General features: G+C 37.9%; 1 protein-coding gene across 1 annotated transcript; it reads left to right on the plus strand.

Moving 5' to 3' along the window:
• The first annotated feature begins 23,495 nt into the window (after nucleotides 1-23,495).
• LOC123629037 (ubiquitin carboxyl-terminal hydrolase 11-like) lies at nucleotides 23,496-37,356 on the plus strand. Its single transcript, XM_045538969.1, has 21 exons — nucleotides 23,496-23,641; nucleotides 26,408-26,517; nucleotides 26,677-26,807; nucleotides 27,040-27,157; nucleotides 30,363-30,508; nucleotides 30,649-30,710; nucleotides 30,838-30,937; nucleotides 31,311-31,484; nucleotides 31,586-31,744; nucleotides 32,140-32,364; nucleotides 32,494-32,577; nucleotides 32,685-32,779; nucleotides 33,449-33,655; nucleotides 34,307-34,359; nucleotides 34,552-34,797; nucleotides 34,879-34,949; nucleotides 35,641-35,753; nucleotides 36,536-36,685; nucleotides 36,769-36,884; nucleotides 37,051-37,139; nucleotides 37,222-37,356. Exons 1-21 carry the CDS (start codon nucleotides 23,496-23,498, stop codon nucleotides 37,354-37,356), a joined length of 2,730 nt encoding a protein of 909 aa, XP_045394925.1.
• Nucleotides 37,357-72,089: the final 34,733 nt, after the last annotated feature.

Below are 72,089 nucleotides of genomic sequence, written 5' to 3' on the forward strand. Positions count from 1 at the left end.
TGTGTCCCACAGATTTTGATAAATTGTGTCTCCTTTGTCATTTAATTCAAAGAATCTTTGGATTTACGTCTTGATTTCTTCCTTTATGAAATAATCATTCAGGAGAAGGTTGTTTAGCTTCCATGATGTTGAGTAGGAATGAGAATTTCTGTTAGAGTTCGTTATTACTTTTATTCTGCCGTGATTTGAGAAGATGCATGGTATAATTTCTATTTTTTTAAACTTTTTCAGACATCCTTTATGTCCTGGGATATGGTCAATCTTGGAGAATGTCCCATGAGCTGATGAAAAGAAAGTATATTCGGTGGATTTCAGGTAGAATGCCCTGTAGATGTCAGTCAGGCCCATTTGTGCTAGCATTCTATTTAAGTCCATTATTTCTTTGTTTATTTTTTGTTTGGAGGATCTGTCCTGTACTGCAGTGGCATGTTAAAGTCTCTGACTATTAAACTGTTGTTATGTATCATTTTATTCAAATCAAATAGGGTTTGCTTTATGAATCTGGGTGCACCTAAGTTGGGTGCATATATGTTAAGTATAGTTATTTCTTCTTGTTGAAGTATACCCTTCACCAGTATATAGTAACCACTATGTCTTTCATTACTTTTGTTGATTTAAAACTAAGCTTTTGGAGATTAAAACCCCCACACCAGCTTTCTTTTGGCTTCCATTTGCTTGAAATATCAATTTCCACCCTTTTATTTTCAGTCTAAATGCATCCTTGCAGGTTAGATGAGTTTCCTGAAGACAGCAGATACTTGACTTGTATTTTTTAACCATTGGGCCAGTCTGTGTCTCTTGAGTGGGGAATTCAATCCATTCACATTTAATGAGAGAACTGATAAGTGAGACTGATTTCTGTTCCTCATGTTGGATTGAATTTCATTATTCTGTTTTCTTACTTGAGCCATTGTGATAACTGAGTTTTTATCTTCTCTTGAGTAGTTTTATATGCCTGGGTCTTTTTTGTGCTGCTCTGTGTGTAGCTCTGTTTTGAGTACTTCTTGGAGAGCAGGTCTTGTCTTGGTGAATTCTCTGAGTTTTTGTTTATCTGAGAATGTCTTAATTTCACCTTCACATATAAAGCTGAGCTTAGCTGGGTATAAGATTCTAGGCTGGCCATTATTCTGTTTCAGAAGAGTGAGAATGGGGCCCCAGTCTGTTCTTGCTTGTAAGGTTTCAGTTGAGATATCTGGCGTGATTCGGATGGATTTTCCTTTGTATGTTACTTGTTTGTTTCTCCTTACAGCTCAAAGAATGGCCTCTTTAGTGGATATTTTTGTCAGTCTGATAACTGCATGACATGGTATCATCCTATTTGGTATGAATCTCCCAGGGGATCTTTGAGCTTCTTGAACCTGTATATCTAGAGTTTTGGCAAGGCCTGGGAAAGTTTCCTCAATTATGTCTTCAAATAGCTTATCCAACCCTTGCTTATTGTCTTCTTCACCCTCGGGAATGCTGATAACTCTCACATTAGGCTTCATCACATAATCCCACATTTCTTGTAGACTCTGGTCTTTTCTCTTATTTCTTTGCTCCATCTCTGTGACTGACTTATGTAATCAGAATGTGTTATCTTTGATCTCTGAGATTCTTTCTTCTGTTTGATCTACCCTGCTCTTGAGACTTTCCACTGTGTTTTGTGGCTCCCTGAATAAATTCTTCATTTCTCGGAGTTCAGTTTGATTTTCCTTCAATATTTTGATTTCTTTAGTGAATTTTTCTTCCAAGTCCTGGATCTTTTTTGTGGTTTCTTTGTGTTGATTATCCACTTTTTCTTGCATAATATTCAGCTTATTTATGATCCATGTTTGAAATTCTTCCTGTGACATGTTGCGGTTTTGAATCTGGTTTCTGTCAGTTTGTAGAGAACTAGTAATCCTCTTTGAGGGCAAGGTTTCAGCTTGATTATTTATTCTCCCAGAGTTCTATTGCTGAGCCTTTCCCATCTGTCTCAATCACTTGTTCCCTTTTTTCAGCTTTAGCCTGGATAGAGGCATGCCATGCACGCTGATCTTGGGCTGTGCAGCAGCCCAGGTAAGCTGCCTCCTTTGTCACTAGGTGGAGCCCTTCATGTGTTGTTCAGGATTTTACTACCTTAGCAGGGGGGCTGCTCCTGTTTGGTCCAGCCCCAGAGAATTAATTTGACCCAAAACCGGTTTGAGAACCCAGTCACTGGTGGGTGCTAATTGCAGATTGAAAGCAACTTTTTCCTTGCCTCTTCCTCTCCCGAGGTGGTTTCTGCCTCTCTCTGCGTGAAAGACAGTGGCTAGGGAGAGGAGGCGGTGCCCTCACTTGCCCAGTGCCTGGGCTGCTACAGCTCCCAGGGGGCAGTATTCTGCCCCACCCCAATGTCGGCAAGGTCCACAGTCCACTTCTTCGCAACTGGGGAAGGACTCAGCACTCCACAAAGGTGGAGCTTGTAGTGGGGTCCACCGACTTGGGGAGGAAGTCGCCCAAGGAGCTGCCCGGTTCCCAGTCTCTCCCCAGAGGCTAGGCTGTGGACCCTGACAATGGCAGCTGCCTTCCCACTGGTCGCTGGCTCTGGGGGCGAATGTTCAGTGTCCAGCAGGGGTTGGAGAAGCTTGGAATTGAGGGACTCCAGCCACCTACATAAAGGAGGCAGTTTGGCATCCCTGAGGTGTCTTTCACTGCAACCTAGCTCAAACCCTCTCCCACCAGTTGCAGTCCACCCACAGAGCTCCAGGTTCCAAAATGCCTCCCACTATTGTCTCCTCTCCACAGAGCCCTGCATCTGCCGTGGTGATTGTGCACCAGCTTCAGACAGATCCCTAATTGAGTGGGTGTGGAGGTCAGTGTGGAACAAGCTGCTTTCCTTTGGGGATGAACCCAACTCACTCACTGGTGAGGCTCGTACAGCCATCCCACACTCCCCTCTCTATTGTCCATCCCTCACTCTCCAGATTTTCATGATCTGATTTCCTATTCACCTCAGTCTTTTCTTGCTCTCTGTGTCCCATGCTGATTCTCTGTGGATTCACATCACTGTTCTTGTGGGGGAGCGATCCTCTAGCATTGTGGCAGACTGGGATCCATGCCTTCCTCTCCAGGATCAGGAATCCAGGAGGTCACCACCACTCCACCATCTTTCTTTCCTTATTGGTCTCTTAATAGCAGCTATTTTGGGAATCATTGCTGTCACTGCTGCGGCCACTGCAGGTGTGGCTCTGCATCACACCATTGAGACCACTGAATTTGTTCAAAATTGGCACCACAATTCAAATCAATTATGGTCTACCCAAAATCAAATTGACAGCAAATTGGCTACTCAAGTGGCTGACTTACAACAAGCAGTCACCTTATTGGGAGACCAGGTTATAAGTCTACAAAAGCAACTTAGACTCTGTTGTGATTGGAATATTACTTAATTTTGTGTTACATCTCATATATATAATCAAACTCAATTTCCTTGGGAAAACATCAAAAAACAACATCTACTTAATCAAGGAAATCTGACTGAAGAGACTGGAAACTGACAACAAGAAATGTTAAGTTCCTTCAGTCATAAACTTAAATTGCTCTCTGAAGCTGACATTATTAATGCCATCTCTTCTGGTTTAGAGTCAGCCGATCCACTTTATCATCTTAAGATCTATGGGAGTTCCACTATGGTAACTTTCAGCATAATATTAATCCTTTGCTTGTGCTTATGCATAGTCTGGAGAAAACTCCAAAGAAGACAAGAATTGGGAGACCAACACCTCACTGTGATGGCTGTCCAACTCCATCAATTTTCTTCAAAAAATAAAAAAGGGAGAGATGTTGAGCCTAAGAATGTTGATTTATAGAAATGCCCCCTGTATTTTTAGAGACAAGATTTGATTTCAGAAGTCAAATAAGGCTTTGCCTTAAAGAAAAAAATAAACGTGTTAGTTCAAAAGCTGCCTCATCTCAGGAGGCTGTCTCATTGGTCAGTAACAGCTGCATTTCAAAGTCACATTTGTAAGCTGGGCCTTATGGTTCTCATCTGTTTTGAAAGACAAAGCAGGTATTGCTTAGAGCCATAGGTTACCAGAGCTGAGCAACAAAGGCCACCAGAGATGAGAGCCGATCAAATAGATATGCTGAGAGCTGATCAAACAGATATGCTAATGCCCAAGCCAGGCACAGACAGAACCATGCGGTTAAAGTAATTAGCACAAGGCACAGCTCATGTTGACTTCTGAAATTTGTGTTCTAAAACACAATGACCAGAGCCAAGATGTCTCTGTTTTTGCTAAAGTAATAGCCTTATCATAAAACTTAGAAGTTTGCCCTAAGAAGATTTTGTAACTCATTGTTCACCTAGACAGAGTTAGTTAAAGGATCTGTAGTAGCCTTTCAGAAGACTTTGACCCTAAAGCAAACTACCTATTATTATGTAAATTGTGTTGCCCTTGGCAATGGGAGCCTATATCTGCCCTTTTAAGTACCTGTGTAAAACTGCAGTCCTTGTTACATTTCCGCAGGAAGGGATGTAATCTTCTGGATACCCTCCTTGTCTATTTTGATAAATCTTTACTCTATAAACTATATCTTTGGATCTGTGTATTATTTTTTATTTGCATTTCCTACTATTTTTTCACCCTTGCGAGAACCCCTGCCTGAGAGACCTGAATGCAAACCCCTTTGTGGGGAGCGTAGCTAACTCCCTGCCCCTAATTACACTGGCTAGGAATTCCAGCACTATGTCAAATAGCAGTGGTGACAGTGGACATATTTGTCTTGTTTCAGCTCTTAGGGAGAATGCTTTAGCTCTTCCCCATTCAGTGTGATATTTTCTATACGTTTGTGTGTTTATATATGGCTTTTATAGTTCTGAGATATGTTCTTTTTATGCCTAGTTTCTTGAGGGTTTATGTCATGAAATGTGTTGGATTTTGTTGAATGCTTTTTCTGCAACTAGTGAGATGATCATATGGTCTTTGTTTTGTTTTTATTTATGTGCTAAATCAAATTTATTGATTTATATATGTTGAATTATCTTTGCTTCCCTGGGATAAAGTCCACTCAAAGCTGGTGGATTATTATTATTTTTTGATATTACTGAATTTAGTTTGCTAGAATTTTATTGAGGGTTTTTGCATCTTCATTCATATCATTGTTCTGTAATTTTCTTTTGTTGTTTTTGTTGTTGTGTCCTTGCCTGGTTTTGGTATCAAGGTGAGGCTGACTTCATAGAATGAGTTGGGGAGGATTCCATCCTTCTTAATATTATAGAATAATTTCTGTATTATGGATACCATGACTTCTTTGTAGGTCTGATAGAATTTATTTATGAATCCATCTTGTCCAGGGATTTTTTTTTTTTTTTTTTTGTAATTTCAGGGAAGTTTTTTTTTTGTTTGTTTTTTCCTGTTGTTATGGATTCAATCTCACTGGCAATTATTGGTCTGTTCTGCCATTCTAGTTTTTTCTCGTTGTGGCAGATCCACAACTGGTGTAATAGGCAGTTCAGCCAACCCATCCTCCATGAAGAAGCCCCAGACCCAGCCTAGCCATTACATACATGCTTATGTGGCACCAACCTGAGAAGCAGCCTAGCAGACATACCCCTGGTGAGTCCTCCCAGCTGCCAGGTATGTACATCCCTGGCTTGAGAAGCAGCCTGACACACTGGCCCCAGCAAGCCTGCCCCTAAATTAGCTTGGCTGCAGTGTATGCATACCCCTGAGAATGGTGGCTCTACCTAATGACAGCCCTGCTCCTAAACTGACTCATTTTTTAATGTGCACCACCCCACTACTACCTAGAAACCAGCCTGGCAGCCCTGCTCCCAGAAGCCTGCCCCTGAGCAAGCCGACCCACCATGTATGCACACATTTTGACCTAAGAACCAACCCAACACCATGTCCCCAACAAAGCTGTGCAATCACTGCCAGAAACTCCTTGCAGCCTGGGCAACAGAGGTGCTTGCAGACATCAACAGCCTGGGTTACAGCTAAAGAAAATGAATGTAAGCTACACTGTTGCACCCACCCGTAACCAAAGCTAACACACTCTACACAACTGACACCCTAGGGCCCACTTAAGGAGAACTTCTTTTTTCATGAAAATAAAAAAAAAAAAAAAAAACTTTTTCCACAAAAAACTACTCCATAAAGTTAGAACCAGTGACTGTTCCACCAGCTGTGTGCATGTAAAAGTAAGGACACAGGAAGATGAACCAAAAAAAAAAAAACAAACAAAGAAACAGTTTCTCAAAAGGACCACAATAACTCTCCAGCAACAGATCTCAAACAAAAGGAAATTCACAAAATGCCTGATAAGAAATTCAAATCATAATCTTAAGAAAACTCAGTGAGGGCCGGGTGCGGTGGCTCTCGCCTGTAATTCTAGCACTCTGGGAGGCCGAGGCAGGTGGATCATTTGAGCTCAGGAGTTTGAGACCAGCCTGAGCAAGAGCAAGACCCCATATCTACTAAAAAAATAGAAAGAAATTAGCTGGACATCTAAAAATATATATAGAAAAACTCAGCCAGGCATGGTGGCACATGCCTGTAGTCCCAGCTACTCGGGAGGCTGAGGCAGGAGGATCGCTTGAGCCCAGCAGTTGGAGGTTGCTGTGAGCTAGGCTGATAACAAAGCACTCTAGCCTGGGCAACAGAGTTCAGACTCTGCCTCAAAGGAAAAAAAAAGAAAGAAAGAAAAGAAAAGGAAAGAAAGAAAAGAAAAGAAGAGAAAAGTAAAGAAAACTCCGTGAGATGTCACAGAATACAGATAAATAATCCAACAAAATCAGGAAAAGAATTGATGACCAAGAAGAGAAATTCAACAGAGATAGATACTATTTAAAAAGAATAAAAAAAAAATCTTCCAACTAAAAATTCAACAAGTAAAATAAAAAATACAACCAAGGACTTCAATATCACACTACATGAAGCAGGAGAAAAAATTTCTGAACTTAAAGACAGGTTGTTAAAAATAACCCAACCGGGGAAAAGTATAAGAATAAAAAAAAAAAAAATGAAGAAAGCCTACAAGACACATGGGACACTATTAAGCAAACAAGAGTTCACAATTTTAAAGTTCCAGAGGAAGAAGAGATGAAGAAAGTTACAGAAGACATATGTAATATTTACCAAAATAATTGCTGAAAACTACTGAAGGCTTAAGAAAAATATGGACAGACACTAGGAAGCTCAACCCCCTAAATAGTTTCAACCGAAAAAGTTTCTCTAAAAGGCACATTATAACCAAGCTATGAAAACTCAAGACAAAGACAAAATTTAAAAAGCACCAACTCACACATACGCATTAGACTACCTGGCCTCTCCTCACAGACCAGGAGAGAAGGGGATGATATATTCAATATGCCAGAAGAAAATAACCCCACCAGCCGGGAACACTACCCTCAGCAAGGCTAGCCTTCAGAAATGAAGGATAAACTAAGTTTCTCTCAGACACTAAAAACCTGAGGGAATTTTTCACCAGCAGACTGGTTTTACAAAAAGTGCTAAAGTAAATGCTACAACTGAAAGCAGAAGGATAATTAGCAATATCATGAAAACGTGAAACGATAAAACTCACTAGCAGCCATAATATCATAATCAAACTCAGAATACTCCTGTACAGTGATGGTGCTATGTTAGTCTTTCAAATATCTAATGTGAAGGTTAAAAGTCTTTGACTTTAGTCAAAATAACCACAGCTGCAGTCAGTTGCTAAGAAACACACAATAAATAAAGACAGAAATTAAGAAAACAAAAAGAGAACTTGTTAGTGTATTTTAATGCAACCAAAAGTAAATTGTTGTTAGCATAAAATGGTCTACTATAACTGCAAGATTATTTATGTTAGTTCCAGGGTAACCACATAGAAAGAAATTTCAGCAGACATACAAACAACAAAGAGAAAGAAATCAAAACTTAACACCATAGAAAGCCATCAAAATCACAAAGTAAACAACAAGAGAAAAAGAGAGGAACCAATCATGTAAAAAGGGGGGAAAATTAACAAAACGGTCAGGGAAATTCTTATCTAACAATCATAACCTTCATTGTAAATGATTGAATTGCCCAATTAAAAGACATAGGGTGGCTGCATGAATAAAGATGAAGACTCAATGATATGCTGGCTACAAGAGACTCACTTCACCTGTAAGGACATATATAAACTAAAAGTAAAGAGAAGGAAGAAAGCTATTCCAAGCAAACACAAATCAGAAAGAAGTAGGAGTTGCTACACTTACATTAGATAAAATAAACTTTAAGTCAGGAACTATAAAACAAAACAAAGGAGGTCTTTACAAAATAATTTAAAGATAAATTCAGCAAGAGCTTATAGCAATTCTAAACATATGTGCACCCAACACAGCAGAACACCCAAATCTGTTAATGTAAAGCAAATATAACTAGACTTAGAGGAACAGATAAACTGCTATAGCATATTAGTAGGGGACTGCAACACCACACTGTCAACAAAGGACAGATAATATAGGCAGATTATCAACAAGGAAACATTAAATTTAAACTACATTCTGGACATAATGGACTTGACAGCCATTTATGGGCATTCCATTCAACTGGAGAATAGATATTTTTCTCAACTACACACAGAACATTCTCCTAGATATATCATATGTTAGACCACAAAACCCTCTTAGCACATTTTAAAAGGTAAAGATCACATCAGGTATTTCTTTGGATCACAATAATATGAAACTAGAAATCAGGAACAGGAAAAAGTGCAGAAACTTTACAAGTACATGGGAATTAAATAATATGCTCCTAAATAATCAATGGACCAATTAAGAATTAAAAAAAGAAATTTAAAACTTTTATTAGATCAAGGATAATTTAAAAAATGGCATTATCCTATGTGGTACAGCAAAAACAGTCCTTAGAGGAAAGTTTATAGCAATAAACACCTACATCACAAAAACAGATTTCAAATAAGCAATCTAACCTCGCACCTCCATAAACTAGGAACACAAGAACAAAGTAAGCTAAAAATTGGTAGAAGAAAAGGAGTAATACAGAATATAGCAGAAATATACAGAACACAGTACAAAAATTCAACAAAACAAAAAGTGATTTTTTTATTTTGGAAGATAAAATCGTCAGCACATTAATTAGAATAACTACTAAATGAGAGATGACTCAAGTAAAATCACAAGTAAGAGAGGAGACATTTCAAATGTTACCACAGGAATACAAAAGTTCATGTATGGCTCTTATCAACAATTAACTCCAAGAAATTTGATAAGCTAGAAAACATGAATAAATTCCTGGACAAATAAAACCTATCAAGATTGACATATGGAGAAATAAAATAATCTGATCGGATCAGTAGTAACAAGTGAGGATATTGAACAGGAATAAAACATCTTTCATCAAAGAAAAACAGCACCTATCGTCTTCACTGCTGAATTCTACTAAACTTAAAAGAACTAATTCCAGATAATTAAACAATAAAGAATATTTCCAAACTCATTCTACAATGCTAGCGTTACTGTAATACAAAAGCCAAACACAAACATCATCAAATAACAAAACTGCAGGTCAGTATCTCTGATTAACACAGATTCAAAAATTCTCAACAAAATAATAGCAGGGCTGGGAACGATGACTCAAGCCTGTGATTGCGGCACTTTGGAAGCCTGAGGTGTGAGGATTGCTTGGGGGCAGGAGTTCAAGACCAGCCTGGGCAACACAGTAAGACCCCCATTTCAACCTGGATGACAGAGTGAGTCTCTGTCTCAAAAACAAACAAACAAAAAACAAACAAACCAAAGAAAAGACAAAAGAAAAAGAAAAGCAAGCAATTCAAAATCATGTTAAAGAGATAATTCACTATGACCAAGTGGGATTCATCCCAGGGATGCAAGAATGACTTCACACATGCAAATAAAGAAATGTGTTACTTAAAATTAACAGTAAAAAAGAAAATGCAATATTTGACTAGATGAAGATAAAGCATTTGACAAAATACAGCATCCCTTTATGATAAAACTTTCAACAAATTAAGTATAGAAGCTACACCAGCAACACAGTAAAGGTCATATATGACAAGCAGAGAGGTAGCATCATAACATACAAGGAAATGCTGAAAGCATTTTCTTTAAAATGTGAAATAAAACAAGAATTTCTACTTTCACCATTTTTATTCTACATAGCTCTGATACTGCTATCCAAACCGATTAGGTAAAAGAAGGAAATAACAGGCATCCAAATAGTGTACAGGAAAGTCAACTTATTCCTATTTGCAGATATGATATTACATATAGAAAACTCTTAAGATTACCATAAAAACCTGTTATAATTAATAACAGTTAATTAAATTCAGTAATGTTGTAGGATACCAAATCAACATACAAATATCAGTAGAGTTTCTATACACTGATAGTGAACTATTCAAAAAAGAATTAAAAAGAAAATAATCCCATTTACAATAGCTACAAAACATAAGATCTCTAGAAATAAATTTAACAAAGAGTTGAAAGTAGATATTTCATGTTGGTTAATGGGAATAACTAATACTGCTAAAATGTCCACCCTCCCCAAAGTGAATTATAGATTCAATGCAATACTTTGCAAAATACCAATGACATTATTAACATAAATAAATAAAAACAATTTTAACGCAAATATGAACCACAAAAGACACTGAAAAGCTAAAGCAATCTTGGGGGAACAAAACTGGGGGCATCAAACTATCTGACTTCAAAATCTACTTCAAAGCTACAGTAAGGAAAATAGATAGCATGGTCTAGAAATAACAGACTATGAACAGAATAGACAGCCAGGATATAAACCCACACAGCTACAATCAGCAGATTTTTGTCAAAACTTCAAGAAACACACACTGGGAGAACGACAGTCACTTTAGTAAATGGTGCTAGAAAAATTGGATATTCACATGCGGAAGAATGAAACTGGACCCTTATATTTCACTGTGTACAAAAATCAACTCAAAATGAATTAAACATTTAAATGTAAGATGCAAAAACATAAAATCACTATAAGAAAACATAGGTGAAAAAGTCATAACATTGTCCTGAGCAAATTGTTTTTTGGATAAAACATCAAAAGCACAAGCAACAAAAGCAAAGGTAGACAAATGAGGTTATATCAAATCAAAAAGCAAGGAAAATAACAGAATAAAGTAATAAACTTCAGAATGGGAGAAAATATTTGCACACCATACATCTGACAAGTAGTTAATGTCCAGAATTAACACAAGCACGAATAACTCAATAGCAAACAAAAATAAAGAATCTTATTTTAAAATGAGCATAATTCCTTAGCAGAAATGTCTCAGAAGACAGGCAAATGTCCAACAGGTATATAAAAACACTCTTCAGGGAAAAGTCTTGCTTCTGAAAACTCAGCAAATTTGATTTAATTTTTTTTTTTTTTTTTTTTTTTCGGAATAGACCTTATCCAAGTAGCACACTATGCCATTTTCAGGATATCAAAGGATATTGTGTTTTTAGTATAATAGTGACAATCTTCCTTTCAAAATGTTTTACTAATCAACCCATACTGCTGCAGACTGTGTCATCAATTGAATATTGTCTACCTTTTTTCACATGTATTTACTTCTCTTATTTTAATATATTTAATATGGCTGTTAGCCCAACCCTTTGTTCTTTATTATACGAATTGAAAATCTTATGTGTGGTTTCAAAACATAAGTATTGTCAATTTTTGATGCCTCATGTTGTTCAATAAATGTTATTTAACTAAAAAAAAAAAAACCCCAAAAAAGAAAAAAAAATAACACCATTAATTATCAGGAAAATACAAATGAAAGGCACAGTGAGATATCACCTCTATCACTCCAGCTAGAATGGCTAATACTAAAAATTTTAAAAAGGTAAGTGTTGGCAAGGTTGTAGAGAAAAGGCAACACTAACACACTGTTGTTGGGAATACAAATTAGTATGGCCATTATGAAAATCATCGAGGAGTTTCCCCAAAACATTAAAAATAGAACTATCATTTGACTTAGCAATCCCACTACTTAGCATATAGCCAATGGAATTGACATTAGTATGTTCCTCTAATTTCATCCTTAAAGCAATATTTGCTGCTATGTATATTGCAGTAGCATTTACAATAGCCAAGATATAGAATAACATTAAGTGTCCATCAATAGACGAATGGATAAACAAAATATGGTAGACACACACACACAATGAAATAGTATTCAGCCACAAAACAGAATAAAATCCTCTCATTTGTGACAGGCTGGATGAAACTGGAGTGCATCATGTTAAGTGAAATAAGCCAGACACAGAAAGACATATGCCACATGTTCTCACTCCTATGTGGAAGCTAAAAGAGTTGGTCTCATAGGAGTAGGAAATACAACAGTGGTTACAAAGGACTAGAGAGGAAAGGGAAAGGTATGGATGGGGAGAGGATGGTCAGTGGGTGCAAGATTACCATTACAAAGGAAGAATAATTTCTGGTGTCTTATTGCATAGTAGAGTGACTACAGTCAATAATAAGATCCTGCGTGCCTCAAAATAGCTAAATGAGAGGGTTTTGTGTGTTTCCATACACACACACACACACAAGGTTTGAGGTGATTTATATATTAATTCCCCTGAATTGATCATTATACTCTGCATATATGTGTCAAGAATCAGCATTATACCCCGTAAATATGTACAATTATTATGCATCAGTCAAATTTATTTTTAAAGTTGTTCTCAATTGGTACAGAAAAAAAGCATTTAACAAATTTCAGAGTCTTTTTTCTTTTTCTTTTAATAAAAACTCTTAGCAGTTTAGGTATAGAAAGAAGTTCCGTAAGATAATAAAGGCCATCGGTGAAAAACGCATGGAAACATTTTAATCAACAGGGAACAACTGAAATATTTTCCACTAGGATATAACATAAGGCGGAGATGCCCACTTTCTCAACTTCTATTCAAAATTGTACTGGAAACACTAGAAAAAGCAAACAGACAAGAAAAAAGAACTAGTAGTTATCCAAACCAGAAAGCAGGAAGTAAAATTGTCTCTGTTTGCCAGTGACATGATCCTAAATGTAAAAAGCCCCAGACCCAACAAAAAAGAAAACTGTTAGAACTAATAAATGCAGTAATGTTGCAAGATACAAAATCAGCATACACAATTTTGTACCATTTCCATGCACAAATAATGATCTAGTTAAAAAACAAATAAAACCATTCCATTTATCATAGCATCAAAAAGTAATAACTAAATTTAACCAAGGAGATAAAAGATATTCACATTGAAAATTATACAACATGGTTGAGAGAAATTGAATAAGACACACTAAATGGAAAGATATCTGATGCCCATGGATCAGAAGAATTAACATTGTTAAAATGCCCATACTACCAAAAGCAATATACAGACTCAATGCAATTACTATCAAAATTTCAATGGCATTTTTCATAGAAATAGTAAAACATCCTAAAATTTGTATGGAACCACAAATAACCTTAAATATATAGAACAATAATGGAAATAAAAAATTGAAGACATCAATCACACATCCTGATCTACAACTGCATTACCAAGTTATTATATTCAAACCAGTATGCCGCTTGCATGAAAATAGAAACAAATCAATGGAACAGACTAGAAAGCCAAAAGTGAAATCCAAGCATTTGTGGTCAACTAATTTTTGATAAGCACTGGGAAAACTGGATTTCTCCATGAAAAAAAAATTGACATTTACCTTGTAGCATACTCAAAAATAAACGCAAAGTGAATAAAAGACCTAAACCCTAAAACTCCCAGAAAAGAACACAGGAGAAGAGCTCCTGGACATTGGCTATGGCAATAATTACTTTGCTATCCTGCCAAAAGCTCAGGCTACAAAAGCAAAAATGAATAAATGGACTACATCCCACTAAAAGCCTTCTGTAGAAAAAGGAAAAAATGGAAAGGCAGAGTAACAACTGGCAAGAAATATTTTCCAGCCACGTATCTGTTATGGGCTTAATATTCAAAATGTATGAAAATCTCTTACAACTCAAGAGTAGAAAACAAATAACTGATTTTAAAAAAGGACCAGAACAGTCATTTCTCCAAGATATACATTAAAGAAATTGCCTCACCCATATATGAAAAGGTGCTCAACATTACTAATCATCAGGAAAACTCAAAACCACGATGAGAAACCCAGAATAGATAAAAAATGTTGGTGAGGGTGTGTCAAAAAAGGAATTCTCTTATACTGTTGGTGGCAATGTAGATTGGTTTAACTATTTTGAAAAACAGTATGGATATTCCTAAAGAAATTAAAAGTAGAAGTACCATATAACCCAGCAACCCCGTGGTTGCGTGTATACACAAAAGAGACAAAAATCACCACTTCATAAAGACATCTACACTTCCATGTTTACTCCAGCATTATTCACAATAGCCAAAATATGGAAGCAACCTATGTGGTCATCAACAAATGAAGGGATAAAGAAAATGTTGCATATATATATAAATGCATACATGCCTTAAAAGAGAAGAAGATTCTATCATTTGTATAACAAGGATGGACTAAAGGACATTATGATAAGTGAAATAGAACAGAACAGAAAGAAAATATCATTATGATCTCACATGTGAAATCTGAAAAAAAGAAAAAGAAAGCAAAAAATAAAATGTCAAATGTGCACAGAGAGAATAAAGTAGTGTTTACCAATGGTGAGTAAGTGAGAAAAGAAGAGGGGGAGATGTAGAGCAAAGGAGAGAAATTAGTAGATATGTAGAATAAACAAGACTAGAGATCTTATGTACAACATACAGACTATAGTTAATAAAATCATATCCTGTTAGGGATTTTTTGTTAAATAAGTAGATTTAGCTGCTTTTGTCACAAAAATAACTATGTGAGATATGTTAACTTGTTTCATGGACTAACCATTTTTACTATCTATATGTATCCCATAATGTCATGTTGTAAGTCTCAAATATACACAACAGAATAAAGAATAAAACAAAGAAACAAAAATAAACTAAAACAAAATAATAACCATCATAATGGCCGTAAAAGTGGGAATCTCATTGTGGTTTTGATTTGCAAAGTTCTAGTGAATAGTAATGTGGAATATCTTTTTTTTTATTTTCAGCTTATCACGAGGGTACAAAAGTTCAGGTTATATATATTGCCCATGCCCCTCCCATCCCCCCGAGTCAGAACTTCAAATGTGTCCATTCCCCAGACAGTGCACATCACACTCATCATGTAGGTATACACCTATCCCCTCGCCCCACCCGCCACCTCTGTCTGATACCCAATTGGTGTTATTCCCAAATGTGCACTTAGGTGATGATCAGGGAACCTAATTTGCTGGTGAGTACATGTGGTGCTTATTTTTCCATTCTCGGGATGCTTCACTTAATAGAATGGGTTCCAACTCTCTCCAGGAGAACAAAAGAGATGCCATATCACCATTATTTCTTATAGCTGAGTTAGCAAGAATCCATTTAGAACTCAGGAAAATCAGTAAGAAAAAATCAAACAACCCTATCAAAACGTGGGCAAAGGATAGGAATAGAAATTTTTCAAAAGAAGATATAAGAATGGCTAACAAACATATGAAAAAATGTTTGACATCTCTAATCATCAGGGAAATGCAAATCAAAACCACAATGAGATGTCACTTAACTCCAGTGAGAATGCCCTTTATCAAAAAGTCCCAAAACAATATATGTTGGCGTGGATGCGGAGACACAGGAACACTCACACACTGCTGGTGAGACTGGAAACTAGTGCAACCGCTGTAGAAAGCAATATGGAGATACCTTAAACAGATTCAAGTAGACCTACCACTCAATCCAGCAATCGCATTATTGGGTATCTACCCAAAAGAACAAAAGTCATTCTATAAAAAAGACACCTGCACCCGAATGTTTATAGCAACACAATTCACAATTGCAAAGATGTGGAATGTCTTTATATGCACTGTTGGCCATTTGTATTTCTTCTCTGGAGAAATGGCTATTCAAGTTTTTTGCCTATGTCCAATTTAGGCTGTGTCCTTTCTTAGCGAAAGGAGTTCTCCAGATATACTGGATATTACTCCTTTATCAGATTTATGATTTTCAAATATTTTCTCCCATTCTGTGGATTGCCTTTTTCTATGTTGAGAGGGCCCTTTGATGAGCAAAACTTCAAAATTTTTACAAAGCCAAGTTTGTACTTTTTATTTTGTAGTTTGTTCCTTTGATGTCATATCTAGGCAACCATTGACAAATTTAATGTCATGCAGCACTTGCCTTAAGTTTTATTCCAAAAATATTATACTTGCAGGTCTTACATTTAAGACATGGATTTCATTTTCATTTAATTTTTGACTGTCAAGTAATAATTACATATATTTATGGAAACAATATGATGTTTTGATATAGGTATACCTTATGCAAGGATTATATTGAGCTAATTAACATATTGATCACCTCACATACTTATCGTCTTTTGACAGCGAGACTATTTAAATCTATCCTTTTAGTAATTTTGAAATATGCAGACATTATTATTAACTGTGGTCATCATGCTGTGCAATACAGCTCAATGATTTATGCCTCCTGTCTAAAACTTTGTCCCCTTTGGTCGACATCTGCCCCTTCACTACTATCAGCCTTAGATTCTGGTAACCACCATCTTACTCTCCACTTCTAGAAGTTTGACATTTTTAGATTTTACATATAAGTGAAATTTCTGGGCCGGTCTTTTAGAATAATCTCCTCTCAGTTCATCCATGTTGTGGCAAATGACAGGATTTTCCTGCCTTTTAGTGATGAATAGTGTTCCACATATGTATCAAGTATATAGTCCACATTTGTTTTGAAAGACGCTCAGATCAATTCCATCTTTTGGCTATTATGAATAATGCTGTAATAAACATGGGGAGAATATATGTCTTTCAGATACTGATTTCAATTTTGAGGGCCATATACCACACCCACAGGGGGGTTTGTGATCACACAGTAATGCTATTTTTTAGTTTTCTTGAGGAACCTCTATACTGGTTTCCATACGAATGTACTAGTTTACATTTCCACCACCAACGCATGAAAATTCTGTCTCCTTGCCCACACTTGCTGTCTTTTGTCTTTTTCATAATAGCCATTCTAATATGTGTGAAATAATCGCTCAGGATATTTCCTGGATGATTACTGAGACGAAACATTTCATTTTTAAATAAACCTGTTGTTGGCTGCTGGCATTCTTCTTTTCAGTGTCTTTGCCCATTCTTTAATTACATTACTGGTTTTCTTGCTATTGAATTATTTTAGTTTCATGTATATTCTGGATATCAATCCTTGTCAGATGTAGGGTGGGCAAATATTTTCTTCCTCTCTATAGATTGTATTTTCACACTGGGTTTTTTTTTGTCTGTTCCCCCCTGCCCTCTCTGCGGTGCAGAAGCTTTTCAGTTTGATGCAATCTTATTTATCTCTTTTAGCCATTGGTGACAATACCACAGACCGATGTCAAGGTTTTTTCCTACCTTTTTTTTTGTAATTTTATACTTTACGCCTATCAACTGTGAGCTGATTTTTTTTTATCATAGTGTGATTCAATCCTGTTGTTCTGCATGTGGATATACATTTTTCCCAAAATTACTCATTACATACTTTTCTTTCTTCACTGTATGTCTAGAAATCACTGTTGACAATCAGCTGAACAAAAGTAAGAGGGTTTATTAACTTTCTTCCAATTCGTTGGTCAATGTGTATGCTTTTGCCACTTTTGATTGCTGTTTTGATTACCATAGCTTTGTAGTTTACTTTGGAATCAGACAGTGTGATGCCTCAGCCTTGTTCTATTTGTTCACATTTGCTTTGGCTATTCAAGGTCATTTGCGTTCCATAGGCATTTTAAGGTTGTTTTTTTCTATTCCTGTGAAAAATGCCAATATAATTTTGGTAAGAATTGCATTGTGTTTGTTTGTGTCTGTAGTATGGAAATTTTAACAATTTTAATTCTTCATAATATGGGCCACATTTTGAATTATTTACGTACATTCGATTTTTCTCATCAATAATTTATAGTTTCTAGTGTGGGTATCTTTCACCTCCTCAGTTAAATTTACTTCTCTTTTATTTTTATTAATTTTTTATGCTATTTGTCATGGAACTGTTGTCTTAATTCCTTATTTTTTTTTGATTTTTAAAAATTTCATGTTTTTATTTTTATTTGTTTTTTCCCTTTTTATTTTATTTCAGCTTATTATGGGGGTACAAAAGTTCAGGTTATAGATATTGCCCATGCCCCTCCCATTCCCCCAAGTCTGAGCTTCAAGTGTGCCCATTCCCCAGACAGTGCACATCGCACTCATCATGTAGGTGTACACCCATCCCCTCCCCCCACCCCCATCGCCCTGAGTCAGAACTTCAAGTGTGTCTATTCCCCAGACAGTGCGCATCTTTTTTTTTTTGATAGTACAATTTTATTGCATAGAACTGCTACCGATCTTTAATTGATTTGGTATCCTGCAACTATAGTGAACTTACCAGTTCTAACAGAGTTTTTGGTAGAGTCACAAGGGAATTTTAGAAATAAAACCAGTTCATTAGGAACCAGAGACAATTTAAGGTTTTATTGGTTTTGTTTTGTTTTTAATTTAGATGCCTTGTTTCCTTTCTCTTGTCCAGTTTCTCCAGCTAGGACTTCTAGAACAGATATGGTGAGAGTGAATACCCTTGTCTTGTCCCTGATCTTACTGGAAAAGCTTTCAACTTTTCACAGTGGAGTATGATGTTAGATGTGGGCTCTTCATATATGTCCTTTCTTGTATTGAGGCACATTTCTTCTGTACATATATTTTTAGAGGTATGGGTTTCTTTTAAGTGTTAAGAGGATGTTAGATTTTTCAAATTTTTTTCTGCGTGCATCTATTGACATGTAGGTTTTGTTTTTCATTTTGTTAATAATGATGTATCACATTTATTGACTTATGAATGGTGAGTCATTCTTGCATACATGGAATAAATTCCCCTTTATCATGATAAATAATACTTTTAATGTGTCGGAGTTACCACAACGCAATAAAAGTCATGTATGACAAAGTCAGAGATAAGATCATAATAAACAAGGAAATGTTGAAAACATTTCCTCCAAGATTTGGAATAGGACAAGGATGCTCATTTTCACCACTTCTTAATCTAGATCGCACTGGAAGTGCTAGCTCAAGCAACCAGGCAAGAGAAAAAGGCAACAAATGGGAAAGGAGGAATCAAATTGTCCCTGCTTCCAGACGATGTTATATGTAGAAAACCCGAGACGTCAGCAAGAAGCTATTAGAACGGATAAAAAAAAAAAAAAAATCAGTAAAACTGCAGGGTACAAAATCAACTTACAAAAAATCCTATTTGTTTCTATGTGTTAATACTGAACTATCTGAAAAAAGAATTCAAATCAACAATCACATTTACAATGGATTCAAAAAAATAAGATACTACTATCCAGAGATAAATTTAACGAATGATGTATCTCTACACTGAATACTATAAAACTTTGACAAATGAAATTGAAGAAGACACAGATAAATTTTAAAATATTTCATGTTCATGAATCAGAATCAATATTGTTGTTCTTCTTCATTCTGCTAATGTGGTGTGTCACAATTGTAGACTTGCATATGTTGCATATGTTAACCATCCCTGCAGTCCTTAGTTCAATTCCATGTGATGACAGTGTATTATTCTTTAATGTGTTGTTGACTTGCTAGAACTTTGTTAACAATTTCTATGTTTTCTATGTATCTATGTTTTCTCAGGGACATTGGCCTGTAATTTTATTTTCTCGCAGTGACCATGTTTCGCTTTGATATTAGGAAAATTCTGGCCTTGTAAAACGAGTCTGTAAGTATCTCCTCCCTTCAATTTTGGGATGATTTTGAGAAGGATTGGTATTCATTCATTTTTAAACGTTGAGTAGAATTCCACTGTGACGCCATCAGGTACTTGGCATCTCTTCAATGGAAGATATTACTACTGATTCCAGCTTCTTATTTTTATTGGCCTGCTCAAATGTTTCATTTATTCAAGATTCAGTTTGGTAGCTTCCATTTCTTTTAGAATATCTAATTTATAGGCATATATTTCTTCATAGTATTTCCTATGATCTTTTGTATTCCTGTGTTGTCAGTGTATTTCTTTTGTTTTTGTTTTTGAATTTATTTTAGTCTTCTAGCTCTTTATCTTGAGCTAAAGATTTGTCAGTTTTTTTATCTTTAAAAACAACCAGCTGATTGCTTCTTGGCCTTTTGGCTAAGATGAAGCGTAACAATAACCAGCTGTTAGTTTCATTGATCTTTTCTGTGGTTTTTCTATTTTATATTTGCCCTTTCTCTGTCTGATCTTTGTTACGTCCTTCCTTGTAATCACTTTGTGCTTTGTTCTTCTTTTGCTAGTTCCCTGACATGTAACATTAGATTATTTGAAATCTTTCTTTTCTCTTTATGTATGCATTTATGGCTGTGAACGTCCCTCATTCACTGATTTTGCTGCATTCCATGAATGCATTCCACTTTGAAGAAGTATCTATTCAAGTGACCTTGTCCATTTGAAACTCAGACTCATTTTGTTGTTGATTTGTAAGACTTCTTTACGAATTCTGGAAGCTAAGTCTTTATCAGATATGGACCTGAAAATATTTTCTTCCCCTTGTATTTTTTTTTTTTTAATAGCCTGTACTTTTAGAGCAATTGTAGGTTGACAGCAAGAATGGTGGGAAAGTACAGCAGAAATAATCCATTGTTCTGAGAGCTCCCTGCTGAACTGAAGTTCCAGTACAGGCTTGGCTAGCAACCCTGCCCTAAAGGAAACGAAGAAGAGCCAATCAGGGTGTTTTCAGTGTGCCTTTTATGGGATACTTATTTTACCTGGCAGATGGCCTATGCCTAATTGTCCAACCCACAGCCACGAGGTCTCTCACATGAGACATTTGTTTAAACTGGCAGGCAGCCTTGTGGCTCTTGTTTGAACCTTGTCCAATTTATGCCTGCCTGACCTGGCCATCAATCCGGCACCGGGAGCCCAATCCCGTGTTCTCCCTGGTATTCTGGGGAAAACCCATGCTCAGGAACTCTAGGTGTTCACATGGAAGGCACCATCTCTCTAGCAAAAAAGTTCAAAGAGTTTTACTCATACATCTTCAGAATGGAGGGTGTAAGGAGGCAGAAGGGCTGTCTTTTGTCCCCAAGTCATAACTTGCTGTGATGTTTATTGGGATTGGATTGAATCTACAGGTTGAATTAAGAAGAAATTAAATCTTGACAATATTGAGTCTTCCTAGCAATGAATGTAAAATAGCTCTCAATTTAGTTCTTTTTTAGTTTTTTCATCAGTAGATTCTGTACACTTTTTAAAAAGATTTATACCTATTTCATTGTGGGGGTGGGGGCAGGGGATACCCATATAGATAGTATTGTGTTTGAAATTTTTAAAATTCCACTTATTCATTGCTGGTATAGAGGAAAATCATTCACCTTTCTTTAATCCTGTAACCTCGCTATAATTACCTATTAGTTACAGGATTTTTTTCTTTTTTACTCTTTTTGTGTTTTCTGCATGGAGAATCAGATCATCTACAAACAAAGACAACTTTATTTCTTCCATCCCATAAATAACCCTTTTATTTTCTTTCCTTATCTTATTGCACTGGCAAGAATTTCCAGCACTATGTTGAAAAGGAGTGGTGAGAGGAGACACCTTTGCCTTGTTTCTGATCCTATCAGAAAAACTCCTAGGCTCTCACTGTTAAGTATAATGTTAGCTGTAGGGTTTTTGTAGGTGTTCTTTAACAAGTTGAGGATGTCTACCTCTAACCCTAGTTGGCTGAGTGTTTTTAACATGAATAGGTGTTGGATTTTCTCAAATACTTCTCCTCCATCTGTGACAATGTGACTTTTCTCCTGTAACCTGTTTAGGTGAGGGGGTGTATAACTGAATTCCAAATGTTGAACCATCCTTATATTCCTGGAATAAATCCCACTTGCTATGGTATACAATTTTTTTTTTTTTTTGGTATGTTCTTGGATTCATTCAGCTAATATCTTTTTGAGGATTTTTTTCATGTACGTCTATGATAGATATTGGTCCATTTTCTTTGTTTTTTTTTTCCCGCAATATGTTTGGTTTTGATACCAGGATGCTGCTGCCTTCCGAGAGGAATTTTGAAATATTGACTTTGATTCTACATTCTGGAAAAGATTCTAAAAAAAATGGTACAAATTCTTGATTGTATGTTGGTAGAATTCTCCAATGACCCATTTAGGTTTGATGCTTCTGCTTGGGAAAATTATTAATTGTGTTTAAATTTCTTTATTAAAAGTAAGTTATTGAAATTATTGTCTATTTCTTCTTGTGTGAGTATGGGGACAGTGTATGTTCAAGGAATCTCCCTTCTACAGAGATTATCCAATTAATGTGAATACATTTATTTAAAATATTCCTTTATTTTATTTTTAATATGCATTGGACCTGCCCTGATACTCTCTCTTTTAAATCTGAGATTAATAATTGTGACCTCTCCTTATTTTTTCAAACATAAATATTTTCAAATTTTTAAGTGCTTTCATTTTTATTTATTATAGGTACATAAGTAGTACTTATTTTTTATTTTTATTAATTATTTTATGTTTGTTTATTGTAGATATGTAAGAGTTGGACATATTTATGAAGTGCATGTTATATTTTGATTCGAGCAAGGAAGGTGTACTAATGAAATCAAAGAAACTGGTTTATCCATCATTTCGGTTTTTCATTAAATCTTATGTTGAGAGCATTTTCATTTCACTCCTATTGTCTTGAACTATACAATAAATTGTTAAGTATAGTTATTCTACTGTAATACTGAAGACTAGAACCCTTTTTCCACCCCCTGATCTACGTGGACTTCACTATAGGCCTTACAGCTTTGGCATTGTTTCAACTGACGATGGTAAGGAATGTTGGGCCTGTGCCCTCTAGTCCCCTAGGATTCTCTCCCCCCTTTTTTTGACTTTTATTTCAGCATATTAACGGAGTACAAATGCTTAGGTTACGTATATTGCCGTTGCCCCACCCGAGGCAGAGCTTCAAGCATGTCCATCCCCCAGACGGGCCCATTAGGTGTCTCTCTCTCCCTTTTTAAAACTTTTTTACTTTTTGAAGTCTGTCATTTGATTATTGAAGCCAGTATGAGAAATTTCTATGCGTGTTTGGTTACCTAATCTGGGACAAAACTTTACAAAACCAAGACTTTCTGCCACTGCCTTTTTTATTAAACTACATGTTCCCCTCCATTTTGTTTGCTTCCCAGCACCTTCAGGGACTTGTTTATCATCAGAAAGAATGTCACTACAGCACTTGATTTTTCACTAAAAGGAATCCCAAGAGCTCTAAAACGTTAGGCAATGCTTGCATGTTTCTGACCCCTAAGATGACTGCAGGGGGTTGAAGCCTCCGCTTACGTCGTCCAACAGTTAGTTCTCTTTCCGATCCCCGTGCCGGAAGTATGGTAAAACGTCACTTCCTGTCTTTGGCTTCTAGAAGTGTAGGAGGTGTACGGCGACTGTGATGGCGGCGGCTGAGGACAGTACCGCCGAGGCGGACTCAGTAGACCGGGAGCCTCAGGAATCAGCGCCAACTTTGGCAAGCCAGTGGCGACGAGTAGAAAACTGTGAGGAAGGTCGAGAGCGGCCTCTGCGTCCTGGAGAGAGCTGGTGAGGCAGGAAGTCTGGCCTGTACAGGGACCAAGTCAATATTGAGGAAAAGGGGCAACTGGGGTTTTGATCCGGAGCATAAGAAAACATGACGGTGTTTGTCGCGGGATTGGAGTTGGGGGGTAGGTGGTGTGTGTGCCGGCAACCGAGGGACGGGGGAATATGTGACATTAAGTTGGGGACCGGGTGGGGAGGCAGTGGCCTTGGTAAGCGAGAGGGTGCCTATTAAGAAATCACGTTTCCAAGGAGCCTAGAGACCTTTGGAATCACCTAGGAATTAGGCTAGGTTTGGGAAGTAAGTGAGAGGAAATGGGTTTGTTTGGTAGAATTTGGTGCCTAAGAATAGAGCGGGATTTATTATGTAATGGGAAGTGGTCTGGGGTGGGAAAAGATGAGGGTTTTTGCTGACTGGGGTCTTCAGACTATGTATTTGGAGTGTTGCTGTGAGATGGCATGGGCTCTCTTGTTACTCCCGAGAAATAAAGATCGAGAGTTCGGGTCTAGAATGTGGAAATGAACTCAGGAGCTGGGGCTTCAGTGAGGTGGCAAACCTTATGAATGGGGCAGCCTGTTGGAGGAGTCCGAAGTAGCTTCAGTCTGGGACCATGATTTGTCAGAAGGTTTGAGCGTGGGTAGCAGCTTTGAACAAACGTAGGCAGCATCTTTTAGGATTAGTTGTTTACATTCTTATTTCTACTGTGTGGTCATTTGCCTATCGTTAGTGTGAATTACAATGATTTGCTAATAGCAGACCTCTCAAATTATGGGGTTTAAACTACTTTGGTCTTTTTAAATATGTTGTCAAATTTATTTCGTAAAAATTAGGTTAGGACTTTTGCATGGATAGCTGTGATGTCTCCCTGTAATTGTTACAGGACTATCATGTAACTGTCTTCTGGTTTTTGGTATCAAAGATATGATGGCCACATAGAATGACTAATAGAATGGTCTTTATATTTTCCTAATGCAAGATTTTAATCATATTTTTTCTCAGAAGTTTGACAGAAAGTTCTTTTAAGGAACATTTGAACAGTACTTACAATAAATTGACAGCATTACTGTCATTACTTCAGATTGTTTTGTACATTCTTTTGAATTACCTATTGTAGATTCACAAAATTTGTGAAGAACAATTTTGTGTCTTTAAGATCCATTTTTTCCTTACATCGTTGTACTATCTAGGGCATTCATTCAATGTAAGATAATAAGTGTAATAGTGGTTATTTGGATCTGTTCCTGACTTTAACAGAACTGTCTTAAAATTTCATCTCCAACTGTATCATTTCCTATGTGTTAGAGCCCTTAGGTAAGGAAAAGGCAAGCAAAAGTCACTTCTGTTCCCAGTTTATTAACAGGCTTTTATAAGGTTATGGTTTATGCTTTAATTGTTTTTATATAAATTTAATTGTATTTAATTTTATAGATGAATTTTTCTGCAGTTATTGAGCTAATCCCATGATTTTTTTAATCCATTGATTCACAAAGTTTAATTATAGTGAGAATATTTTGCTTAATTTCATAATTATTTTGAAACTTTAGAAAAAAGTTGGAGAAAATTTTAAGCATAACGTAACATCCAATATATTTAAGAAGTAAGTGAGCTCTTTTCATGTTTGCCTCACTTTGGTAAAATGTAAAACCTTGTAAATATGGTCTTACAGTATGAAGATGTCAAAATTTATTTGTGCAGTGCATTATCTATTTGTGTAGTCTAATAGAATCTTGTACTTCCTAATAGAAAATATAGTTGGCAAGCAGGATATCCAAAATATAGTAGTCAAAATATTTATGGAGTAATTTAAAAAATGCTACCCTCAATGTTTTTCTGATTGTGTTTTGGTTATACACACACACGAGCATTTCTGTTTGGTAACTACCTAGGAGTGGAATTTCAAGGTTACAGGGTGTTTATATGTTCAATTATTAATGTCAGAGACATCCAAAAAGTTTTCCACTTGCTAGGAACACTGTTATTGATTATTTAACACTCTTACTAAGTTTTATCTAGTAACCTTTCTGAATTTTCTTGTTGATTGTAGTAGTTTATAAAACCTCTTATGGTATTTATGTAGATAGATAGTCATGTTTTTTGCTTTTTGATAATACTTGTCAGTATTCTTGTCTTACAGCCTGGTTGATATTCTAGTTATTTTAATGTATTAACTGTGAGATAATGGCACATTCCACTCCGTACCTTTTTTAACTTAGAACGAATGGTGTTTTTACCTATCTCCTACAGTTTTTATAACTATTATAAGTTAGTGATCTAGAAAGTTTTTAGAATAGTGATAACCACATGGTAAAATAATTAGTGTCAATTGAATTGTTATCATTTTGTTACTCATTATTTGTGAGTAGTTATTTCATCATACTGATTAGTTCTCTAATGTAGATTATAGGGAGAGTAGAAATCTTTGACTAATTTCTCACTTTAGTGAGATTACTACTGAAGTTATTTTCCATTAAATATGATTTTTTCTGAACATTATTTGTTATTGGTAAGTTCATTTTGTAGGAGATTTACTTTGCATTATGTTGATAAGTTTGATAAAGAAATGATCCCTCAGAAACATTGTAAGTACATAATGAAAGGAGTCAAGTTAATGGTAGATCAGTGTTTGGTGGAAATTGATTTCATGAATTCTTGGTCATTGTGGTATTTTTCTTGTTTGGGTGACATTTGCCCATCTGCAATTAATAATGACAAGGAGTCACACAACTGACCGCCAGATAACCAGAGACCTTTGTTACCTGTCTGGACTACAGGTTCCTTGTAGAGCAGCACTGGTATAAACAGTGGGAAGTGTATGTGCAAGGAGGGAACCAGGACTCTAGCACCTTCCCAGGCTGCATCAACAATGCTGAACTCTTTGAAGGTACCTGTGCTTCCTTATGATAACCTGCACAAATTCTGGACTTTTGTTTATCTCTATGAATGGTCACAAGCCAATCTTTTAGGCCATTGGTGGGTACGTGGAGTTCCCAAAATTATTCTGCAGACTTCCTACCCTTCTTCTTCTCTGTGGTCCCCAAAGATCAGGTGAACTGGCGCCTTAAAGAGTGGCTGGTGGAAGGTGAGGACTATGTGCTTCTCCCAGAGGCTGCTTGGCACCAGCTAGTGAGTTGGTATGGTCTGAAGCATGATCAACCACCTATTGAACGCAAGGTACAGTGGGTAGAGAGGGTATTTTGGGAGGATTGTTTGGAAGGTGTGGGAGGTGGTAGGCCCAGGGTGGGACCACACTTGTGTATATGTCACTGTAAATGCTGTGTGTAGAGATACATTTATACTTATTACTCTCTACTCTCACATATTTTTGTGGTTTTGTAGATGTGGTTACGTCTGTGTATATATGCTGTAAGACAGATACACGTGTGTACCTCTCTCCCCTTAACAGGTCGTGGAGCTTGCCAGCATGCGAAAGGTTGAGGTTTACCCATTAGAGCTTCTTCTTGTCCAGCACAGTGACATGAACACACTTCATGAAGCTCAGTTTAGCCACACAGACACTGTTGGTGAGTCTAGGAAATGGGCCTTGATGACTTGGCTCAGGAGACACAGATTCAGACATAATTCCCAAAAGTGGGCTCAAGAATATGTTGGTTGGGTTGTAGAAGCCTGAAAGGGTATTAGCCAGATTTCAGAGAAGTGAAGAAACACTGGTGACAGTTGATGGTGGTGGCAATGGGGCCACTGATGAAATATAGGCTACTATATTTTGTTCCCTATGGGTACAAAACAAAGTACTAAAAATTGGGTGGCTTAACACAACAGAAATTTATTCCTTTAACAGTTCTGGAGGCTGGAATTCTGCCCCCTTTTACCACTACCTCCCCTAATTCATGTCTGGCCCCCCAAAATAATAGGTTCATCCTGTCTCAGCACATAAAGAAGTCTCTTCCACTGTGAACTCTTAAGTTCAAACTGTTATACAAATATCAATTCAGAAAGTCCCAGATGTAATCGTTGGAATTGTCTATATCCGGTATGAGTGAGACTCCGGCTTTGATTCATTCTGGGACAAAATTCCCCTTCATTTGTGAACCTGTGAAATGAGAAAACAAGCTATCTACTTTTAAAATACAGTAGTGATACTACCATTCTGAAAGGTGGAAATTGGAAGGAATAAGGGGATTACTTGTCTCAAACTCAGCAGCGCAAATTCTGTTAGTTCTCAGTGCTTGAGAATAATCCTCTCTGGCTCATTGCTCTGCCTCTGGGCTTGCAGAGACCACATTAGGCCTGGCCTCTGGGCCATTGCTTTGTCGTCTTTGGTTTCTGCATTTGTGGTTCTGCTCTTGGAGGCATTCTTTCTTCATTTTATCCTGTCTTTGTCTTTTTAAAGACAATGTTTCTACTTGTATAAAATTCTCAAATCTTTGTCAGTATTTCATGGATGTCAAGTGTATTTACACCGTCAGACAAAAGGGTCCTCCACAGATCTTCTTGGGATAAATACATCTCTATTCTGGTTTCTGTAGAGATGGCTGATTGTGTCAATGAGTCACATGTCTAGCATCTTTGACCAACTTTTATCCTGTCAGACTCTTGGTCCTATCTTCAGAACAAACTGCCTGGGTAGGCTGAGAAATTTTCAAATCATCAAGTGCTTGTTCCTTTTTGCTTTTGTGTTTAACAATCCTTTCCTCGATTTATGTCTTTAATTTTTTTTTTTTTTTTTTACTATAAGCTCCAAGGGTAAACCAGGGCACACCTTCGACACTTTGCTTAGAAATCCTCTCAGCTGAATGTGTAAATTTATCACTTACAAGTGCAATTAGTACTTCCTCCCAGCAGCAGAACAAAATCCAGCCAAGTTTTGTGCCACTTTATAACAAAGGTCACCTTTTATGGAGTATCCACTAACATATTCCTCACTTCCTTTGAAACTCTCATCAGAAGTACCTTTAATGTTTGTATTTCTGCCAGCATTCGGTTTGTGTTAACTTGTGTACTGTATTCTCTAAAATGATAGCATTTTCTCTACTGTGACTCATAATGTGTTTCTTACTCTCTTAGATCTGAGACCTCATGAGAATTGCCTTTAATATTCATATTTCTAGCAACAGTCTATTTGAGGCAATCTGGATTTTTACTACTGTGCACCTCACAACTCTTCTACTCATTACTCATACATCCAGTTGCACATTTTCATTTTATTTATTTATGTATTCATTTATTTTACAGCAGCAACCCACTTACTACTGCCAGGATTTGTATTAGTCTTTCTATGGTGTGAATGTGTCTTAATTGCCAATATGGTAGGATTAAGAAATGGAGGCTTTAGGAAGTGATGAATTCATGAGAGCACCCTCATGAATGGGATTAGCACCTTTATGAAATACATACAGGTGAGCTTGTTTACCTCTTCCAGTGTTTGAAGATGCAACAAGAGACACTATTTCTGAAGCAGAGAGCGGCCTTCACCAGATACTGAATTTTCTGGTACCGTGCTCTTAGACGTCTCAGCTGTCAGAAATGCAAGGAATAAACGTTGTTTATAAATTACCCAGTCTCAGTTATTTTGTTATATACCAGATGGACTAAGACAGTCTTCTAAGGCTGCTGTAACAATGTACCACAAACTAGGTGTTTTAAAACAATAGAAACTTGTTCTCTTCGTTGTTCTGAAGGCCAGAAGCCTGAACTAAAGTTGTTGGCAGGCTCATGCTCTGTCTGAAACCTGGAGGAGAAATTGCCTTGCCTCTTTCTAATTTCTGTTGGTTGCCAACAACCTCTGGCATTTCTTGGCGTATGAATTCATCACGCCAATCTTTGCCTTCATCGTATGGTGTTCTGTCTGTATGTGGGTATATGTCTGTAATTAGGACTAGTATCCTTATAAGATCATGGAGAGACATAGACATACACACATAGACATACTATGACACTAATCCAGTGTTACCTCATTTTAACCTGACTATATCTGCAAAGACCCTATTTCCAAATGAGGTCACATTCATAGGTGCCAAGGATGTAGCGCTCAGAATTAACCCCAACCCAGTCTCCTGCTTAAAATAAACTCCAGCCTGGACAATAAACACAGTTTCCAAATATCCAGGTAACTTTATCTCTTGATAAGAGTGGTCCTAACCTTAACCTTCTATGCATCTACCCCAAATCTTGTTTTCCCCTTGCCTCAGGAACCAACCCTTACTCTTATTTCCTTCCTACTATGGCATTGTCAATAAGAGGTCGCTCTTCCCAGTGTGATGTGTCTTTACAGACAGTGAGGTGACATAGTCTTAGACTGAATATCTTTAGATGTTTTATTCCTTGTTAAGAGATAAAGGCTACCGATTTATATATATTTTGTTCCACACCTACCAAGTGCCTTGTGCACCAGATGCTGACGTGAACTTATTTATCTATATTTCTCAAGAACAGAAAGTGTGTTTTTTGAAATAGCACTAATCACTATGGATTTCAAAAACTTCAACATACCATTTTTGAGGACACAATTCAACCCACAGCTACTGTAACCCTTAGTCCCTAGAACATGTGAGCTGTATTTCTGTGGCTAAGGTGGTGTGGCACATCTATGGCATTCCAAGGGGGTCTCATATTTTAAGTGTGAATTAGTTGTTTGAAGACTTACGGTACCCAAATTTAGATATTAAGTATGTAGGCAGTGGGGAAGAGTCAGCAGTTTGATGCTGAGATTGGTCAGTCATTCTGGGTCCCAGGAAAACCTTGAATTTGCTCCATTGCCCTCTCTAGACCTTGTATTGCGCACAGCTCGGGAGCAGTTTCTTGTGGACCCTGAGGAAGAGACGCGACTGTGGATCAAGAACTCGGATGGCTCTTTTGAACATTTGCACAATACACATGACACTGTGCTTGACATCTGCCTCAGGCCTAGGCAGGTAAGTGTTAAGAAGGGCTTTTCTGCTCAGAGGAACTGGTACCTAGACTTAACTGGAAGTGGTTGGGTTGGGGACGTGAGGCCCCTGTGCCAAAAGGCCCCATTAGTACCTTTTTTCCTCTTTCCTTCCCTGGAACCCAGGTAGTGATCATGGAGACCCGAGACAAAGATGGCACTTGGCCTAGTGAAAAGCTGCACTGCATGTGAGTCCCTGGGCCTGGGTGTTTGACCCAGGGTGGGGTCTCAGTAGGAGGGAGGACTGAGCCCGTGAGCACATTTCATCCACATGTAGTAGGCCCTCAGCTAATACAATTTCTCATCCAACTCCAGGAGGAGCATTTTGGAGGATGATGAGGACTTTGAGGGCCAGCCAGGTGTCTGTGGCCTCACCAATCTGGGCAACACATGCTTCATGAATTCGGCCCTGCAGGTTAGGCTGTTGGGACTGTGTCTGGCAACTGCAATGGAATTCAAGAGCTGGGGGTTGGGAATAGAGGTAGGGGACTAGATGGCATGGCAGGGCAACAGATGAGATGGGGAGCTAGGACCTCACAGGTCTGGAATGGCATTGCCTACCCCATTTCTTCCTGAAATATTAATACCTTTAACTCTATCATTCACTCTTTCTTTTTCCTTCCTTTGTTACTACTACATTCTTCTAAAATATTGCTATCTTCTCTCCTCAACCTCCTGCCACTTCTCTTTCTCTTCCCCTTTTGTTCTTCTCAGTTTCTTTTCTGTGTTCTCACCTGGGCCATCTTCTCCCTCCTTTGCCTTATTCACGTGTCATCTGCTTCCTGCAGTGCCTCAGCAATGTACCACAGCTCACTGAGTACTTCCTCAACAACCGGTACCTGGAGGAGCTCAACTTCTGCAACCCTCTGGGCATGAAAGGTGAGATCGCACAGGCCTATGCAGACCTGGTGAAGCAGGCATGGTCAGGCCACCACCGCTCCATCGTACCCCACATATTCAAGGTATGACTCAGCCTTCCATGTCTCCTTCCCCTGTAACATACATGGATACATTTCTTTTGACTCTCCTGACTTCCTGTTTGATGGCCCAATTCTCCTTCTAGTCCAAGGTTGGACATTTTGCATCCCAGTTTCTGGGATACCAGCAACATGATTTACAGGAGTTCCTATCTTTTCTCCTGGATGGGCTGCATGAGGACCTCAATCGGGTCAAGAAGAAGGAATATGTGGAACTATGTGATGCCTCTGGGCGGTCAGATCAGGTAAACTACTCCTGAAAATCTTCCATACGGAAAGCCCACTGAAGTCACCAGAGCCTCTGCCTCAGAGATTCTCTGGCCTCCCTAGGAAATCCAGCACATTATTGTTCTGATAATTTATTCATGCTGATCTCAGCTCTAACCTTAGTCTCAAGTTTAGCTCCAACAGTACATCTACCCCACACTAAACTCAGAATTAACCCCAACACAGTCTCCTGCTCAAAATAAACTCCAGCCTGGACAGTAAACACAGTTTCCAAATATCCAGGTAACTTTATCTCTTGATAAGAGTGTCCTAACCTTAAACGTCTATGCATCTACCCCAAATCTTGTTTTCCCCTTGCCTCAGGAACCAACCCCTACCTCTTATTTCCTTCCTACTATGGCATTGTCAACAGGAGGCCGCTCAGGAGGCCTGGCAAAACCACAAACGGTGGAATGATTCAGTGATTGTGGACACTTTCCATGGCCTCTTCAAGTCCACACTGGTGTGCCCTGATTGTGGCAATGTGTCCGTGACCTTTGATCCCTTCTGCTACCTCAGTGTCCCACTGCCTGTCAGCCATGACAGGATCCTGGAGGTCTTCTTTGTATCCATGGATCCGAAGCTCAGACCAGAGCAGGTATGGGGAAATGGGCACATTATGAAGGACATATGGGCAGCCTTTTATTAATCTCTCACACTTCAGGGTTTCCTATATTAACCCACCGCATGCCTTTCTTATCCTTTGTGGATGCTTTTTCTTTCTCAGCACCAGCTTGCGGTTCCCAAGAAAGGCAAAATCTTTGATCTGTGTGTGGCTCTCTCCGAACACATAGGTGTCTCTCCAGGCAGGGTGAGAATCTGCAGAGGAAGAAAAGGATTGGATTCAGGGGAAGGGGGTGGAAGGGCATAGGGAGACCTTGTAGACTGATCATCCACTTTTCTGCATTCCATTTCCAGATGATGGTAGCCAATGTTTTCCGTCACCGTTTTTACAAAATTTACCAGGTAGAGGAATCTCTGAGTGGCATCCTAGACCGAGATGATATCTTCATGTGAGCAAGGCAACAAGAAACCTCCTGTTTCCTGCTATATGACACCAGCTAGGCCACCTTCTCTCTTTCTTTCCTCACCTTATTCACCTGGCACTCCCCAGTGTGATGTGTCTTTACAGACAGTGGGGTGACATAGTCTTAGACTGAATATCTTTAGATGTTTTCTTCTTTGTTAAGACACAAAGGCTACCAATTTATATGTATTTTGTTCCACACCTACTAAGTGCCTTGTGTACCAGATGCTGACCCAAACTTATTTATTTATATTTCTTAAGAACAAAAAGTGTGTTTTTTGAAATAGTACTAATCATAATGAGCTTCAAAAACTTCAGAACATATAAGACCTTTTAGAAAAACGGGGGTAAATTTTGGGGGTAATCAAACATTAAAATAGATCTTCGCAAATTGTGTAATTTTTTTTCAGTTATGTAATCTTTCCCAGTACCCTTATCATGCCAAAGCACTTTTTAGAACGATTATATAAACACCAAAGTACTGTGTAAAATTACCTAACACTTTGTGAAGCACAATGCATTTGGTGACCTTTCAGGTCCTTTAAAACTATTTTTAAGCTGTGAGTGTGTGAAATAGCTGGAAGAGAGCCAGGCAATCTTCATTTGAATGTCCTGATTGGACCTGGCCTGATTTCCAAACTCCCCTGCTTCACAGATACGAGGTGTCAGATAGGCCTGGGAAAAGTGAGGGCACGGAAGAGGACATTGTACTTCCTGTCTACCTGCGGGAACGCACTCCAGCCCAGGACTATGATGACTCTTACCATGGCCTAATGCTCTTTGGGTATCCACTCCTGGTGTCAGTGCCCCGGGACCAACTCACCTGGGATAGCTTGTATCACATTCTACTGCATCGGCTCTCGTGAGTGTGTCCTTTCTGTGTAGGGGGGGAAAGATGACGCCTGAACTCTGACCTGAATAACCGGTTGTTTGATACTTATCTTTCAACATCCAAAAGACATACCAAACTTAATGTGTATTGTATTTTCCTGTCTAAACCTCCAGCTGTACCACTTCCCCACTTTGTTGTTGAGGGTACAGAAATGAGCAAAAATCAAATACAGGCAACTTAAGCTTGTATGTAGTTGTCCTTAGAGAAGCGTGGTTAGTTGTGTTTTTACCAGTAGACTTTTGTCAGACTTAAATTTCAGAATCTTTTCCATGAGTAACAAAGCAGTACATTATACGGTTACTGGTTGTACATTAATCTCTCCTCCATCATTCTGTATTTTAGTGCCACTACTCAGAGTTGTTTCCTAATTGAAATGTGTAGCAATTTGTGTTTATTTACCACTGGCTTATTATAATACCTAAAGTGCATACTCCTGTAGCATACATTGTCATGTCATTGCTGATGTGCTTGCCTTCCGTGTGTTTGTATGTTAGTTCCTTGGAACTTCTAGGTGCATAATTAACACCTGGTTGTGCGTAGGCTGACCTCCTATAATAAGTCCTGGATTCTTTCTCTGCCCGTGTGCCCCTGTCTCAAGAGTGTCCTTCTCTCTGCTGGCAGACGCTATGTGACGAGGCCCAACTCAGATGATGAGGACAGTGGAGATGAGAAAGGTGAAGAAGAGGAAGGAGAGAGCATTGACAAGGACAAGGGCCTTTACAAGCGGTCCCGTGGCCTGAGTGAGGGTCAGGAGTTGGGGGTCTGGGGTAGGTCTGATTGACCCAGGGTTCTTTGGATGTACCTTGTAGTTCAGACTTCTGGGACTTACATAATTTCATATTTGAAATTCTCTCTTGTCTTAGGAGATACAGAAGAGAAAGACAATATCTCTAAGGCAGGGAAGACAGCAGGGGACAGTCCCCAGGACCCTGATCCGGAACATACCAGGGCCAGGTCTAGAGTCTGGGGTGGGAGGCAGGCCCCCTCAGGCAGCTCCCCTGGCCCATCTCGACCACCACGCAAGCTGCTGTTCACCCTGCAGACAGTGAATTCCAATGGCACCAGTGACTGTTCAGCCATCAGTGAGGATGGCCAGAGAGTCTCCTTCAGCTGTAAGCTGTCCAGGATAAGGGAGATAGGTGGGGGAATTTGTTGGCTGCTGGGTCTGTTGACTACCTACTTCTCACCTTTAGCCCAGCCATACATTGCCATTGACTGGGAGCCAGAGATGAAGAAGCGTTACTATGATGAGGTGGAGGCTGAGGTAAATAGGATCCTAGGCATTGGGGACACCCTCAGATGTGTCCCCTCAACTCTCTTTATGCTCTGCCTCCCCTAACTCCTGCAGCTGCGAAGGGAACTGGGATCAGGTTCAGGTCCAGTCCAGACTTGGAACCTAAATACCCATTGAATAATTCCCAGGGCTGCAAATTTCTGTTTCTCTTTTGGGGAAAAGATAGATCCTTTCCTGTGAATCTGTAGGGAGGAAGTGCAGTGAGAAGAGACTGTTAGGAAGTTTTCCTCTAAATCCTTTTGATTAGATTTTTTCTAGATATAAAGCCTTGTGTCTTTCTTTTTTAAAAAAAATCTATTGCAATGTCCAGTATCTTTGTAATAGTACTAGTAGTAATAAATAATAATGTCATATGGATATATCATTTTCAATATATGCTAAGTGGGCACTGTTCTAAGGACTTAACAAACGTTAACTTTTAATCCTCAGAGGAGCCCAGTGAGCGGGCTATAGGCATCGTCATCCCAGTTTGCAGGTCAGGAACCTGAGGTACAAAGAGTGAAATAAATTATTGTAGCCAGTAAGCAACAGGGCTGCTGTTGAAACCTGGACATTCTAGCATCAGAGTTCATGTTCTTAAGACTTTTCATGTGTTGTCTACTCCACTCTCACTGTTCATCCACTGTGTCTCTCACTCAGCTGTCTATTTCTCTAACCCTAGGACTTTGTGAAGCATGACTGCATAGGATATGTTCTGAAGAAATCTCCGGTGTGGTTGCAGGAGTGTATTGAACTCTTCACTACTGTGGAGACTCTGGAGGAAGAAAACCTATGGTGAGGGGCCAGATAGAATCCCTGGGACTAAGCAAAAATCAAATACAGGCAACTTCACTTCCACAAAATATGCCCTTTCACATTCTCCTTCATGTGCTCATTTGTCCCAATGGCCTGTAACACTCCAGGTTATTGTAAACCAAAAGGTCTTTTTCTGGATTCATTTTGTCAGAAAAAGTATTTTCCACATTATCAGTAGGAACTTTTCCTCTTTACTTACGTCTGTGTTCAAAATCACCTTCTAAGGGTCTTCTTTACTACTATCAAAAATGTTCCCAGACTTGCCCATCATTGTTCTCCTTTCAGTCTCTCATCACTTTTTTCATTCTAGCTGTTGGTGCTTGATGTCATGCCATATAACCTGTTTAAAGACACTGTTTTCTCCATTAGAACATAAACCTCTTGAGATAGGAATCTTTTAAGTATGCTATGTGTTTCTCTTTGTAGCTGTTGGGCTGCAGTTCGCATTTAGTAGATATTTGGAGAATAAACAAATAAAGAACCAGGAAGACAAAGCCAGTCTTGAACAAAATTTTCGTGGACTGGATAGAGAATATAGTACCAAAGGGTGAAACAATAAGTCCTTGTGAATGAAGGAGTGAAAAAATAGGAAGGAATTAAACAGGCTCTAAAATTAGGCCAGCATCTCTGTAGAACAGAAAGAGCAAAATGACAGGCAGGATATGGGATCTGTATGGAGTAGACATGGAACAGGAAAGCCAAATATTACAAAGAGAATGTACAGAAAATGTCTTGTTTACTAACTCAGGTCCTGTCTGTAGGTACTGCCCCACTTGCAAGCAACACCAGCTGGCCACAAAGAAGCTGGACCTGTGGATGCTGCCTGAAACTCTCATTATTCACCTGAAGCGCTTTTCCTACACCATGTTCTCCTGCAAGAAACTGGAGACCCTTGTGGAGTTCCCTGTTCGGTCTGGGGTTGGGGGAAGATGGTTGAGGGGAACGTAGGGAGTGGCCACAGTGACACTAGCACTAACCATCTTCTGATCCACAGAGACCTGGATTTTTCTGAGTTTGTCATCAAACCACAGAGTGAGTCGGATCCGGTGCTGTACAAATACGATCTGATTGCAGTATCAAACCATTATGGTGGCTTGCGTGATGGACACTGTATGTGCCAAGCTCTGAGCCAGAGGATCATTTTGAGGGTCTTGACTGGGGTAGTTAGGATATCCCGGGTGGGTAGCTGGGGATGTGAGCCAGTGGGTCTTGGTTGAGTCTAGACATCTCCCAGTGGCAGGAGGATGAGTTTGGATGGTCTCCTGCTCCCTTACAGACACAACATTTGCCCGCAACAAAGACAGTGGACAGTGGCATTACTTTGATGACAACAGTGTTTCACCTGCGGCTGAGAGCCAGATGAAGGTATCACCCCTGTCACTGCCTGACTGCCCACCCTTCCTTCTCCCAACCTTAACAGACTAAGTTTTCTTTCTTGTTGTTGCAGTCAAAAGCAGCTTATGTTCTCTTCTATCAACGCCAAGACACAGCACAGTGCTTCTCATCGCCTCCTGCACCTGGCCCCAAAGCATCACCCGCCCAGGGGTTCCTGTCATGTTCTGAGTCAGTGGATGTGGACTAAGGGAGGGACCTTAGCCCTTTTCATGTGGGAGAAAGCTACCTTCACCGTTTTTCTCCCTAAGTCCACTCTCTTCTCCCCTTCATTATCCCCAACCCTTGTAATCTGTCAGGTCCCTCTACACAACATTCCAGGCGCATTTATGGCCAATGTTTTTGTACCTTATGTGGAAAGGCAATGGGGATCCTGCTTGTTTTTAAAATTATAACGTCTTCTCCTTTTTCATGACTTGGGGCATAATGGGGGTGCTTAACACAGTGTATTTCCTTCAAATATGTTTCTTTTACCTGTGCATAAAAAGACCCTCACTCAGCAGTGTCTGTGGTTTTTATTGTACTGATTAAGCTAGCTGTGTTTAAACTAATTATCAAGTGGTAGTTGCAAAAAGTACCATGCATCAGCTGTGTACTAAATGCTTTGCTAAGGATTTTTGAACAATCAACGACAGTAGCTCCCATTTACTATGATGTAAGTACCTGCAAACGCGACATCAGCTGGCCACAAAGAAGCTGGACCTGTGGTTCCTGACATCCTCCTCATTCACCTGAAATGCTTTTCCCACACCAAGTTCTCCTTCGAGAAACTGGACACACATTTCACGACCCCCAGTGGATGCCTGAAACCACAAATAGTAACTAACTCTTATTTTTTCCTATACCTACATACAGATGCTTAATTTATAAATTAATCAAAGTAGAGATTAACCCCACTAATGATAAAGGACAATAATGCAAATATACTGTAATAAAAGTTACAAGAATGTGTTCCCCACATCATCTGAAAGTATTGTATTATTTTTGGACCATAGTTGACAGAGGTAACTGAAACCACAGGAAACAAAACTGGTAGGGTGCGGACTGCTGTATGCTTTTCAGAGAACTAACTGGTAGCCAACTGAAGATTTTCTTTAACAGAGGTAAAATTCATACAATGATCATGCCATGTTTGTGATATTTACAGAATGAACACAGGATGCCTTTCCATTTAAATTTTTGTTTTCTTTGAGCAGTATATTTAGTTTTTAGTGTAAACATCTGGTACTTTCTTGGTTTAATTTATTTGTAAGAATTCTTTTATCCCCTTTTGTTTTTACTTGACACATAATTGTACACATTTGTAAGATACAGAGTGATATTGTGATACATGCATACAATGTGTAATGATCAAATCAGGGTAATTAGCATATCCATCACCTCAAACTCTTGTCATTTCTCTATGTTGTGCAAATTCAAAGTCCTCTTTTTGAAAATGCACAGTAAATTATTTTTAACAGCATTCGCCCTACATTGCTGCAGAAAACTAGAACTATTCTTTCCATCTATCTGTAACTGTATATCTGTTAACCAACCTCCCTGTCTTCCCCTCTTGCCTACCATTTCCAGGCTGTAATAACCACGATACTACTCCCTACTTGTATGAGTTCGATTTTTATTTATTTATTTGCTTCCCACATACAAGTGAGAACATGTGGTATTTGTTTATCTTTCTGTACTTTTTGTTTCACTTACTGTAATGTCCACCAAGTTCATCCATGTTGCTAAGAATGACAGAATTTCATTCTTTTTTATGTACTCCATTTTCTTTATGCATTAATCAATTGTTGTACCCTTAGGTTGATCCAGATCGTGATTTTTCTCTTACTGCTTTTGGAATCCTTTAAGTTTGACTTTTGACAGTTTGAACTATAATATGCCTTGCCGGAAGACCTTTCTAAATTGAATCTATTTGGGATTTTTTTGAGCTTCCTGTGGATGTTTTATCTCTTCTAAGACTTGGAAAGTTACGAGCTATTATTTTACTAAATAGGTTTTCTGTGCTTTTCCCACCCTTTCTCCTTTTTGAGCTCCCCAAATTTGAATATTTGCTCCATATTTCATGTAGACTTTTTTCAGCCTTTTTCCCCTGAGTTATTTCAAAAGTCCTGTCTTCAAGTTCAGAAATTCCATTTCATCTAGTCAGTTGTTGGAGCTCACAGTTGTACTTTTAAATTTTACTCATGTAGTTCTTCAATATCAGGTTATATATTTGGTTCTATTGTTATGATATCTATTTTTTGAACTCATTGATAATCATAAATTGTTTTTTGAGTTTTTTGTATTCTGTATAGGTATCCGCTTGTATCTTGCCATGTTTCTTTAAGACCATTACTCTGAATTTCTTTCTAAGTATGTTACAGACTTCTTTTTCTTTGTGGTGTGTTGCTGGAGAATTATTGTGTTCCTCTGGAGGTGTCATGCTTTTTTGTGCCCACGCGTGTGTGTGTGTTTTCTGACATTAGTATCCTTATTTGGTGGACAATTGCTTATTCTAGTTTCATGTAGTAGCTTTCATAGGGGAAGATTTTCCTGTAGATTTATCTATAGAGTGGCTTGAGTAGAGTACTTTGGGTTTAGGTGAGTGCTGTAGTGTAGTATCCATATGATTTTTTTGAACTCATTGATATCACAAACTGTTTTTTTAGTTTTTTGTATTGTCTATAGGTGTTCTCTTGATTTTTTTCAGCTGTAATCAGCATCTGAAGTGTCTTCAAATTCCTCAGTAGCTGTGGAGTCCATGAGGCTTGCTGGCAGCTAGAGCATTAGACAGCGCAAGTGGTGTGGTTGGGCACTGTCTTTGGTGGAGACAGGACCAGGATAGATTGGTCCTCGGACCCCCAGGTGGCTCATAGAGGTGTCACCAGTGGTTCTGATGGGTCTCAAGTGAGCAGGTCTTCAGGCCCCTGGGTAAGGCATACGGCCATCAGTTCTGGCAAAGGCTGGCTTGTACTTGGGCCCCCAAGATGTGTGGGTATTGGCAATGGTGGGAGTGGGCCCCCAGATGGGTTCTCAGTGGGCTGGTCCTCATACCTCTAGCCAGTATGCACAGGCCTTGGTGGTGTTGGCAGGCCAGTCCTTGGTCTCGTATCTCCATACGGTACACGCAGGTGCCTATGGTGGCAGGAGCAGCCTGGGAAGACTAGGATTTGTTTCCACACTGTGGTGTGTGGTGGTCGTGATACTAATGGAAGTGAGTTGATTTCAGTGACAGCATGCTCAGGCAGTTCTTTTCAGGCTCTGGGGAGCATATGCTGTATTCCCCGTGTCTTATAGGCAGCTTCCCTGTTGTGCTGGAATTCCTAGGGAATTAGGGCACTGCATTGCATTAGTGCCAGGAACCTGTCCACGTTGCTGTCTCTAATCAACATTATGATGCTGGAGCACTCTGGGTGGATCTGGGGGATGTCAATGGAGCTCCAAGGATGTGGAGATGGAGGGGTTATTGGGACCCAGAGCAAGATGTAGTCCGGTGTTGGCTTTGCTTTCAAAATGGTGCCATGGCCATGGCACAGTAGCCTGGTTCTTGGAGTGAGTGGCACCACTGTGAGTTCCTTCTCTTACACAATGTAGTTGCATGGACTTTGTGCAGCTCTGGGTACTAGGCTAAGAGCCTGTAAGGGCTGCGGGAGTTATCTGGTAGCTAGGATTCCAGGCATCTGGTAGAAATATGACTGTTGGAGGCGTCTCACCTAGATTTTTTCCACAATGGGCAGTTCCTTCTGTCTTTGAGCCAACCTCAGATGGCTGCTTTGCTTCCCTCTCAATGTTTCTATTTTGAGATTTTATGCCTTATAGTGTCCTTGTCGTTTCTGTTCAGCTTGTGGTTATCTACTGGCTATTCTGGTTATTATTTGTGGAAGAGATGAATGTTAGGATCTTCTGGTCAGCCATCTTGATTGCATCCTGGCTATTATTTTTTATGCTATTATCAATTGACACTTTTTAAAATTTGCTTTTCAAATTCCTTATTGCTAATGTGCATGTATACAACTGACCTTTATTTTTATTTTATTTTTATGTATTTACTTTTCTTTTATTTTTTTTCATTTCAGCTTATTATGGGGGTACATATTTCAGCTTATTATGGGGGTGCAAAAGCTCAGGTTATATAGATTGCCCATGTCCCGCCCATCCCCCTAAGTCAGAGCCTCAAGTGTGTCCATTCCCCAGACAGTGCTCCTGGCACTCACCATGTAGTCATATCTCCATCCCCTCCCCCCAGCACCTGTCTGAGTCAGCACTTTCAAACATGGCCATTCCCCAGACGGTGCACAAGGCACTCATCATGTAGGTATACACCCATCCCCTCCCCCCGTCTCAGTCTGATATCCAGTTGGTATCATTCCCCAATGTGCATTTACGTGATAATCAGGGAAACCAATTTTCTGGTGAGTACATGTGATGCTTGTTTTTCCATTCCTGGGATACTTCACTTAATATAACGGGTTCCAACTCTCTCCAGGAGAACCAAAGAGATGTCGTATCACCGTTATTTCTTATAGCTGAGTAATACTCCATGGTATACATATACCACATTTTACTAATCCAATCGTGAATTGATGGGCATTTGGGTTGTTTCCACATCTTTGCAATTGTGAATTGTGCTGCTATAAACATTCGGGTGCAGGTGTCTTTTCTATAGAATGACTTTTGTTCTTCTGGGTAAATGCCCAATAATGGGATTGCTGGATTGAATGGTAGGTCTACTTGAATCTGTTTAAGGCATCTCCATATTGTTTTCCACAGGGGTTGCACTAGTTTACAGTCCCACCAGCAGTGTATGAGTGTTCCTGTCTCTCCGCATCCACGCCAACATGTATTGTTTTGGGACTTTTTGATATAGGCCAGTCTCACTGGGGTTAAGTGGTAACTCATTGTGGTTTTCATTTGCATTTCCCTGATGATTAGAGATGTTGAACATTTTTTCATATGTTTGTTAGCCATTTTTATGTCTTCTTTTGAAAAAATTCTATTCCTATCCTTTACCCACTTTTTGATAGGGCTGTTCGATTTTTTCTTACTGATTTTCCTGAGTTCTAAATAGATGCTTGTTATCAGTCCTTTATCTGATGTGTAGTATACGAAAATTTTTTCCCATTCTGTAGGTTGTCTGTTTACTCCCATGACTGTTTCTGTAACTGTCCAGAAGCTTTTTAATTTGATCAGGTCCCATTTATTTATTTTTGTTGTTGCTGTCATTGCCTTAGGGGGTCTTCTTCATAAATTCTTTGCCTAGGCCAATGTCTGTTAAGAATCTTTCCTACATTTTCTTCTAGGATTCTAATAGTTTCCCTCCTAAGGTTTAAGTCTGTTATCCACTGTGATTTGATTTTTGTTTTAGCATATTATGGTAGCACAAATGTTTAGGTTACCTATATTGCCTTTGCCCCACCTGAGTCAGAGCTTCCAGCATGTCCATGCCCCTATTAAGTGTGAATATGCTCATCTCCTCCCTCCCCCCTCCCATCTGCCTGACACCTGATGAATGTCACTACTGTATGTGCACTTAAGTGTTGGTCAGTGAATACCAATTTGATGGTGAGTACATGTGGCGCTTGTTTTCCCATTCTTGTGATACTTTACTTCGTAGAATGTGTTTCAGCTCTATCCAGAATAATACAAGAGGTGCTAGATTGCCATTGTTTTTTTTGTTTTTTGTGGCAGAGTAGAACTCCATGTTATACGTATACCACATTTTATTTATTTATTTATTTATTTATTTATTTATTTATTTATTTATTTATTTATTTATTTAATTTATTTTGAGACAGGGTCTTGCTCTGTTGCCCTGGCTAGAGTGCCATGGTGTCAAGCTCACAGCAACCTCAAACTCCTGGGCTTAAGCAATCCTTCTGCCTCAGCCTCCTGTGTAGCTGGGACTACAGGCATGTGCCACCATGCCCAGCTAATTTTTTTCTATATATATAATTTTAGCTGTCCAGATCATTTCTTTCTATTTTTTTTTTTTTTTTAGTAGAGATGGGGTCTCGCTCTTGCTCAGGCTGGCATATACCACATTTTATTAATCCACTTATATATTGATGGGCACTTGGCTTGTTTCCACCTCTTTGCAATTGTGAATTGTATTACTATAAACATGCAAGTGCAGATGTCGTTTTTATAGAATGTCCTTTTTTTCCTTTAGGTAGATGCCAAGTCATGGGGTTCCTGAATCAAATGGTAGTTCTACTTGTAGCTCTTTGAGGTATCTCCATATTACTTTCCACAGAGGTTGCACTAGTTTGCAGTCCCACCAGCAGTGTATGAGTGTTCCTATCTCTCTGCATCCAAGCCAACCTTTATTGTTTTGATACTTTTTGATAAAAGCCATTCTCACTGGAGTTAAGTGTTGTCTCGTTGTGGTTTTGATTTGCATTTCCATGATGATTAGATATGTTGAGCATTTTTTCAGATGTTTCTTGGCCTTTAGTCTGTCTTCTTTTGAAAACTTTCATGTCCTTTGCCCCCTTTTTAATGGGGTTGACTTTTTCTTGCTGATTCTCCTGAATTCTATATAGATTCTAGTTACTAGCCCTTTATTGGATGTGTAGCATGCAAATATTTTCTCCCATTCTGTAGATTGTGTGTTTGCTCTCATGATAGTTTCCTTGGCTGTGCAGAAGCTTTTTAACTTGATCAGATCCCATTTATGTATTTTTGATGTTGTGTGTGATTGCCTTTGAGGTCATCTTCACAAATTCTTTGCCTAGGCCAATGTCTATACAAGTTTTTTCAACACTTCCTTCTAGAATTCTTACAGTTTCATGCCTTAGGTTTAAGTTTATTTTCCACCGTGAGGTGATTTTTGTGAGAGTTGAGAGGTGCGGATCTTGTTTCAGTCTTCTACATGTGCCTATGCAATTTTCCCAGCACCATTTACTGAATAAGGATTCTTTTCCCCAGTGTATGTTTTTGTCTGCTTTGTCACAAATTGATTGGCTATATGAGGATGGTTTTATATCCAGGTTCTCAGTTCTGTTTCATTGGTCTATGTCACCTTCTTATGTCAGTACCATGCTGCTTTTTGTTACTGTAGCCTTGTAGTTTAGCTTGAAGTCTAGTAAATTGATGCCTCCCTCTTTTTGCTTAAGATTGCTTTTGCTATACAGGGTCTCCTCTGGTTCCATATGAAATGTAGAATTATTTTTTCTGTATCTGTGAAAAATGATGATGTTATTTTCATAGGGATTGTGTCAAATCTGTAGATTACTTTGGGTAATATAGGCATTTTAACAATGTTGATTCTGCCAAACCATGAGCCTGCTATATAGTTTTCCACCTGTTTAGATCCTCTGCTATTTCCTTCCTCAGTGTTTTGCTGAGGATTTTTCTATCTACATTTATATAATATATTGCTCTATAATTTTCCTTTTGTCTAGTGTTGATTTGGCTGTAATATATTCCTTATAGAATGAGTTGCAAAGTATTTTCTTCTCTTTTGCTGCTGGGACAATCAGAGAAGTTTTGCTGTGAATTCTTTAAATGTTGTTATAATTTCCAAGTGAAGCTATCTGTGTAGAGTCACTGTCTCCCTTTCTCTCTCTTTCTCTCTCTCAAGATTTCGATTCATTCTCTTCACTTACTAGTAAATCTGAGATTTTCTAATTATTATTATTATTATTATTATTGTTTTATTACACTGGCCACGGATTCCAGACACATTTTTAGAAGTTGAGTTCATTTTTTGTAGCTTGTGGATTTATATCTAGATTACCCCATTTGTCGGCATTAATTATTGATACTGTTTTCTTATAATAATTTTGATTTCTGGAGGGTTTGTAGTAATGTCACTATTGTCATAACTCATTTTAATTATTAGATTATTCTTTTTCTTTTCATCAGTTTATCTAAAGATTCTTCATCCGTGTCACTAAAGATTTGTTACTTTTGCTCAACTTTTTTAAAGAACCAAATTCTTGTTTTATTTATTTATTTTTCTTGTTTTTAATGTTGTTTATATTTTTCTCCAATCTTTACTGTTAATTTTGCTAGCTTTAGGCTTAGGTTGCTCTTTTTCTAGTTTCTTAATATGTAGAGTTAGGTTCTTAATTTGAGATCTTTCTCTTTTATGTTTTTGGCTGAGTAGAGTGTATTTGATTAATGGTACCTATGAAAAAAGTGTATCTGTTTCTTCAGTGTCCAGATGGAGATTCTTTTAGTCAATGGAGTTTCTTAGTGTGTTGGAGGGGGTCTCCAGCAGCCAAAGGCCTTTCCTTTACTTTAGTCTCTTGGTGGGACTAGTAGTCCAAGAGACTTGTGTTCTTTGAAGATCATGTGGGCCATGAGGTCTGCAAGTCTTGTTGCAGTTAAGTTCACTGTTATACAAGGAAATGAGTTTGGCAGAGTGCTTATTGAGAGCAATGCCAAGTCCATCATCAAAGGTGGAAGAGCGGTTGTTCCTGTTAAATTCATTGGTAACAATATGGCCCGTAATGTAGCACAGCATGTCCATTGGGGACCTCGGACCCACTTGCTTCATCACTTCTTTACTGTCAGCATATTTGGTAGGTTTTTGTGGATTGCGTGTCATCTTTTGCTGACATACTGGGTTTGAGGACACAGAAGGCTATACCAGTGAACTTCTCATTCAAATCAAGGATGACCTTGCCTACAGTCTTAGCAGGTGCTGGAATGATGTTTTGGGAAATCTCATGGACATCCTGCCTTGTTTCCAATAAGAGCTATTCACAGTGTTCTGGATAGTGAGGATGTCATAGCCGTGACTCTATCCATGATCCCAGAGTTGTCATGGATGACCTGGGTTAGGCAAATAGCAGTGCATTGTTGACAGTGACAGTCTTGAGGAAGTAGTCTTATTTCTCATGGTTCAAGGCCTACAAACTTGAGGGCATCAGAAGGGACAGAGATGGTGATCCTTTTGTCTCTACCTTATAGTCAGCACCATTAACACTCCATTTGATATTGGTTGGATCTAGCCCCTAGAAGATGAGGATGGGCATTCCATTGATGACAAGTTGCTTGGTCTTGGTTTTGATTATACCATTGACAATGTCATGTACACTATATAGTTGAGATCAATGGACGGGTCATTGATGGTGGTTCTCTCTATTTTGCTGGACTTAAAAGTAACACTAGTGACCAGGTGCCTGTCTTAGTCTATTTCCATTACTATAAAGGAATACTTGGGACTAATCAATTTAAAAAGAAAAGGGGTGTACTTGGCTCACAGTTCTGCAGGCTGTACAAGAAGCTCAACACCAGCATTTGCTTCTGGTGAGGGAGTCAGGGAGCTTCTCATTAAGATGGAAGGCAACAGAGGAACTGATATGTCTCAAGGAGGAGGAGGTGACAGGCTCTTTTAAATAACCACTTTTTACATGAACTAATAAAATAAGTATTCACTCATTACCTCATGGAGAGCACCAGGCCACTCATGAAGCATCCAGCTTCATGACCCAGACACCTTCTGCCAGGCCCCACCTCCAACAGTGAGGATCAGACTTCAACATTAGATTTGGAGGAGACAAACATCTTAACTGTTGTCACTTCCCACTGCTGCCAAATCTGTTTACTCCTTTATAGTCCTATCCCAGGGACATGGTTTACATGGCATGAGAAGAAGCTGATTATTAACTAGGAAGAATCTCAGAACCCAAGGTGGTTCTTTTCATTGAGATAGATTCCTAAAATTTTCTTTTATGAAGAATAAGATGATTAAAAATGTGTATTGTGGCTGAGCATGGTGGTTCATGCCTGCAATCTCAGCACTTTGAGAGGCTGAGGGGAAGGATCAGCCTCCTGAGGCCAGGGTTTCAAGGTTTCAAGAAACATATTAATAGCAAGACCTCACCTCTAAAAAGACACACACACACACACACACACACACACACACACGTATGTGTGCACACATACAAAAAAATTAGATGGGCATCGTGGCTCATACCTGTAGCCCCAGCTACTTAGGAGGCTAATAAAAGGCGATCATTTGAGCCCAGCAATTCAAGGCTGTAGTGAGCTATGAATCTCACCACTACACTCTAGCCTGGGCAACAGATCAAGACCCTGTCTCAAAAAAAGAAGAAAAAAAAAGAAATCATTGAAAATGGGAATTGATAACATATTACCTTTGGTAACAATGAAAAACAATCACTTTTTTTGTTTCAATTATTATTAACCTTTGTATAAATATATTTTATGATACTTAACGTTATGTTAATTCCTGGGATAAAACCTATTTTAGTATATAAATACTTGTCAATATACTGTGCACTTCAGCAATATTAAAGAAATTAATGTTGCTATGCAGCAGATCTTTAGAACTTTTTCATGTTGCAAAACTAAAGCTTTATATTCATTAAACACCAATTTCCCTTCCATGAGGCCTTACTGACATCACCTTTCTACTCTCTGAATCTATGGTTTAACTATTTTAGATACTTCCTGGGGGTGGAATCAGGCAGTAGTTATTTTCTGGCTTATTTCACTCACCATTTGTCCTAGAAGTTCATTCATATTGTAGCATGTAATTGTATGTCCTTTTTAAAAATGCTATATAATATTCCATTGTGTGTATATATGGCATTTTCTTTATCAATCATTTGTGCGTGGACAATTGGACTGTTTCCACTTCAATTTTGTAGATAATGCTATAATAAATATGCAAATATCTTGAGATCTTGCTTTTTTTCTGTTTTTGAGTATACATCCAAAAGTGTGATTGCTGGATCATATGGTTATCTTATTTATTTTATTTTATTTTTACTATCTTATTTTATTTTAGTAAGTTTTATATTATCTTACATAGTCACTATGTCATTTTACTTTCCCAAGAACAATGTATAAGGTTTCCAGTTTCTCTGCACCCTCCTCACCATGTATTAATACTTACCATTGGTTTGATAGTGTTCATCCTAACAGATGTCAGGTGACATTGTGGTTTTGATTGCATTTTTCTATAATTACTGATGTTGAGCATTTTTTTAATATGCTCTGTGAAGAATTGTCTAGTTAAGTCCTTTCCTCTTCATTTATTACAATTGTGGTATTTTTGTTGTTGATTCACAGTTCTTCATGTATTCTGGATATTAACCCCTTATAGGTAATATAATTTGCAATTTTTTTTTGTTATTCCGTATGGTGCATTCTTTTTTACTTTGTTTGTAATTTTCTTTGGTGTGCATAAGTTTTAGAATTTGATGTCCTATTTGTCTGATTTTTTTTGTTGCCTGTGCTTTTGATGTCATATCTTAGAAATTACTGCCAAATTCAATGCCATGAATCTCTTCCCCTAAGTTTTCTTCTAGAAATATTATAATTTTAGAGCTTGCATTCAGGTCTTTAATCCATTTTGAGTTAGTTTTTGTGTATGGTGTAAATTAAGGTCCAACTATATTCTTTTGTATGTGAAGATCCAGTTTTTTGAATTAGTTTCTTTGTTTGTTGAAGAGACTATTCTTTCCCTATTTTGTCATCTTGGCATCCTTTTTGAAGGTATTTTAATCATATACATGAGAGTTTGTCACTGGGCTCTCTTTATTCTTTTCTTAATTGGATAAAAGGGTTATACATTTATTTGATCATAGTTTTATGAGACATGGGAGACCTCAGAATGAAAACCCAATCCCCCAATCACTAATCCTGTGATTGGTGATGTTGAGCATTCTAAGTGTAGACGCTTATGCAGTATTCTGAGGTTACAGAAAGAATGGAGGCTCAGAGCATGGCCAAGACCAGGTTGTGATAGTGAATCACGTTTTAGTGGCAAGGCAGGTTATGGGAGCGAATGAAGAGACTTGGCCATCATAGATGTCTTATTATGTAGATGAAATTTCACAGGTGGTAGCCCTCAGAAAGAATAGATGGCACATGTTTCTTTCAGACCTTGAAAAGTGTGAGACTCTTAATCTTTCCTAGATCCTGATAAGAGCAGGCATGACTGGGTTCTTGCAGTTTCTTCATAGATATAAATTTCCCCCACAATAGGCACCTTTGCTGGGCCACTTCTGTTTGTTAGCCTTCCAGAAGCCATCTCAAAATATTTCAAAGAAATATATTTGGAGATACAATATTTTTATTTTCTTTAGTTCCCACTTTGAAACTGTAGAAAAAAAAATCCATATTAAAAGCTGAATAATAAAAGCTTTGGAGAGATTTAGGTTTTATGTTGTTAGAGATAGACAAAGGAGTAGAAAATAAATTAGGATAAGCAGAAAATGGAAAATTTAAATATATCATTCTGTATATTCTTTAGTCAGTCTCTTAGAACTGAGAATAGATTTAATGTTTAATTGAAACAGCATTCCTCATTCCAGGCAATAGCATTGCAGATGGATTAGGACTTCATAATATGATGCAGGCAAACAGACCTTTAATAAGAGGCATTTCTATGGAAACAAGAAAAACAGAGGTTGTAATCTGGACTAGTATATACACTTGATTTACTAGAGTCTCTGGAGCATCTTCATCTTCCAGTGGCAATCTGACAGATTTTTCTGGATTATAGTTTGAATCAGGCACTCATGTGAACTACTTGTGTGAGTAGTCTGTTAATGGAACAAGAAGCCAAACTCTGTAAAATAATTTTAAAGAGATTTATTCTGAACCAAATTTGAGGATCGTGACCCGGAGCCACACCCAAGAAGCCTTGAGCAAGTAGACTCATTGTGGCTGGGTGACAGTTTGGTTTTATACATTTCAGGGAGATAGGGGCTACGGGTAAAGTTATAAGTCAATATGTGGGAGGCATACATTGGTTTGGCCCAACAAGGTGGGCCATCTTGAAGTGGGGGCTTACAGGTCATAGGAGGGTTTAAAGATTCTTTGACTTATAATTGGTTGAAGACATGAAGATTTTCTAAAGGCTTGGAATGTTCTAGCATGAGGAGCTGTTTGTCAGAGACAACCCACTGGACATATATTTGCTGTGTAAATTGAGGACCTTCAGGTGTGTCTTGCAGATGCTTAGGCCTGTTAATGGATTACAAAGGATGTCCCCAAGAAGAGAGAGGGACATGACAAGACATGCCTGCCCCTCTCCTTGTGGCAGGTAATTTAGTTTTAGGATATTCCTTTGGCCAAGAGGAGGTCCCTTCAGTCAGCCAGTGGGGGGTGAGCCTTAAGATTTTATTTTAGTTCACAATTTCCTGCTTTTGGCCAAGATCTGTCAGAGGCAGCATCTATATGGCCAAACTCTTATTTTGTCCCATCCATTGCCAGAGTAGTGTGACTACCTGCCCTGGGTCCATCCAGTCCCTTGGTGAGACCCTTGTGGCCAAGAGCATCGAAGAGCCAAAAGGGGGCTTACAGCCAATGAAATGTTTTAGGCCAAACAGGACTGGAGGTAGAAAGGCACTCATCAACACGTTAAAACCCTCTAGGTGACATAAGAGTAAAATCAAAATGTCAAAGGCAAGCTACAAAACTAATTTATCTATAAGTGGTGAGCTACTATATTTTTGGGTTTAGCAGTAGACCTGTAGCAAATCTAAGCATAATTAACAGTTAAGCTAAGGGAATTTAGAGATGTTTATTGTGTCAAAATATTTTAATTTCTTTAGTAATTTATACCAAAGTGGCTGATAAATTACTCATTATATCTCCTTTTGTATAAATCCATAACTGAGAAAAATTATACTCAGGAAGTACTAAGTCTTTAGGAAGCGGGGAAAAAAAATTTTATGATTGGGGTGAATATCTGCAGCATGTGGCCTAAAAAGACAAAGCATCTCAGTTAGTATTCCTTTAGGCTTGCGTGTGTCCCTCCTTGATCTGGAGGGTCTAAACTAATTCTATCCCTCAGGAGCGGCCCTTACAATCTCACACACCCTCTCTTCCGTGACAGTCCCTGGGCCTAGAGGGAGGATACTTGAACAGGGTTTTGGCAGATTCTATGGTTCTAAGTCCCAGAGATCAGGTAAACTTGGTATTTACTTAAAATTCATCAGGACGCTGGAAAACAAAATAAAAGAATTAGTAATGTTTTAAATGAAGAGTCTTTTTGTGAAAATTTTGTTGAATCTCATGAGGTTGAGTTAGCTATACTCATGGTCCTATCAGTTTTTTAATTAAAGTCGTGGAAGTTTGTTTTGTTTTAGTCCAATGGTATATAATCTCCAAAGTTATCAGAAGCCAGTATTCAAGTGGATTTGTCAGTCCTTTCCATGACTTTACTTGGAGAACCCAACTTTGGACTTAGCCAGAAAGAACCACTTTCTGAGATGAATCAAAGTAAAATAGTAATTGTCTGCAGATGGTAAAACTTGGGCTAGCCATAGTTTGAGATAACTGGCAAACCAAACTGGTTATTTTTGTGACATACAGCAATTTACATAATAACCATAATTATTACTGATAACACACACCAAGACATGTCAGTGTTTTACAATACTGGAACATATGTTAATAACATGTTTATACAAGTATAGCCTGACAAACTCAAACACCATTTCATATTTGACAATCTTCCCTGTATAGTTTTGACACACTAAATAAATCTAATGTCTGTCTCAGACTTTCAGTTGCCCTAATGTAGAAAAAGCTAGTTTAAGGTCAAAAGCCTGGATTTACAATTTAAATTTTGGAGAGGTTGTCAAATATCAAAGGCTTAAACCATTTGTTCAAATACAATCACAAACTACTATAAAATAAGAGTAGTTTACTTAACCAAGTCAGATCAGCATCAAAAGATTCTAAAGGTGATAAAATTATGTGGATGTAAACCTTAACCCTTTTAAAGTTTAGTTTTTCTATTTAGTCAAAACCTAATAAAGAGAGCATAGAGATTGTCTTGATAAAGCGTAAATTCTTTGCTTTTTTTAGGTTAGTTACCAAAATTAAAGAAAACCTTCTGTAGTGTGAAAAAAAAAAAAAGAAACAGGTTATAGAATCAAAATGAGTATATCATGTCATTTCATTAAATTAATATCTATAGGAAAGTTTGTTTTAACTGAAAAAAAAAAAAGAATTTTTTAAAATTATAGCCAACTGGACCACATACAAAATTCCTTAATAAATTCCCTTTTATAAACTTCATCCCAACCTGCACGTATCATACTCTATCTACAAAATAAGCTTGAAAACTTTCTGTTCTGTTCTAACATTCCCTGTTCCTAAATAACCAGTCATTTTAGGACAAAATGTTCCATGCAGGATCCTTTCTTTATATTATTCTTTCTGTTTAACTTTTCTTACCAAAAATACATATTTCTATATTCATTGCCTTTTTAGATCTTTCTCTCACTCACAAGTAAAATTTTATTTTCTTTCTAAATTTTATTTATTTTACTTCTGAATTCAACAAATTTATATATATTTTAAAAAGAACAAACTCTGTTTCTTCTATAATTTTTCTTATTAAAAACATATCTTATTCTTCAGTACACCTTATATATAGAATTGCATGCATTGACTAGAATTCTTATTTTCAGTGACTTTAAATTTTAGTGAAAGCTTAAAGAGTAAGAAGTCATGAGTTGTTCATCATAAGACACTTGTTGTCATGAAAGAAGACTGAATGTTACTATAAAATTATAGCCAAACTGATAATTCAAGTATTTTTTGAAACACAAAATTCCTATTCTTTGAGAGAGGAAACTCAGTTTCTAAACAAGTATAAGACCTAATGGACTGGAGTACAAGTTAATGAGGAGGCTGAATCCCCATCTTGCCCTCCTTCTCTTCCATTTTGCAGTTTATTAAAAGGTGAACAAAATAATCATTTGTTATTCCTATTAATGTCATAGAAAATCTAATTCAAAAGAGAAAGCAAAATGTCATTGTATTAATGATAAAGTTAATTTTAATAAAATCTTATAAACAAATCCATCTAATTTTAAGCAATGTGACTGTAAGTTAACACTTTTATAAATCTTTTATAAAGTTTCACTTTTATATACACTTAATTTTTAATGATCATTTACATATTGAATTTTAAAGTACTTTTAAAAACCAATAAATTAGTCAAATTATCTTTTAACAAAACTAATACTTATGTCTTATAACATTTTTATTAAAAATTTTTATATAGAATTGTTTGTCTTTCATCTAGAATTGTCAGTTACATATACTAGTAATAATGTCAACTCGTAGAAAAACCTAGCAAGTTAAAGTAACTTTGAAGTGTTGTCACCAGTTTTATTGGTATTCCTAAATATAAAAATAAGATGTCAAGGTATAAGTTTAAATTTATGTTTAAGAACTAATGGGGTTTTACAGTAAAACAATGTAAAAACAAAGTAAGTCAGATAATTACTTTATAGCCATTTTACATAGAATCATTTTAGGTTTTATGGCTAGCTTTCAGAAAAAGGAGTTCTGACCTTTACAACCTGCCTTGGGTTGAGAGATTCTGGTTTTCATGGCTAGCTTCAGAAAGAATTGGTACAAGAGGCAGGCAGACAAGGCAAGGTCAGAAAATTTTTGCTTCTGAAGCCTTCATTTTAAGTTAGTTTTCTGAATCCCATCAACATAAGATCACCTGACTGTAGACAGAGGAAAAAAAATAAAACTTCACCAGCAATCCTTAGCACCGCAAACAATGATACAAAGTGGTAACATGCTTTTTACATGAGGATCAAGATTAAGCTGTTTTAAAAACAATCTAAGTAGTGTCAAAACAGTTTTTATTCCTTGGGTGTAAACTTAAGTACATGAAGTATTTGTAAAGAGTAAGACTGTTTTGAGATTCTCTTTGGATTTCAATGATCATTCACTTTTTTTTTTCTTACTTTTTTAAAATTTCAGCATATTATGGGGGCACAGAAGTTTAGGTTACATATATTGCCCTTTTTTGTCTTAAAATAAATTACTACACAAAAATTAATAATTTAGAAATTTTTTCCTAGGCAGAAACTTTGTTACAGCAGTATAATGTACACATAACCGGCTAGCTTGTAAAGAGTAGGACAAAAATGGACAAGACTAAGGGAAAATAAAGCTTCCAATTTAAGCTCTGCTAACTACAACTTCAAGGACTTTGAATCCCTAACAGTACCGTTAACATTAGATGATAGTGAGTTAGAAACTCATTTTGTGTGCCTCTCTACAGATATTGAATCAGTGAGAGTAAACTGTATCTGCAGTTAGCATTAAAAGACCAAAATCAAAGTATTTTCATAAATCTTTGACCATAATGTTTAATTTATTCTAATTTGCTGACACTTAGGCACATTTGCATTTTTACCTTAAAGTGAAACACATAGATATTTTTTGTTTGTAACTCAGATTTAGTGATCATCGTTAAATAAAATATTAAATGTATTTATCAAAAATCACACCTTATTTTGTCTTTGGCTGAGTTTATATTTTCATAACCTTTATGTCAAATCTTGACACCTCAAGAACATAAAAATGTCCAGCAAAACCCAGGCAAAAACAAATGTGTGCTGACAATTTGAAAACATTTTTACTATTACTTTACTAATAACACCTTTTTTTGGTTAGTAACAACCCAGCTTATTTATTAAAGATTACTAAATTCAAGTGAATCATTTGGGTTTGTTTAATTTATGGGCATTCTGTTATTTTTAAGCCAGTCTGGAACCATGTAAGCACAAACATGTAATACATGGACATACACAAAACATACCTAAACATACACACTCTCACACACACGCACATAAAGTTCTCATAGATTATACCCTAGAACTCTAGCCATGAGATGGTAACACAAACCCACCAGTCTGTGAAAGAGAGCTGGATCCAAATTTCTTCTGATGAAATTGGAACTTGTTCACATGGCAAACTTTAGCTGCCCTGATAGGTAACTGAATTGGGCCTATGGATTAACTTTTTGGGTAAAACAGTTTCCATGGCAGTTTGATTTTAAAAAAAAAACCTTTACCCCCCTTTTTTTTTTCTTCAGTTCAAAGTGAGTTTTCAGTGTTTCCATTTTAGCTAGAACTGGCTGCAGGATCTCCAGGTAGCCTTTCAAATGTAAATACCATAAACAATGAGTTACCTTAACATCAGTAGAAAAAGTTAGCAGGTTTTAGAGTAGCCAGAAAAGAGAGAGAAATAGTTTGAGACATTTTAACTCTATAGTGGTAGGCCAACCATTTGAGCTCCGACTTTTCTTTGATGTAATTTGCCCTTTCATAAAAATTCACGCACAAGAATTAGCTATAAACTGCTGGAGCCCTAGAATTGTTATGGATCAGAGTGTGCTGATTGTGGTTGGGGCTCCTCAATGTTTCACCACTGTGTCAGTCCGCCCTCTTATGTGTCTCAGTTTCTCTCTCGGGGATCTAATACCTCTCAGAGGGGTCTCAGTTTCTCTCTTGGGAGTCTAGTACCTCTCAGAGGGCTCAAAATGCCAAATGATCAGCTCTTATATGTATTTCCTGGATGAGCCTTCTTTTAATTAATTTGTTGGAGGGTTCCCCATAGGGCCACTTGTGCCTCAGGGAATCACCCCTGACAATTCCCACTCAGGACCCTCATCACCCAGGGTTGCCAAGGCTGGGAAGAGATTAAGATGCCCCATCTCTTTGGAGCTGAAGAACTCTGTCTCTCATTTATCTGCAAACAAGACAGTTCAGTTTCCTCTTTCAAAAATGCACAGAATAGCCAATTGAGATTAATTTTAGGATAAAAAGACAATGGAGAAGACCCTTAGAATGCACCTTTATATCCAGATTAGGATCCCAAACAACAATACCTGTGAAAAGGGCAGGCTCAGAGTAAACCAAGACCATCAACCAAAAACAGAAGGTCCAGAGCTCAGGAGGACTTACCAGTTCCACCAAAGGAGAAGCTCAGAGTCAGAGGGCCCAAAAAGGGACATGCTGGTACATGGTGCTGAGTTTGGGCTACTCCTCTGGTGGTCCTGAGTCTTCTCTGAAGCCCCACATCTGGGCACCAAACTTGTTAATGAGAAAAAAGCCAAACTCTGTCAAATAATTTTAAAGAGATTTATTCTGAGCTAAATGTGAGTATCATGACGCGGAGCCATGGCCAAAAAGCCTTGAGCAAGTAGACTCACTGTTACAGTTTGGTTTTATACATCTCAGGGAGATAGGGGCTACAGGTAAAGTCATAAGTCAATACGTGGCTCGAAACAGGTGGCTTACAGGTTATAGGTGGCTTTAAAGATTCTCTGACTTTAATTGGTTAAAGACATGAAACTTTGTCCACAGGCTTGGAATGTTCTAACATAAGGAGCTGTTAATCAGAGACAATATGTTTGTTGTGTAAATTGAGGACCTGCAGGTTTATCTGACATACACTTAGGCCTGTTAATAGATTACAAAGGACGTCCCCAAGAAGGGAGAGGGCCATGATGAGACATATCTGACCTCCCTCCTTGTGGCAGGTAATTTAGTTTTAGGATAGTCTTTTGGACAAGAGGGGATCCATTCAGTCAGCCAGTTGGGGGTGAGCCTTAAGATTTTATTTTAGTTCACAAATTCACACACCAGCAGGCACTGAAGCTGTTAATGTACAAGTTGGTGTGATTCCCTGAAGTTTATTTAAGTTGTCTAGCTTCAGTTTGCATCGTTTCAAGAAGGGTAGTTGTAATGTTTAGTGACTCCAAGTCAGATAAATGAAAGAAAATATAGAAAATATTAGTTTGGAGACTTGTAACCAGAAAAGAATTCATGATCCAGTCCAAATTGTTGGCAAGTAATAAGAACTCAAAAACAATGGACAAGATTAGTATGTAATAACAAGTGTGCTATAATTTTCTTTCAAAACTTACTTTTTATCTCTCCAGTCCTCTATTTCTACCAAAGACAAGTTACAGTTGGGCCAATTTAATATCTATAACATAAGTTTTATTTTTATTCTAATTGGCCTGATTATTTGCATAAAAGGCAGCAAGAATTGTGATTGGCCACATAGGCTTTTTGAAAATTGGCTTTGCTGGAACTTTTTAAAAAGAGCTTGAGATTACACTTTTAAAAGCTTCAGGGCTAGAAAGTCAAACCCAGGATTTTCCATCATACTCTCTGCAGCACCTATAAAAAACAGGTAAATTCCCCTCTTCTTGAGGTTTCAAAATAACTTGAGATCCCTAAGTCTGTTGGAAAGTGACATTCTTTGCTTACCACAGCTTAGAAACTTTATAAAAGGTCTACAAAGATAACGTACCAGATCAGTCTTTCCAAGAGGCTTTTTATAAGCTCTATAAAGTCAACCTTAATTTCTCAATACAGTCTGTTCATATCTGAAAATAGACCATTCCAGTCAAGGCCTTGATAAAATAACTAGCTACTTCAATTTTGTCCTGTTACAAAAGAAAACGTTCAGAGTGAATTTATGCAAATAGTTATATTGCCATAAATTAAGACTACTCACAAATAGTTTCCAAACTGTATAAATCAAGTACAGAGACAGATAGATGATTTAAATTTTACTCACAAAAGTGCAATTTACCCAATATTTTATGAGCTATGTATAGCTCAAAAAGGAAAGTTTTCTTAACTTTAGAAAACAGAATATTAAAAGCATTAACAATGGTTCAAACAAAAACGTTATAAAAAATCTTGGTAGTCATCTATCAGTTCAGATCTGCATAATTAACTCCAGTTCTGCTTTATGTTGGGTTAGCAATTCCCATGAACACATCAGACTTTTTAATTAGTCATAGGAGTTTGGGGTTTCTTCCCTCCAATCCAATGGTATTATCGCCAATGTTAATCAGAAGTCTGTATTCAAGAGTACTTTTCATGAATTTCCTTAAAGAATAAGAAATCTTGGACTGTAAACTTCTTTTTGAGAAAAATCAAAGTAAAATAGTATCAGTCTGTGGATGAAAAAAGTCTTAGAATAGCCATGGTTAAAGACATAGTTGATACGGAAATTTGTTTATTTTTATACCATATAACAATTTAACATAATCATAATTTCTACTGATAACATATGCTAAGATATATCAAAATTTTAGGAATCTCGAATAATTTTGGAACACATACTAATAACACATTCATACAAATTTAACCCCAGACAGTTAAAACATTATTTCATATTCAACAGTGCTTCCTGTATGATAACATAAAAAGTGAGGCCAATATGTCTCTTTTGGATTTTCAGGGGTGCTAATATCAAAAAGTTAGTTTGAAATTTTAAAAAGACTTAGTTTAGAATTTAAAATTATATTTTGGAAAGTTTGTCAAATAGCAAAGTTTTAACATACTTACTCAGAATTAGATCACGTTACTGTTAAATAATAGTGATTCACTTAGTCAAAGTGAAAATTTGAAGATTTGTAAAAGCAAAAATCTTTACTCTCTTTGCTAGAGAGGAGAATTAGTTTCCCAAATATTAAGACTTATAAAAACACCATAAGACAAACAAAATTTTCCTCTTCCTCCTCTCTTTGCTTTTTTTTAGTTTATTTATAAGGTAAACAGAAATCTTTTACCTACACAAAAATCTATCATTTGCTACTACTACACAAAAGTCTTATTCAAAAGAAAAAACTAAATTCTACTGCCTTTTTTTTCCCCCCTCCTTTGGCTTTTTTCCCACTGTGGCAATGGGTCTGGTCGTGATCTGTGGTATATGTATCATGCTCTGTAAATCTATATCCTGCACTTTCTCTATAATTCTGTAAGATTGTTGGGAGGACCGTGTAGCCCCCTCTCCTGCTACAAACCCCTTTGTCCTAAGCAGTGAGTCAGCTCCACTTTTCTGCTTGAACAAGCACCTGGTCCTACCAAAGCCCAGCCACATCCTGTGACTGGCAGCACACCTAGCACCCATGCTGTCTACCCAGCCCTAGAGACATCCTGTTGCAGCCCCAGAGACATCCTGCTTACTGAGAACTTGATAATCCACTTAAACAAACATCTAAAAAGCAAGCCCCCTCCACTTATGCCCCTCACTGCATATAAATACCCTTGCCTCAGTCCCAGACAACTGCCACTCCCGGGACCCGGGAACCTCACCCGGGGCCCCTCCCTTGTGTCCCATTACCCTTACCCAGGAGCGCTCCAATAAAGCCTCTTTCTTTCTCTTGCACCGGCCATCCAGAAACCTTACAAATTCTACCTTTCTCTCCTCAATAAACTTCATTTTTGTGCTTGCTTAAAAAAATTAAAAATAAAATAAAAGTAAATTCTACCTTTGGATCAATGTGCTATTCATGCTAAACCTAAATTTAATAAAACTTTATAAACAAATCTATCCAACTAAAATCATTTTTGACTATAAGGTAACAAGATTTCTCTAAACCTTTTTTAACTTCTTACAATTTTCTTTCTTGTGTTGGTACTCTTACAATTTTCTATTTTTTTCTTTCTCAATTTTTCTATATCCATTCCATTCTACCATTTGTTTTTCAATTAAAACAACTTTTTAAGACCTCCAAACTAGGAGAAATTATGTCCTTTTAACAAAAACTACATTCCTCTGGCTTCTTATAACGATTTTTTAACCAAAAATATGTTCTAATTTCCTTATATATTTTGCATATAGAATTGTTTCTTTTATATCTAGTAGTTTTAATTACATATATTAATTATAATGTTAACTCTCCATAGCCCTATTTTTAGTGAAACAAAACAAAACAAACAAAAAAAACCTCTATAATGTAAGCAATTTCAAGTATGTACCAGATGTAGTGTCTGTCCTTCATATGGGACAGAGCTATAAAGAATGCCTGGAGGATCTCATTCCCTCTTGCATGGCCAAGAGGCATAAGACCCTAGGAGAATGAGATCTTAGTGTTGTCCCCAGGCCTCACCATGGTCATTTGCCTACGGCTTGGAATCTAAAGTCTCAAATCCAAAGATAGGCTCAGAACTTAGGCAAGTCTCAAAAATATCACTGAAGCCACAGTGTTATGCTCTTAAATATTTAGCAAAGAGTGTAAACCTTTCTGAATAACAGACCGAGACAAGAATATCTACATTAAATTATGAAATTATTTTCATTTTGTTTTACCATCAGTTTTAGAACTATATTTAGGAAACGCTACTAAAATCACATGAATTTGAAAAACATTTGGGCTTATTTACTTAATTTATAAGTACCTATTTCTAAGTCAATGTGGTACCAATGGAGACATAGTCTACACACACACACACACACACACACACACACACACACACGCATGCGCGCGCGTGCGTGCGCAAGCATGATAGATATAGATAGACACAAAGGCTTTATAGTTTTTATTTTAAAATTTTCACTATGAGACTGGTAAGGCTCACTAGTTTAAAAGGACAGTTGTACTCAAACTGTGTCTTTGTAACTTTATTTGCCCCACATAGCCAAAGTTCTTACTGAGTTTTAGAGACAACAGGATAGCAAATTTACATACCAAAGCACAGAGAGTTTTTAACTTTTTCAAGAAGAGATTTGGATACATTAGAGGAAGATTTAAAATGGATGCCATTGTAACACAAAACCATAGGAAATTGCCATAGAATTTTAGAATGAGCCCAATTTTCTTCAGATAAGTAGTTTTTATTAATAAGTTAGTCTGTGTTTTCCAACTGAACCACTGGGCTCAAGGTAGAACCCAGTAAGGAACATGGCCAAAAAAGTATCTGTAGTTTTTAGAGGCTAATAATTTACATATGTGAAAAGTAGGTGCAGTTGAAAGGCAGAGTATTTAGAACACTAAAAATCAAGGATTTTACTCATACGCTGAAGTCCCAACCCACCAAAAGAGGGAAATGCATGGGACCAGACCATAGTACACTTTGTCACAGGACATTTCTCTAAGTGTTTGCACCACATTTTTCTTATCTAAACATGCAAAAAACTTAGTAACCCCCTAGAGTTATAACCATTCACTGGAAGCAACTGCTGCCAGCCTTCTCCAAAAATGCATCTCTTGTCAGTGACTCACGAGCCATCACAGACACCAAGGTCAAGTTCTCTTACATGGTAACATAATTTCTGGTACCCCAAAGCCAAGAAGATCAGGTAATAAAATCTTTTTTATTCTCTACAATCTATACCCTAGTCTTTAGACTCCACAAGAAGATGAAAACCCCCCAAACATGTTGAATAGCATCTGTTTTCTTGTGTCTCTTAAAGGGTGTGAATCATCATCATATGTCTCCTTTAGGTCTTTTCATACCCAAGAGGGAGAAAGAGCAGGGAGGAGTAGAAGTAAATGAGAGGCCAACTTTTGAGAAAGAAAGAAAATCAAGGAACCAATCACATAATTTAAAAAAAAGATCTAAGTAGGCAGGAAAACAATAAAAAACAGGATACAAGAGAGAAAAAACAGAAAGCCTTTTAAAACAAGCCGACTTTTAACCTTAGAGCTCATCAAAAAAATCCTTTTAAACTTTTTATTATCAAATTTTTGCCTAGACAAGCAACTATTTCCAGCTTTTGACTTTTTTAAACTAAATGTATCCTCCCAAGAGAAACCAACAAGTAAGATTATGACTTAAACAAGGAAGCACAAACCATACCCACAGAGGTGAATGGGCACCTCAAAAAGTCAAAAGTCACATAAATATCAAACCTAAATTCACTGGCTCCTGACTAGGAATCGAACACAGCTTTGGTAGTAAAAGCACAGAAGTGAACACTCAGACTAAAAGGTGAGGGCAGCCTGCATTATTAATCTCTCAGGGAATCCAAATAAGTCAGTTTGAGCTTCCAACGTATTTGAAATTTGTTTTAGGTTAGATTTTTGCTCTTTAATTTAATCAAGAAAGTTTAAGGCTAGCCAGAACACTATCATGTGTCTTTCTTTTAATGCAGTCTTTCCATCAATTATGTACAGTTGGAGATCTCTAAATCTCTCTCTCTTTTTTTTAATTTCAGCATATTATGGGCATACAAATGTTTGGGTTATGTATATTGCCTTTGCCACATCCACCCAAGTCAGAGCTTCAAGCATGTCCATCCTCCAGATGGTGCATGCCACATGCATTCAGTGTGAATATGCTTATTCCCTCCTCCCCTTCCCACCTGCCTGACACCATGTAAATGTTATTACTTCTTTTGATTGCTATGGTTTTGCAATATGTTTTGAAATGAGGAACTGTGAGGACTCCAACTTTGTTCTTTTTTCAAATTGTTTGACTATTTCATGGTCCCTTGGGATTTCATATTAGTGTTAGGTTTTGTTTTTTTTTTTCATGATTATTCTTTTTTTCTGCTCAAGTATGTTCAAACCTTTTGAGTTAAATATTTTATCTCATTTATTAGACCTTTTGTCTTTAGAATTACTATTGCCTTTACTTTTGTAAGTTCTGGTTCTTCATGGTCTCTGTTTGGTTAGATACCACTCTCCTGGTTTTCTTCACTTCTTATTTATAGTTTTAAAAAATTCTTTGAGCATAATTAAGATAGTTGATTTAAAGTCATTGCGTAGAGGGACAGTTTCTGTTCTTTTTTTCTCCTCTAGAAGGGATGCACATTCTTAGATTTTGTTGAGGATTGGACAGTTTGATTATACTGCAACTCTGAAAATTAGATTCTACCCCTTCCCATGAAATTATGCTGCTCATTGTGGATTGTTGTTTGCTTGCTTAGTGACTTTCTAAACTCTTTTTGTAAAATCTGTATTCTTTCTGATATGGATCATGATAAAAAACAATTGAGAAACCATTCTCATAGCAAGAACCTCAGGGTCCTTCTTTTATATGCCAACATGTTACATACTTTATATTATTCAGCTCCTATTTACCATAATTCAGTCTCAGTGTTACCCTTGATATTGGCAAGATTCATGACTGTATTACTTGTGATAAGTCCACCTAAAATTGGATGAAATTAAAAAAATAAAAACACAGTAATTGCAAAAACTAACATCATGCATGGCTGAATCCAGGCTGACACCTGAACCAGATCTTGAAAGCTGTTCTTTAATAAGAATGGACCTATGAGTTAACAACTGTTGTTACCCTCAGTTTATAAATAAATGAATGTGTGTGTGTGTGTGTGTGTGTGTGTGTGTGTGTGTGTGTGTGTGTGTGTATACAGTTACAAGTTTTTGGTCAAATATTGGCTATACATATACAGTAATATCATTGCCATAAGTAATTAATGCCAGGTAAAGACCACCTAAAATGAGCCTATGTAGATTTATTTTACCATTAAGAAAATAGATGCCTTGAAATAAGCCAATTTATGAGAGGATGAGGACAAAATGGCTGATTAGAGACATCAGTTGCCAGATCATCCCAGGGGGAAGGAAGGATTTCAGATAAAGGAGAGCAGGAATAGGCACAGCTCAGGTGTAGTTCAGAGGAATAAATGTGGGAGCCTGCTGGTGAATTCACAGAGGGGATTTCTAAGCAGAACAGAAAAAGGATAAAGAAGAAAGTATTTTGGTGAGAATCAAACCCAGAAAGGCTTGGAGTCTAGTGAAGGTATAAGGGGGGATTTTGTTTCTCCTTCCCACACACCTTTGGTTAATCAGCAAGCTATTGAGTTGTTGGGAAGCTTTTCCTCCCTTATGAGCCCAAGCATTGCCGCAGCTACTGAACTGTGTGGAGAACCTGTGTGATCCCAAAGTTTGGACATTGTGTGTGGGCTTCCTTCCAGGGAGAGGGACCAGAGGAGCCAGGAACTTTGTTCCCCTTCATTCAGAATCTTTCACTCCCCTATCCCTCATCTGCCCATTATAATCAGGAGAGTAGACAGAGCTGAGAATTCTGCAGAGACGTGCCTCTCATCAGCTGGAGTGTCCTCCAGTCTGAGGGTGCCACAGAGACTAGGGCTCACACTTTTTCCCTTCAGGACCTACAATGTACCCAGGGATGCCAAGTCTGGGAGTTCGCTGCCTGCTGGCACTCCCTGGAGATATACACCAGTGGGTCAGATGTGCAGACCAGATTCCATGCTACCAGGACTTGAGAAGGTTGCTAGGTGGGACAAGAGAGAGATTGAGAGCTGACTCTGGAGACATGGGAGTGCATATGGGCAGAACTGGTGGGAGAATACAGTTCAAGTCTGAGCCACAGTGATCTGGTGGAGTGCCCATCCTCCTACAGGAAAGTTGTGCTGTTGTGTCAGGGTGGGGCCCTCGTGGTGAAGTTTCCAATCTGAGGCAACATTGCTACTTATGATGGTGCATTCCGGTGCTGGCTTGCAAACAGACACTGGTAGGAGACTCAGGGAAGGGGTAGTTAGAGAGGGGTAGAGCTTACTCCCAATAGCCAGGCAGTGAGTTACAGATGCTGCTACCCCAAGAGCAGTCTTTCTAGTTTGGAGAGATCACTGGAGAGGTACCCCTTTCCAGCAACATTTTTAGAGGCCTGGGAAATGATCTTTGAGCCCTGCTGAGACTTTGCAGAGCCTTTCAGGTTCGCCCAACCTAACTCTGTCCAGCCTCACTCCTCTACCCATCCCTGCTACGGTGGATGAAAAGCAACAGCCTGGGCGTTATAGGGTCCCTCCCACTTCCTGGGCTATTCCAATGCTTCCCCTAAGGTGCCAGAGCCTATCATAAGCACAAAAACTTCTCTACAGTAGGCTCTTCCCTGCAAGCATCAATCACTGACAGGGTGCACAACTGTATAGCTCATTATAGCATGTACCAGCTGAATCAAATAGGGCCTCATTGATTTTTACAAACACCACCCACCAACTCAGAGATTAAGCTGGGGGTCTCAGTACAATTCGCAATGCCGGGAAGAGGAAAACACATCAGGATAGAAGCAACTTTAGGGGGCACTGATTTTAAAGAGAAGATAAAAGTTGAAGAAAGCTTGAACTGTGAGCGGTCTCCTTCCTCCATGGCAAATGTCTGAGTTGATCAAGCAGCTGTTCAGAGTATGTGCAGAGACATTCCACTGGAGAAAATGTGTGACAGGGATCTGCTGGTTGCCAATCCTGGGTTTCTGCAACCAACACAATCCTGACAGCTTTGATGCATCAAACCAGGCCTGCTTGGGGCTCAGTCTTCCAGAAGTCACTTTTGAATTGTCCCCATGGGGCTGGGGAGGGAGCATACAGAATAGAAGCTCCCCCATATTGTGGCTATGAAACGGTGCTGAGCACACCTTTTCTGGATTGGATCTGAGCAGAGGAGGAAACTCAGATGCCACAGGTACCACCTGGGAAAGCTTGGGCAACAGCTTCAGTGGGTCCTAGGTGTGGGGGAAGAACCTTGAATGACCACCAGGTCTGGCCCACCTATGCAGTCTCTGGGCCACTGAGAAAAACTCCTGCCTGCATGACAGCATCAGCAATCTCCATGCTTCCAGAATAGTGCTCCATATGTGTGGCTCTGCTTCCATAATCCCCAGACACAGCTCTGAAGCCCTTGATGTACCGAAGCCTGAGGCTCTTCCCCTCTAACTCCAGGACCCCTGCCAGGATAGCAACACCACCGCTGAGATTCCAGAGTTGAGCCAGTGCCTGAAAACCTCACCACTGAGTCCCCATCACTGATGCTGGGCTAGCAGAACCTCCCCAAGGTCTGGCCATTCACTCAGGACCCCCCTAGCCTGGAGCAGCCATTATTCCTGAACATGATCAAGCAAATGCACACTGCCTATTCATTCATAACCACTGCCTATATAGACTCACCCAGCTGCCCAGTATCATCTCCACTGGGTAACACTGGACAAAGCAATATGACACAACAACACTAACCATGAAGAGGGTCACCATAAGCCCTCTACATGAATTTCTAATAACAAAATGTGGAATGACTCTCCACTCTCCACTGCACAGGAAGACCATCCAGCACTGGCTTACACTGTGCAAATCATATGAGAATGAACAACTGTTTTACAGGCTCTCAGTGTACCCACCCTTCACCTGTGAAGTCAGCATTCCAGTGTAGGAGACAAAAGCTCCATCTGGTGTCCTCCCTTTTCCCTAACTAAATAGGAAACATCAGTAAAGGAGAACAGGTGTTCTACAACCATATTAACACAAAGCTGAGAGAAGAGGAGACAGATGATAAGAAACCAGCAAAAGAAGCCTGGCCACACACACACACACACACACACACACACACACACACACACACACAGACAAATAGTTTGACACCCCCAAGGGAACACACTGCAGTTACACTAGGACTGCACCTACAAGGAAATTGCCAAAATGCTAGAAATGGAATTCTAAATATGGACAGAAAATAAGATGAATGGAATGGAAAAGAAAGTTGAAAACCAACAAAAAGATGCCCAAAACATATTTAAGGAAATCAATTAAAAAGTTGCCAAAAAGCTAGGCAACAGAAGAAAGAATATAACAGAACTTAAAGGACTGAAAGAGTCATTTAGGCCATTTCAAAAAACAACACAAGGCTTAAACAACAGACTAAACCAAGAATAACGAATCTCAGAACTTGAAGACAAGTCATTCAAAGAGGCAGAGAAGAGTATAAAAAAGTCTTAGCAGTTGCTGAAAGAGAGATGGAACTAAAATTTGAAATATACTGTACCTGAGAGACAGGAGGAAAGAACTAAAACATGGAAAACCTATTTGAGAGAATTATTGAAGAAAACTTCCCTGGTATCACTAAAGATTCAGATATACAGATACAACATGAACATCAACTCCTGGAAAGAGTAATAGCCAATAGGACGTCTCCAAGACACATAGTGATCAACCTGTTAAAAACAAAATGAAGAAGAAAATTCTGCCAGCACCTAGACAAAAGCAACAAATAACCTATAAGATAAAACTCATCAGGCTAACTGCAGGCTTCTCAGCAGACACCTTATAAGCCAGAAGAGCATGAGGCCCCAGATTCAATCTTTTTAAACAGAACAACTGTTAGCCTAGAATCTTATAATCTCCAAACTAAATTTCACAGTTGGTGGAGAAATTAAGTACTTTGCAGACAAGGAAATACTGAGGGAATTTGCCATGACTAGACCTGCTTTGGAGGAAATAGTCAGAAGAGCACTGTACATGACTCACCACAACAAACACCCAACAGTGTCTAATCACCCAACCCCCCCCCCCACAAAAATCACAACTCTTATAAAACAATGATACAGGGGAAATACAAAGCAATAAGGTACTATCCAACAGGATGAATAGCTCGACATTCACTTACCAATTCTATTACTTACTGTTAATGGTCTGAATCCTCCTCTCAAAAGACATAGGCTGAATGAATGGATGAATAGACACAACCCAACTATCTGCTGTCTCCAGGGAACATATCTAAACTACAAAAACACACAGAGACACAAGGTGAAAGGATGGAAAACAATATTCTACCTAAATGGAAATCAAAAGAGAGCAGGTACAGCCATTCTCATATCAGATAAAATTGAATTTAAACTAGCAAAGGTAAGGAAAGACAAAGAGCATCATTTTATTTTATTTTATTTTTATTTTTTTATTTTTTTTTTTGAGACAGAGTCTCACTTTGTTGCCCGGGCTAGAGTGAGTGCCGTGGCGTCAGCCTAGCTCACAGCAACCTCAGACTCCTGGGCTTAAGCGATCCTACTGCCTCAGCCTCCCGAGTAGCTGGGACTACAGGCATGAGCCACCATGCCCGGCTAATTTTTTTTTTTGTATATATATTTTTAGTTGGCCAGACAATTTCTTTCTATTTTTAGTAGAGACGGGGTCTCACTCTTGCTCAGGCTGGTCTCGAACTCCTGACCTCGAGCGATCCACCCGCCTCGGCCTCCCAGAGCTAGGATTACAGGCGTGAGCCACCGCGCCCGGCCAAGAGCATCATTTTATAATGGTAAAGGGAGCAATTCAACAAAAAGACATAACAATTCTAAATGGTTATGTACTTAGAAACTCCCAGGAACATAAAGCAAATATTAAGGAAAAATAGGATAATAATAATTGGCGGGGACCTCAACACCCTACTATCAGAGGTTGACAAATCATCAAAGCAGAAAATAAATGAAGAACAGTGAACTTAAACCAGACAAATGAAAATCTGAAGAAAGATGCAATAGTTGCCCCAGAAGGGAAATTATCAGCAAAAGAACTTTGGAAGTATGAAGAATCAAAAGGAAAGACACTGCCAAAAGGAAACACCAGCTCTCAAGTTATGGATACCAACCAAAATCAGAAGACTGAAATGACAGAAGAATTTCAAACATGAATTGTAAGAAAATTCAATGAAAAGCAAGATAAAATGGAAACCCAAAACAAGGAAACCACTAGAAAAACAAAACAAAATAGGAAATGAAAAAGAAAATTCACTAATAAATTGAAATATTAAAGAAAAATCAAACAGAACTTCTGGAAATGAAGAATTTATTCAAGGAATTACAAAACACTGTGTAGACCCTCAAGAGTAGGTGAGATCAAGCAGAAGAATCTCAGCAATTAAAGGCAACAGCTTTCAATTAAACAAGTCAGTTACAGATATACAGCAGAAAAATAAGACAACAGAGCAAAGCCTGCAAGATATGTGGGATTATGTGAAGAGGCCTAACACAAGAATCACAGGCATCCCTGAGGGTGAAGAAAAAAATACACAAGAGTTAGATTATCTATCTGAAGAAATAATGGGGGAAAATTTCCCTGGCCTTGCTAGAAATCTACATATCCATGTACAAGAAGCTCAAAGAACTTCTGGGAGATTGAAAACAGGGAGATACCATGACAAACACTCAGCCAGAATGACCACAAAAGAAGCCCTCCAATAGGACATAAGCAAAAGCAGCAGGTAACATACAGAGGAAAATCCAGCAGATGAAGTGCTGACTTCTCAACTGAGACCTTACAAATAAGAAGAGACTTGGGCCTGGATTTCATTCTTCTCAGACATAATAATGCACAGCCTAGAATTCTGTATCCTGCAAAATTAAGTTTGTTGTATGAAGCAGAAGCAAACACTGAGGAAATTCATCAAGACAAGACCTGCCCTCCAGGAAGTACTCAAAGTGGTGTAAAACATGGATCAGTACAATACACATTCACCAGTGTAAAATCACCCAAAAGCTAAAGGTCAAATGCCAGATGCCATAATGGCTCAAGAGAGAAAGCAAAGCAACACAGTTCTACTCAACAGCATGAACAGAAATCCACCTCCCTTATCAATTCTTTCAAGAAATGTGACTGGCTGGCTTTTACCGCCCACTAAAGAGAAATATGCTGGCTGAATAGATACATATACACAAGCCAAGTATCCAGTGTCTTCAGGAAACACATCTAAGCCACAAAGATTCATTTATGCTCAAGATGAAGGCATGGAAAACAATAGTCCATTCAAATGGAAACCAAAAGAACACCAGCATAGCAGTTCTGATGTCAGATAATTTAGTCTTCAAAACATGGCCATTATATAATGGTGAAGAGTACAATTCCACAAGAAGACGTAACAATCCTAAACATTTATGCACCTAACTCAGATGCACCGAGATTCATAAAGAAAATCCTACTGGACATAAACAAAATGATAAACAGCAAGACAATAATAGAAGGAGACTTCAACAGCCCTCTGATAGAACAGGGCACATTCTCCATAGGAAATAAACAAAGACACAATGGACTTAAGGGGAACTCTAAAACAAATGGTCCTGACAGACATTTACAGAATATTCTACTGCAAAACCACTGAATAGACGTTTTTCTCATCAGTTCATGGGACATTCCCTAAGATTGATGATATGCTAGGCCACATCTTCTCGGAGCATTGTGGAATAAAATGAGAAATTAACTTCAACAGAAACACACATTTCTACACAAAGTCTTGGAAACTATAAAACCTTCCACTGAACAATTATTGGTTCAAAGAGGAAATTAACATGGAAATCAAAAGGTTCTTTGAACTGAATGAAAAACGGGTCACAAGTTATCAAAATCTGTGGGGCACAGCTAACGCAGTCCTGAGGGGAAAATTTATAGCCAAAATAGTCTACACCCAAAAGACAGAAAGATCACAAATCAAAAATCTAATGAATCATCTCAAAGAACTGAAAAAGGATGAAACAAACAACCTCAAACCCAGCAGAAGAAAGAAATAACCAACATCAGAGACAACTAATTGAAATCCATAATGAAAAAGCTACACAGAAAATAATTAAAACCAAAAAGTTGGCTCTTTGAGAAAGTAAACAAAAATGCTGTGCTGCTTGCTAGAATAATAAGAAGCAGAAGAGAAATGACTCTAATAATTCAAGCAGAGATGAAAAAGGAGAAATCACAACTGATATCACAGAAATATAAAACATGATCTCTGAATACTATAAAAACTACTATGCCCATAAACTTGAAAACATAGAGAAAATGGACAAATTCTTAGAAACACACAGCCTGTCTAGATTCAATCAGGAAGTTATAAAATTCCTGAACAGACCGATATCGATTGCCAAAATTGAAGCAGCAATAGAAACTGTTTCTTAAAAAAAAAAAGTATGAACTAGATGATTTCACACCGAATTTTACCAGACCGACAAAGAAGAACTGGTGCCTATCTTGCAGAAATTATTTTACAACATTGAAAAGGAAAGAATCCTCCTGAACACCTTCTACAAAGCCAGTCCTAATACAAAACCAGGAAGGGAATCACCAAGAAAGAAAACTACTGCCCAATATTCTCCATGAATGTAGATACAAAAATTATGAAAAATATCCTAGCAGACAGAATTCAACTGTTTATTAAAAAAAAAAAATCATGACGAAGTTGGCTTCATCTCAGAGATGCTGAGATTGTTTAACATATGCAAATCTATAAATCTAACCCACCACATAAAAAGTAAAAACAAACGCCATACAACCCTCTCAATAAGCAGATAAAAAGCATTCAACAAAACTCAGCATCCTTTAAGATAAGAATGCTTAACAAAGTAGGCATAGATACAACTTGCCTCAAAATTATAAAAGCCATATACAAGAAACCCACAGCCAACATCATACTGAATGGGGAAAAATTAAAGCTCTCCTGCTAAGCATTGGATCCAGACAAGGTGGTCCTCTATCAGCACTTCTATTCAACATAGTGCTGGAAGTCCTAGCCAGAACAATTGGAAGGAGAAGGAACTCAAACACATCCAAATGGAGGAAGTCAAGTTCCCAAAGTTTGAACTCTGGCAGACTGATTCCTCCCAATTTGTTCCTCCCAATTTTCGCTTAATATTTCTTTGGCTATACAAGGTCTTCTCTGATTCCAGATGGAACATAGAATTATTTTTCCTAAATCTGTGAAGAATGATTTTGGTATTTTGATAAGGATTGCATTAATTGTGTACATCACTTTAGGTAGTGTGGACATTTTAACAATGTTAATTCTGCCTATCCATGAGCAAGGTAGACTTTTCCATGTCTTTGATGCTACTGTGAAATATGTTGCATCTTTGATTTGATTTTCAGCCTGACTGTAATTGGCGTATATGAATGCCACCAATTTGTGTGCATTAATTTTGAATACTGAGACTTTACCGAATTCATTTATCAATTCTAGGAGTCTTTTTTTGAATCCTGGGGATTTTCTAGGTATAGTAGCTTATTGTTGGCCAAAAGTGAGAGTTTGACCACTCTGTCCTCATTTGGACACCCTTAATTCCCCTCTCATGTCTGATTACCCTGGCAAGAACTTCGAGCACCATGTTGAATAGAAGTGGAGATAGTGGGCAACCTTGTCTATTTCTTGTTTTAAGTGGGAATGCTTTCAGTTTTTCCCCATTCACGATGATATTGGCTGTCTGTTTATTGTATATGGTCTTAATAATTTTAAGGACTGTCCCATTTATGCGTATTTCATTACGAATTTTTATCATACAAGTGTGTTGGATTTTGCCAGATGCTTTTTCTGCATCTATTGAGAGAATCATATGGTCGTTGTTCTTGCTTTTATTTATGTGGTGAATTGCACACAATGGAATGAGACTAAAATTGAAACCAAAAATAAGAAAATTACTACATATTTGGCAATCGAACAACACAATTTTATGTAATCAATGAATAAAGGAGTTAGTCTGAAGGAAATGTAAAAAATATTTTGAACTAAAGGAAATCCAAATGTTTGATATAACACAATGCTTAAGAGAATGTGTAAAATGAATACTTATATTAGAAAAAAAGTCTCAAATAAAAAACGTAAATTTCAAGTTAAACAATAAAAAAGAAACTAAAATAAAACTAAAGCAAATGTGTAGTAAG

The sequence above is a fragment of the Lemur catta genome, chromosome Y, assembly GCF_020740605.2.
Source record: "Lemur catta isolate mLemCat1 chromosome Y, mLemCat1.pri, whole genome shotgun sequence".
Taxonomy (NCBI): Eukaryota; Metazoa; Chordata; class Mammalia; order Primates; family Lemuridae; genus Lemur; species Lemur catta.

Coding starts and splice junctions, on each gene's coding strand:
- LOC123629037 (XM_045538969.1), top strand. CDS start 23,496: ATGGCGGCGGCTGAGGACAGTACCGCCGAGGCGGACTCAGTAGACCGG. Junction 32,365..32,493: donor CGAAGCTCAGACCAGAGCAG/GTATGGGGAAAT, acceptor TTTCTTTCTCAG/CACCAGCTTGCGGTTCCCAA. Junction 36,686..36,768: donor CTTGTGGAGTTCCCTGTTCG/GTCTGGGGTTGG, acceptor TCTGATCCACAG/AGACCTGGATTTTTCTGAGT.